We start from the raw sequence: 72089 nt of genomic DNA, 5'->3' as shown, positions 1-72089 counted from the left end.
ATGTTATATTGATCGCTGCAACCTGAATTTTTAGTTGGTTGAAATAATGGTTCAATAACAGCCTCTCTGTGTTTCTGTGGCGCAATCGGTTCGCGAGTTCGGCTGTTAACTGTAAGGTTGGTGATTCGAGCCCCCCCAGGGACTTACGGGCAACTTTTACCTCAAGGTTCACTGTCTTGCTTTTTCTGGTTTCGAATGTGTGTTTTGGCTGCTTTGAAAGTGCATGGTTTATATGGCCAGCTGAGCACGGCCGATATTCCACCATTTAACCTGAGATTGGCTTCACGGAAATCAGAATTCTTCTTGACAGACAAGGTCCGAAGGTTGCAGGAGAGCCGCTTCACTCTGACATGGACATTTCTGCAGTGAGTGACACCAGACTGTTTCCACAATGAATGTCACTCCCTTTATTTTGGAAATATAACATTGTATTCACATTCCGAAGGGTTTCAGTTCATTTCCTTTCAAAACTGTGGCAGATGCAATTCAATGTGGGAAAGTGTGAGGTCAGCCACTTTGGGCCTAGAAAAGGTCGATCAGAGTTTTTTTTAATAAATGGTGAGAAGCTGGGAACTGTAAATGAGCAGAAATATTTGGGGGCCCAAATCACGAAAATCTAGTTCACGGGTACAAAAAACTTGAAAAGGCGAATGGAACACAAAGGGGTGAAAGTTATGTTGCAGCTGTACAGAGTTCTGAATAAAACCCATTTAGTGGACTCTTTTCCGCTCTGGGCACTGCACCTCACGGAGGATCGATTGGCCTTGAAATGGGTCCAACCCAGATTCATCATGAACAAACTGATAGTTGAGACATGTTGTCTTGGTCGCTGTAACCTAAATTTTTAGCTAGTTAAATCAGTTGTTCAATTATGTAGCTGCAGCACAATCGGTTAGTGCGTTCGGCTAGAAAACGGGAAAGTTGATGGTTTTGAGCCCACGCAGGGACGATCGGGGAAATCTTTTACTTTAAGATTCATGGTCTCGCGTGTCCTGGTTTCTCATGTGTGTTTTGGCTGCAAAAAAAAGTGCACGGTTGAGATGGCCAGCTGAGGACGGCCGATCTTCCACCATTTAATCTGTGATTGGATTCACGGAAATCAGAATTCTGCTTGACAGACAAGGTCTGAAGGTTGCAGGAGATCCGCTTCACTCTGACATGGATATTTCTGCAGTGACCGACACCAGACTGTTCCCACAATGAATGTCACTCCCTTTATTTTGGAAACGCTAATTGTATTCACATTCCGAAGGGTTTCAGTTATTTTTGTAAGAGATCATCAAAGGATCCTGCAGCACTGCCTCGGATAATAACAACAGTTCTAAGCCGCATTTCAGTCGGGGCAACAAATCATTCCATCCATTTATCTGCACACTTAAATCCAAGCATCTGCACCCTTATACCGGAGTATCTGCACCCTTATACCGGAGTATCTGCATCCTTATACCGGAGTATCTGCATCCTTATACCGGAGTATCTGCATCCTTATACCGGAGTATCTGCACCCTTATACCGGAGCATCTGCATCCTTATACCGGAGTATCTGCATCCTTATACCGGAGTATCTGCATCCTTATACCGGAGTATCTGCACCCTTATACCGGAGTTTCTGCACCTTTACACAGGAGCATCTGCACCTTTATACCGGAGTACCTGCACACTTACAGCGGAGTATCTGCACCCTTATACCGGAGTATCTGCATCCTTATACCGGAGTTTCTGCACCCTTATACCGGAGCATCTGCACCTTTACACAGGAGCATCTGCACCTTTATACCGGAGTACTTGCACACTTACAGCGGAGTACCTGCACCTTTACATCGGAGTATCTGCACCTTTATACCGGAGTATCTGCATCCTTATACCGGAGTATCTGCACCCTTACACAGGAGCATCTGCACCCTTACACCGGAGGATCTGCACCCTTATACCGGTTAATTCAGTAACCGTCCCCAATCACCTTTAACAGCATCTGGAACCCTAAACAAAACCCAACACAGAAGAAATGACCTTTAGAACTTTTCACTCATGTTCGGACACATTTTTATTTACTGTACTTTAAGGGAGATTTGGGGAAAGTGGGCGCTGATGCTCAGAAACTCTCCCTCGCGTGTCGCTACTTGGTGCTATTTTTTCAGCGGGCTCGTTGGTCTACGGGGACTGATTCTCGCTTCGGGTTTGCTGATTGAAATATGCGAGAGATCCCGGACGAGCCCTCATTTTCCCCACGCTTTTTGATGTTGACCTGCTGTTAAAACTAGCGATTTCGGTGCTCGAAAGTAAAATTTTGTAGCAAAACCGCAACAAGATCAATAATGTTCGTCAAGGAAGGGAAATAATCCCCCACACTTCATCTTCTACACGTGGCTCCACTCCCCCCGAATTTATAATGCTTAATCCACTCTGAGCTGGATTGGTGAAACACTCTCAAGAAGGAGGCTCATCATCTGCTCAACACAAAAGTCAATCTCCTGGACTTCTAGCTCTGTCAGACTGCATGTTCCCTCAGACAGGTTTCCAACTGGACACAAGCATCCGGCTGCCGTGTGAGCATTGGTGCTTGAGGGTAGAATTCTTGCTTGCAGTAATTCTATTGCTGTAATAGTAGCTCCAGAAGATCGCAAGATGGAAAGTATCGTGGCTGAGCGTTCTAACGCGCTGGTTTAAAGCTCAAGCTAAATCCCATAATTTGCAGATGGATCAAAATCATAGTTTGTGGCTCCAATTCCGCAGTCTACCTCCTGTAAAATAATAACACAAAACATCTCATCTGCTATTGCAAAAGCGGAGTCCGGAGGAACCACATGGCAATACAAATAAGTAGATGCATTTTGGAACAAACCAATTGTACCTTCAACTGCGGTCAAAATGTTCACAAGGCAAAAGATTGGTTGATCAAAGTGAGACTCGACTAACAACCTCGGTATTTCCCGACCCTGTCCTGTCATATAAGGACCGCGCACTGACCGATTGCGCCGCTGGAGCCCGGTCACTCTGATCACCTGTCCCACTCTGCTGGAAAGAATCTTAAGGTGAGAGGCCCGAACCTGTGGAAACGTGTCCAGTCACTGTGATGAAAATAATATTTGCACTTTCACTTTCATCTTCTTTCACATCCTCTGCTCCATCGCACGACAATCGGGTTTTCTGTGAACAGGTCAAAATAAACATTGCCAGAAATTCTAACAGCAGTGGGATTCAAACCCACGCCTCCATCGAAATTTGATGGAACACCTGAGACCGCGAGGCCGCGCTATCATAATGTCAGAGTAACGTTCAAAGAGCTGTTCAATGCTCAAATAAATGAACTGAAGCTAATTGACCGCATTTACCCCGTGCTGGGTTTGTTCTCCTCAGAGCAGAGAACGTGAAGAGGTGATTTGATAGAAGCGTTCAAAGTCATGAAGGGTTGAGATAAAGTTAATAAAGAGAAGCTGTTCCCATTGGCGGAAGGGTCGAGAACCAGAGGACACAGATTTAAGGTGATCGGTAAAAGAACCAAAGGCGACGTGAGGAAATGCTTTTTTTTACGCGGCGAGTATTTATAACCCGCAATGCGCTGCCTGAAAGGGTGGTGGAAGCAGATTCAATCGTGGCTTTCAAAAAGGAATTTGATAAATAGTTGAAGGGAAAAATTGCAGGGCTACGGAGAAGGAGCGGGAGAATGGGACTAATTGGATTGCTCTTACAATGAACCGGCACGGGCAGGATGGGCCGAATAGCCTCCTTCTGTGCTGTTGTCATTATATGATTTATATTCTATAAATTCTTTGCATGCATTTCTCTATCTCTCCCTGTCTCGGTCTCTTGTGTTGTCCCCTGATGGACTTCTCAGGTTTCCTTGAACGGCAATGCCTGATCGAACCTGCAACACCAGCAGAGAAGGTTAAAGAAAGATTGAGACGGTAGGAAAAGTAAAGGGGCAACCGAGCTGCTGCAGCCAATGTCTCCACATTAATGTCTCTTCGCTCACTCAGTGAAACAAAGCACCAATTTGATTAAAGTATGCTTATGGTAGAGTGTATATTAACACCATGCCGAGACAGACGGCAATCAAATCATAGAATCATACAATCATTGAAATTTACGCCACAGAAGGAGGCCGTTCTGCCCATCATGTCTGTGCCGTCCGAAAAAAACAGGCATCTCGCCTCATCCCATATTCCAGCGTTTCCTCCGTCGTCTTTTCGGTTCTGGCTCTTCAAATGCATATTCAAGTTCTTTTTAAATGCGTTGAGGGTTTCTGCCTCTACCACCCTCTCAGGCAGTGAAATTCCAGACCCCGACCTCCCTCTGGGTGAAACAAATTCTCCTGCGCTCCCCTCCAATCCTTCTACCAATTAAATTAAACCTATGCCCCCTGATTATTGAGCTCTCTGCTAAGGGAAGTAGGTCCGTCCTATCCAATCTATCTAGGCCGGTCATTATTTTATATGCCTCAATTAAATCTCTCCTCAGCCTGCTCGGTTCCAAAGAAAACAACCCCAGCCTATCCAATCTATCCTCATAACTAAAATTCTCCAGTCCTGGAAACATCGTCGTGAATCTCCTCTGTACCTTCTCCAGTGCAATCACATTTTTCCTGTAGTTTGGTGACCAGAAGTGTACTCAGTACTCTAGCTGTGACCTAACTAGTGTTTTATACAGGTCTAGCATAACCTCCCTGCTCTCATATTCTATGCCTCGCCTAATTAAGGAATGTATCTTGTGTGCCTTCTCAACCACCTTACCTACTTGTCCTCTTACCTTCAGGGATCTGTGGACATGCACTCCAAGGTCCCTCTGTTCATCCACATCTCTCACTATCCTCCCAAGCAATGTAGTTTCAGAGCAACTAATTCTGAAACGTCTTACTTGATAATTCAAGTCGTACACTCGAAACAAATTTGGTAAAAGAAGACTAATATTGGTGATTGGAAATAGTTAGTGTACAACATGAAATTGCTGTACACCGGAATAGAAAAAGAGATTGGCTGGACAGAAGAGGACTGAAAGGATGGCCGATCGGCTCTGGGAAGTAGCGAACCATTACACTGGCTGCACGATTCGATCAACAGCGGCTTGTTGGTCTCGGGGTCTGACTCTTGCTTAGTTGATAGCATTGATTAATAGTCAAAAGGTCTTGGGCTCCAATCGCGGACGAGCCCTGCTGTCTCCCCATATTTAGTGAAAAGTCATCAATTGGTTTATGACAGCTTTTCCATGTCGCTGTTGGTAGAATTGAATTATATCGAGAGGATGTTTGAGCTCCAGAGGACAGAGTGCGGAAGTTTCCAAGGTGCAACACACGTGAAGTAAATAAAATGTCTCAAGATGATGAGGAGATTGATGCTGAATGTGAATTTCCCCACGTTCAGGCGGTCTCATTGATATTAAATGACGGGATAGAGAGCGATTTATCGAAGTTTGGGGATGACACCAAGATGGGCAGCATTGTAAGCAGTGCAGATGGAAGCATAAAATTACAGAGAGACATTAATATAATAAATGAATGGGCAAAACTGTGGTAATTGGATTTCAATTTAGGCAAGTGTGAGGTCATCCACTTTGGACCTAAAAAGGAGAGATCCGAATACGATCTAAATGATGAAAAGTTCAAAACCCCTGTGGAGCTCCAAATGGACTTAGGGATCCATGTATATAGATCATTAAAATGTCATGGACAGGCACAGAAAATAATCAAAGAGGCTAATGGAACGCTGGTCTTTATATCTAGAGGACTAGAATACAAGTGGATAGACATTATGCTATCACTACACAAGGCTCTGATTAGACCAGCGCTGGAGTACTGTGTTCAGTTCTGGGCACCGCACCTTAGAAAGAATATATTGGCCGTGGAAGGAGTGCACTGTAGATTTACTGGAATGATACCTTGACGCTAACCGCTAAATTACGAGGAGAGATTACACAAATTAGGGTTGTATTCCCTGGAATGTAGTGGATTAAGAGCTGATTTGATCGAAATGTTCAAGATATTAATGGGAACTGATAGGGTAGATAGAGAGAAACTATTTCCGTTCGTTGGGGTGTCTCGGACTCCGGGAAATAGACTGAACATTAGATTCAGGACTTTCAGGAGCAAAGTTAGGAAACACTTCTACAAGCAAAGGATTGTTGAAGTTTGGAACTCTCTTCCACAAACGACAGTTGTTGCGAGCTCAGTTGTTAATTTCAAACCCGTGATTTATAGATTTTTATTAACCAAAGTTATTAAGGGAGATGGGGCTAAGGCGGGTAAATGGAGTTAGGTCACAGATCAGCCGTGATCTCATTGAATTGCGGAACAGGCTCGAAGGGCTAAATGGCCGACTCCTGTTCCTAAGTTTCTCATTGGTGCAGAATGCAAAATGACCATGTATTGGCCGGGAATTCAACCCGGGTCTCCTGCGTGGCAGGTGAGAACTCCACCCCTGAACAACCAATGCTCGGATGGGGAGTAGCAGCATGTGTCCATTTGGAATCCAGTCTGAACGAACATGCCGTTTACAGCTGGGATGGCTGAGTGGTTAAACCGTTGGTCTCAAAATTCCAATCGGTTTTCAACGTCGGTTTGAAGTCTGCTCGCAGAGCTACTGTTTAAAGATCTCTTCAATGATCAAATCGATTAACTGGAGTTAATTGACAGCATTTCCCTCTCTCCCAGAATGAGAGATATTTCACCGTGGCAGCTGCTTTTAATTGGGAGTCCAATCTTCCCATGCTGGATTTGAAGACCCGAGAAGGAATCTCTCCCAATCCGTAACTTAATTTCTGCTCTTTTGCAAAACCTGACATTTATAATCTTTATTTTCTTTGCATTCATCTCTCTATCTCTCCCTGTCTCTGTCTCTTGCCTCTCCGTGTTTTCCCTCATGGACGTTTCAGGCTTCCTTGAACAGCGAAGCCTGATCGAACCTGCAACATACATCTCGCCTCTTCCCACTTTCTCGCTTTTGGGCCGGGCTCTTGGAGGTTACGGCTCTTCAATTGCATATTCAAGTGCTTTTTAAATGCGATGAGGGTTTCTGCCTCTCCCACCCTTTCAGGCAGAGAGTTCCAGACCCCCAACACCCTCTGAGTGAAAAAAAATTCTCCTCCGCTCCCCTCTAATCCTTCTACCAATTGCCTTAAATCTGTGCCCCCTGATTATTGATCTATCTGCTAAGCGAAATTGGTCCTTCCGATCCACTCTATCTGGGCCCGTCATAATTTTATACACCTCAATTAAATCTCCCCTCAGCCTCCTCGGTTCCAAAGAAAACAACTCCAGCCTATCCAATCTATTCTCATAATTAAAATTCCCCAGTACTGGCAACATCGTCGTAAATTTCCTCTGTACTCTCTCCAGTGCTATCACATCATTCCTGTAATGCGGTGACCAGAACTGTACGCCTAACTAGAGTTTTATACAGTTCTAGCATACCCTCCCTGCTTTCACATTCAATGCCGCGGCTAACAAAGTACAGGTTCCTGTATGACTTCTTAACCACCTTATCTACCTGTCCTGCTATTTTCAGGGATCTGTGGACATGAAATCCAAAGGTCCCTCTGTTGATCAACTCCTCCCAGTATCCTCCCAAGCAATGTAGTTTCAGAGCCACTAATTCTGAAACGTCTTACTTGATAATTCAAGTCGTAGAGTCGAAACCAATTTGGTAAAGGGAGATTAATATTGCTGATTGGAAATAGTCAGTGTACAATTTGATATTGCTGTTCACCGGAATAGAAAACGAGATTGAATGGACAGAAGAGGTCTGAAAGGATGGCCGATCGGCAGTGGGAGGTAGCGAACTTTCACACTGGCTGCCGAAGTTCAATCGCAGCGGCTCGTTGGTCTAGGGGTATGATTCTCGCTTAGGGGATTTCATTGAATAATATGCGAGAGGTCCCGGGTTCAACTCCCGGACGAGCCCTGGGGGGCGTAGCTTTGCTTTTATTGGCTTCGACGTATTTTTGGTGTTGGTGTTGGTCGAAATGAATTATATCCAGAGCACGTTTCAGCTCCAAAGGACTGAGTGCTGAATCTTCCAAAGCGCAACACACGGGAAGTAAATAAAATGTCTCAAGATGACGTGGAGATTGAAGCTGAATGTGAATTTACCCCAGTTCAGACGGTCTCATTGATATCAGATGACGGGATAGAGAGCCACATATCCAAGTTTGCTGATGGCACCATGATGGGCAGCATTGTGAGCAGTGCCGATGGAAGCATAACATTACAGATAGATATTAATATAATAAATGAATGGGAAAAACTGGCAAATGGATTTCAATTTAAGCAAGTGTGAGGTCATCCACTTTGGACCTAAAAAGTGTAGATCAGAATACTTTCTAAATGGTGAAAAGCTCGAAACTGTGGAGTTCCAAAGGGACTTCGGGATCCATGTACATAGATCATTATAATGACATGGAGTGGTTAAGCCTCAGCTGGAGTATATTGTACAGTTCTGGGCACCACACGTTAGGAAGGATGAAAAGTCATTGAAGAGGATTCAGAGCAGGTTGACCTGGATGATTCCATGGATGAGGGAATTCAGTTATGTCGAAAGATTGGTGAAGCTGGGATTATTCTCTTTACAGCAGAGAAGGTTAAGGGGAGACCTAATAGAGGTATTCAAAATAATGAGGGGTTTGAAAGTACAAATAGGGAGAAAATGTTTCCTCTGGCAAGTGGGTCGGTAACCAGAGGTCATAGATTTAAAATATTTGCAAAAGTACTCGAGGGGAATTGAGGAGAATTTATTTCACACAGAGGGTTTGTTAAGATCTGGAACGCACTTCCTGAAAGGTGGTTGGATGCAGATTCCATTGGATCATTCAAAAGGCAATTGAACATGTACTTGAAGAGGACTAATTTGCAGGGGAAAATAAGGGTGTGGGTCTAATTGGACAGGTCTTTGAAAGAGCCGGCACAGGTACCACGGCCGAATGGCCTCCTTCTGTGCTGTTAGATTCTCTGATTCTATGATTACCTTCTGAATCATTGCAATTGATGCTATTCAGTGATGAGGAACCAAGAAAATTATAACCGTGATATTCGGCTTCTCCATTCCCTTCTGAATATCGCAGATTATAATGTCCAGGCGGGGGTGGGACTGAATGGGGGATAGAGTGCGGGGATTGGAATGGAAGACCAGCAGAATGAACTTGGTCTCATCAGTTTTTGTTATTTTTCCGACCATGCCCGAAGAAGGCGGTGAACCTTCTTCTCGAGAGAGGATCGTCATTTCAGTTCAGAAGGAAAAGATATCGAGAAAATCGGGTGACACAGGCACGGAATGATCCGGGACTTACATCACATCCCTTTTAAACCGACACAGACACGGAATGATCCGGGACTGACAGCACATCCCTGTTAAACCGACACAGACACGGAATGATCCGGGACTTACAGCACATCCCTGTTAAACCGACACAGACACGGAATGATCCGGGACTGACAGCACATCCCTGTTAAACAGACGCAGGCACGGAATGATCCGGGACTGACAGCACATCCCTGTTAAACAGACACAGGCACGGAATGATCCGGGACTGACAGCACATCCCTTTTAAACAGACGCAGGCACGGAATGACCCGGGACATCAATCATAATTATGGTACACAAGTTCCTCTTACGTTGACTATAAGATTTTCTGTTTTTCCCAGGACACCACTGCAGACTTTGATACTTCGCGGCCTCACAATCCCAACACCTCGTGGAAGGAACTGTTGCTGATTTCAACAAACAATGCAAAAACCTCCCTCTGCCGCAACGAGAAGGATGGGACTTCAAAGCAGAACTTCTGGAAAAACTAAGCGAAAGAAACCAGATTTCAAAGCAGTAACAACAAGCATGGGTTTCGAACCCAAGCTTGCAAAGCACAATGGATTAGTAATCCATCGCCTTTACCTCTCGGCCACCTCGTCACATCTCCAAAATGCCGAATGTCCTTTAATTCAAATTGAAAATACTGCCGATTTTGGAAATCGGAAAAAAAAACAGAAAATGCTGGAAATCCTCAGAAGATCAGGCAAAATACGTGGTAAGAGAAACAGAGTTAACGTTTCAGGTCGATGACCTTTGGTCAGAGCTGGGTCAGAGCTTTTATTTTCTTCTTTCTCAATGTAAAGCCCTGGACTCTGAGGAGAAGGAAGTCTGACCGGACAATATGACCTTCCCATGTACCCAAATCGAGAATGTTGAAAATGTCCAGTCAGCTGCTGTAACTCAACTTCGGTGGAAGAACAGCTTTTGCCATTGGATGCAGCGATGTTCGAAGAACCAAAGTCTGCAATGGCGAGTGCGGGGAATTGCCAGGATAGGAAGCAGAACGATTCACTCGATATTTTGGCGGAGAGTTCGTTGATGAATTTCAGGTGGAACAGCAACATGTTGAAATCCAGTCGGTGTGTGAAAGAAAGCGAGTGTTGATGGAAGGGGCTGGGAGTTCAGCAGTGTGGGACCGTGTGCCGAACCACAGCAGTTAAATCCGATTCCCAATTAGTGAACCGATCCAAAAGGTGCAGGAGGAGATGTAGATAACCGGAGCGTGACGTTAATCGGCCTGCTGATGTACATTCCCTGATAATAAATCCTAGTGTGATGCAAGGAAGAAATTCATAATTATGGTACATATCTTTTATCTTCTGCTGGCCATAAGAGATATTCGGTTTACCAGGGCGCCATTGTGCACTTTGGTTGAAACTTCACCGAGATCACACCTTACACTCCCAACACCTCCGTGCAAGAAACAGTTTGGGTGGCAATCAAGACTTTGTTGATTTGATCAAATAGGTGTAAGTCAGCAATGCGAAAAAGTACTTATTAGGAAAGAAGGATTTTTGGTGAAGAGGCCAAAATGAACAACGCTACAAATTCTGGCGACGTTGGGATTCGAACCAACATACCTGTAAAACACATAGCATAAAACCAGCCCTTTCGGCGTCTCAGCTCCCATTCGGCAACTTATTCAATTATGATGAAAACGGTCAGAGAGCTGAAACATTCCCTCTGGTTCTTTCTCCACAGGAGCTGCCTGACCTGCTGAGTGTTTTCAGCATTTTCTGTTTTTATTTTTGTGATTTCACAATGGCTGTTTTCCTGAAAACTCCCAATTTGACCCAAAGACAAAGCTCACACTTCACTTTCCCCACGCGCTTTAAAGTTTGCCGTTTACAAACAAAATCCCCTCCGCGCCGGGCTTTCAAAGGGCCTTTCGCTCACGGCCAACCTCCTGTAATCGACAGCTTTTCACCACTGCCGCTCTTTTCATTTCTCCTCATTCCTTTTCAATCGGACATTTCCACAGACCTATTAAGATCAAGCGGAATATTTCCGACCTGACTGCACTGCCCAGATTGCTAAAAGTGCACCTTTCAGCCGTCATTCGCAGCGATGTCGCGCCGCCCGTCTCTCCCGCACATCAACTACTCGGGGAAAAGCGCCAACGACCATGGAAACAAAACCCAGTTCTTCAGTTAACATCCCCCGTGTCACAAGATACCCCATAGAAATTTCACGGTAAAGTCTACCGCTGTCCTTCCGAATGCCAGTCCTGCTTTCTCAGTGCTTGTTTCTGGAACAGTCTCGCAGATTGAAATGTATCGATTGGTTTTAAGGCACAAATGAACATTGGTGCGAACGGGACATGTGCCCCCGAGGAACAGCGGTCGATGTACAGCAAACTTAAAGGCGTAAGAATGTGAAAGTGAATGTTAGAGTAGGTAAGGCCGCAGTAAAGTCTCAGTGAAATGGATCATGATTGTGGAAGGAAGAAAAAGCGGGAAGAAGCGGTCGGTCTGAATTTTGGATCATCCAGAGACACATGAGAGTGCTCGGATGTGAAAGAGTAAGCGGGCTTTCACCATCCACAAAACATCTTTCTTTCATGTGGTAAATATTGATTTCTTGCAGCGTTCTATTAGCCTGTGTCGCGGAGAGTGAACCAAGCGGTACCGTGACCCGGATTTGCACCGTGGTTGTGGCGCCAATAATGCAGATAACTGACCTCATATAACCTGCCCCGTCCTCATCAATACCGCGAACGGCACTGATTGAGATTCACGGGGAGTGATCTTGTCGATTATTTTTTGTTGGCCCCCAATTACTAACAGCTCTCACACTGTAATAGGATGAATTTTAAAGATGCGAGTTTCTGCGCCCTTCCAAACCTCCACTCTCATTCAGTCTGTGCTTCCTTTCACTGCTCTCCTCCCGTTTACATTGCTGTATTTTGAACTGTATCTCCCGTCCAGCAGCCTATCTGCCCGTTCCGTTTCATCTCACCATTTCAACACCTAACACAAAAAGGTTAAAGTGCACATGGGTGCGTCATTCGAATATGAGGATTGAGATCACATGCGCAACGACTGTGTCTATTACTGATCTTTATTGATTATCTCTGGATCGGTCCCTACAAAGAAATGGCACAGGCTCGATGGGCCAAATGGCCTCCTTCTGTGCTAAAACGATTCTATGATTTTATCTCTCCCAAGCTCCATCATAAATTCTGCTCACTTGATATTTAGGTTATTTTTTCTATACTTTTATCTCTATGTCTCTGTCTCTCTCTGTGTTTTCCCCTGATGGACTCCTCCGGCTTCCTTGAACGGCTCAGGCTGATCGAACCAGCGACAGCAGCAGAGAAGGGTAAAGATAGAAAGACTGAGACGGTAGGAAAAGTAAAGGACCAATCCAGAAGATGAATTCGTAACTAATGTCTACACATTCATGACTCTTCGTCCTCACAGTGAAAACATCAGTAATTTTATCCCAGTATAAGAAAGCCTTGAATTTATAAAGCGCTTTTCACGACCACAAGACGTCTGAAGTGTAGTCACTGTGATACTTGTGGGAGAGTGGATAATCTGCGGATGACGAGACAGACAACAATGTAGCTTTAGAGCAATTAATTCTGCAAAGTCTCACTTGATAATACAAGTCGCACGTAAATAAACGAATGTGGTAAAGAGAGGCTAATATTGTTGATATGAAATATTTAGAATAGAACTGGACATTCCTCTACATCGGAATAGAAAACGTGATTGGATGAACAGAATGATGGCCGATCGGCTGTGGGTGGCACCCCTTTATTATTAGTGGCTTGTTGATCTTGGGGTATGATTCTCGACTTGGGTATTTGCTGATTGACATGTGAGAGAACGCGAACGAGCCCTGCGGTGTTACCATTTTTAGTGTAAAATCACTAATTGGCTTCTCACGTCTTGTCAGCGGTGTAGTCGGCAGGATTGACTTAATCTCAGTGCATGGAGGACAGAATGCAGAGGTTCTGACCACAACACACATGGAGAAAGGAAAATGTCTCACGATGGTGTTCAGATTGAAGCTGAATGTAAATGTATCCCAATTCACGTGACCTCATGAATGGAGAATGAAAATGCTGCTCCATTGGGCGGTAAAGGAACGCGAACATCCCGCTTGGCCGGCGAGAATTTTACCCCAGAAACAGCAATGCCCGCACAGGTGTTGGCTGCATGAGTCCAGCTGGAAACCCGTCTGCAAGAACATACAGTCTCATAGATCTCCTGTGATAACCTTCCGCATTCTGATTTATCGTTTGCAGCTGCGATGACCCAATGATTGAGGCGTTGGACTCGCAAAGTGATTTCCCACCCAGCCTCGACGCAACACATGTGGAGAAAGGAAAATATTTCAGAACGGTGAGCAGATTGAAGCTGAGTGCAAATAGATCCCAATTCACACGATCTTATGAATGGAGAATGATAATAATCCTGAATTGAGCGGGAATCGAAGCCCGACCTCACTACGTTGCAGACGAGGATTCACTCACTGAAACAGCAATGCCCGCACGTTATCAAGCTCCAAGTGTCGAGTTGGAAACCTGTCGGAGAGAACATTGTATCACAGATCGCTTGTGATAAACCTACGCATTGTGATTTACAGCCGTGCAGCATAAATAACTGTGGCTGCGATGGCCGAGTGGTTAAGGCGTTGGACTTAAAATTCGAATGGGATTTTCCTGCATAGGTTCGAATCCTGCTGACAGCACTATTGCTAAAAGTTATGTTCACTGCTCAAATAAATGTGAACTGGAGTTGACGAACCGCATTCCCTCTCTCAGAGAGACTCTCCAGCGCGGCTCATGCTTTTAATTCGGAGCCCAATGGTCTCTTGCAAAATTGCGAGACACGTGAAGGAATCTCTCCCAAGCTCCATCTTAAATTCTGCCCGTTCGCAGAACTTGACATTGATCCTATTTCTTCCTATACTTTGATCCCACCTTGTCTCTGTCTCTGACTCTCTGTGTTTTTCCCTCATGGACTTCTCAGGCTTCGTTGAACGGCCACGGATGATCGAACCTGGAACACCGGCAGTGAAGGGTAAAGATGGAAAGACTGAGACGGGGGGAGAAGCAAAGGTGCAACCCAGCTGATGAATTCGTAACTAATGTCCACACATTTATGTCTCTTCACCCTCACAGTGAAACATCAGCAATTTGAGTCCAGTCCACTTATGGTAGAGTGGATAATATGCGGATGTTGAGACAGACACCAATCGAACCGTTGCCGTGGTGATGAAAGCTCCAAATCCTAAACACTGAACCACAAGGTAACGCTGAAAATTCTTTGCTGTGAACAAGCAGACCAACGCGGCCTTTCCCACTTGCCCCTTTGTAATTCAGGTCATTTTTGTGTCAGACAAGCTGCTCGCACAAAATGGCATTTTCTGTTCGAACGACTATCGGGACAGAAGGTGATGTTCAGGCAATGACAGCACCAAGTGCAAGCAGGCATGGACATGGAATGGAAAGTGAGGGAAAATACTCCCACAAGCTGCTGATGGACATGTTTCCATTTCCAAAATTCACACACCGAATCAATGCAGCTCCTGGGAAAACTCCAAGGCAACACAGGTCTATCGGGCATCGTTTGATGCAACTGGCAGTTTAAAGTGTCATCTCCTGCTGCTCCTGTGGGGAGTGAGGGAGCGACACTGTCGGTATCTGCCTACAGTTTGATTTTGTACAGAACTGTACAGAGAAGGAGCAAATATAGCGGGGCTGTGAGATATTCTATATTATTCATATTTGACCAGAGGAATATCCGCAGTCAGAAGCTGAAAAGAAGGGAGAGATAAGAGGCCTGAGAATAAACACAGAGCTGAATGAATCACGGAAGAGTGAAAGAAAAATAAATGTCATCAGTTCCATAGTGTCTGGTGCTCAATCCTGGGAGCTCCCCGATGGACTGGTGGTTAAAATTCAGTGCTCCCATCACCGCGTGGTTCCATTCCCAGTCAGAGAATTAAATTTAACAAGAGTTATGAACTTAATAAATAATTACATGAAGCTAATTAAACCCTGTTCGTAGTTGAATGACTGTTTTGATCACCATTAATCAACCAATAACGTTCTGTTTCAGACTGAAGGAGATGCCGACATGGTTACCGAGAGACAGACAGACAAAACTTTAATAAGATTTTTGTGCTTTGCATGTGATGAAATTTCATCATTTTACAGACTGGATCTTAAGAGTGCGATTAAAAGCTCAGTGCAGCCGTTGTTAAATTTAACATTAACAGGCAATTGTCGCCGTTTATCACAGGAACGCCCGAACCGGTTCTCCGATGAAGATGAAAGTAACGCAACGAGGAACATCTGATACGACACGAAAGGCATCGGGCTATGACAAAAATCCCCACCGTTTTGCTTTTCCAAAATAAAGGGTGTGACATTTATTCTCTGAAAATAGAAACAGTCTGGTCTCACTCACTACAGTAATCTCTCTGTCACAGTGAACCAGCTCTCCTACTGCGAGTGTGACCTCCCTTCGGGCCTTTCGGGGGCTTGTCTCAAGATGAATTGTGATTTCCGTGAAGCCAATGTTCCATTCCTTTATATGATTCATGTGCCTGATTTCCGACTGGAGGGTAAATGGTGGAATATCAGCCCTGCTCAGCCGGCAATGATCACGGTACATTTTCTTGCAGACAAAACACACATTGAAACCCTGGAATTTTGATACGATGAATCCTGAGGAAAAATAAAATAAGGACTCGAATCATCAAACTTTTGCGCCAACCGATTGCGCCACCGAGTCAGGTGGAAAAATCATCCGCTAAATCAGTAATTCACTGAGCTAAACCTTGAGGCTGCAGTGACCAATATAACAGCTGTCTACTGTCAGTTTACTTTTACAAAATCAAGAGTTGGAGCTTGCAGGAGTGAAAATCCAAAAGCCGGTCTTCACTCTTAAAGCAGCAACTGTGAAGTTAAGAGAAACGTGCCGGAGAAATACTCGATTTCAGCGTGGTGACACTGGGCCAGAGTAAAGCTCAGTTAATATGATCGCCGAGTGGCCAGAGGGTGGATTTGGAATTCCTGAGCGACCGCACTGTGAATTTTCCAGATCTGCTTGGAGCACCAATCCCTTCAATTCATCACTTACAGGGAAAATTCGATTCTCGGTTTCTTTTCCCTGAGCTTGGCGAGATCTTAAAAATTGAAAGCGACCAATATCAGAGCGAACCTCGTCACCGACATGCTCACAGATACAGAGCCGCCACACTCTGCTTCAGTGAGATGAAAGCCCAGAGCGGTTTCAAGGTCGAATGCAATGAAAGTGCAGGTCATTGAGGTGCCTTTAAATTCCTGATTCTTTGAACTGAACTTCTTCCGAAAGTGCTTGAGATTCAGGGAGTGATTTGGGGATTTATTTTTCTCTTTGCAAAGTTTGAACCGCAGCTCAAGATCAAAAGTCTAGGGTTAAATTAGGGATTCTCCAGGGTATGAACCTCGAATTGAGAATTATACCCCGAACTCAACGAGCCCAGAAACAAGAACGTGTTACGGACACATTCTATGAGAGGGCTGTCTGTATAATGAAAAGGCATTTTTGAAGAGACTTCCTGATCAGTTCCGTGTTGGCTCCTGCACAAAACACAAACACCACACTGTGCGTTTTTCCTTCCAAAATTCACTGAACACCATGAATTGAACAAAGGCACCGCTGGGAGTTGAACCCAGGATCTCTTGTTTACTGGACAAGTGCTTTAACCAACTGAGCCACAGAGCCAAGTCATGGGATCATTTCCCACCTCCTCTCATTAATATCTATCAGCTACACGTCACATTCTGTTGGGGGCTCAGACTGTTTGATCTTTGTCTATTTCACTTGCCCGTTTCCCTGTGAATCCCGATACTGACTGCGTTTCAAGCTGTGTTTATCTTTCTGTGTCCATCAGTGCTTTGATACACGAATGAATATTTGTGCTTGTGTTTGTTACTTTAAATAAATTAGGGATGGACAATTCTCGCTCTGACACTGAAGAACTAATTGAGCAAATTTCACAGTGAAGAGTTGTTTATTGTGGTGCTGAAACGAAAAAAAAATCGTAAAAGGTGCAAAGAGGGAAAACGAGAAAAACTTGTGAGTGAAATTAAGGACAACTTTCAAGGTTTTTACACGTATATTAAGAGAAAGAAGGGTGACGAAGAGTAATGTGGGCCCTTAAAGATGGATAGGGGTGATATTGTAATTGAAATTCAGGAAATGGCAGACTTGCTAAATACTCACAGAAAATCATGAGGATAATGTACCAGAGGCACGAGGAAAACTGAAAATAAATCAAGGGGATTCGGTGTAAGTAAAATAATGGTATTGGAGAAAATAATTAGATTAAGATAGACAAATCTCCAGGGCCTGATGTTTACCATCCCAGGGGACTAAGGGGAATAGGTGAGGAAATTGTACATGCTTTAGTCATGATCGTTCAAAACTCTCTTGATTCAGGAATTGTTCCATGGATTGAAAAAATTGCCAATGTCATTCCGTTTTATACGAAGGGTAGGAGAGATAAAGCAGGAAATTATAGACCTATTAGTCTGACGTCTGTTGTGGGGAAGTTACCAGTATCTGTTATTAGGGAAAGAATGACTGAGCACTTGGATAAACATGAATTGATCAGAGAGAGCCAGCATGGATTTGTAAAGTGTAAGTCAAGTCTAACAAAACGAGTTGACCTTTTTGAAGATGTAACTAATGTGGTAAATAATGGAGTGTCTATGGGTGTTATGTGTATATTGACTTCCAGAGGGATTCGATAAGGTTTAACATCAGAGACTGTTAACAGAAATGAGAACATGTGGAATTCAAAGCAACCGATTGACATGGGGAGGGAGTTGGTTTGGAGTTGGGGACAGAGAGTAGGGTTAATGGGTATGTACTCAAATTGACAGGATTTGATTAGTGGTGTCCCCCAGGGATCTGCATAAATGAGGCAGATAAAGGAATAGAGAGCGGTATATCCAGGTTTGTCGACGACACCAAGTTTGGCGCAGTGAGTAGTGTAGATGGGAGCATAAAGTTATAAAAGGAAATTGATAGATTCAGTGAGTTGGTAAAACTGTGTCAGATGGAGCTTACATAGAATTACATCGAATGTACATCACAGAAACAGGCAATTCGACCCAACGAGACTATACCGGTGTTTATGCTGCAGACGAGCCTCCTCCAATCCCTCTTCATCTAACCCGATGAGCAAACCTGAATATTCCTTTCTCCTCCATGTGTTTATCTCGCTTCACCGTAAATGCATCCATGCGATTCGCCTTAACTACTCCTTGTGGGAGCGAGCTGCACATTCTAACGCCTCTCTGGATAAATATGTTTCTCTTGAATGCCAGATTGGATTTATTGATGACTTTTATATTCATGGCCCTAAGTTCTCACATCCCCACTCCCAAAAGTACAAACACCTTATCTACATCTGACCGATCAAACCCTTGCATAATCTTAAAGTCCTGTATCAGGTCACCCTCAGCCTTCTCTTTTCGATACAAAAGAGCCCCAGACTGTTCAAAGTTTCAATCTGGGGAAATGTGAGGCCATCCACTTTGGCCCGAAGCAAGATAAATCAGAGTATTTTCAAAATGGTGAGAAGCCAGGAACTGGGGGTGAGCAGAGATACTTCGGGAAATCAGGAAGAGTTGGCAGACAGGTGCAAAAAATAATTAAAATGGCTAATGGAATGTCGGCCTTTATCTCAAGGGAACTGGAAATCAAAAGGGTGGAATTTATGTGACAATTCTATAAACTCAGCTAAGGCCACATTTAGAGTACGGCATTCAGTCCTGGGCACCAGACCTCAGGAAGGATATATTGGCCTTGCAGGAGGTGCAGCGCAGAAAGACCAGAATGATACCGGGGCTAAAATGGTTACATTACGAGGGCAAGTTGCGTGGACAAGGTTTGTATTTCCTCGTGTTTCGAGGATTAAGTGGTGATGTAATTCAGGTGTTGAAGGTGATTCAATGATCCAATGGTGGGTGTGTGAGTTGGTGCTGAATCGGTCCCCTTCAGTGAAGAGAGGGTCAGCGGGCGCCTGACAGACACGGCTCGGAACGGGACTCGCTTCTCTCCGGCGGCAGCGGCTGGTTTAGAGAGATCTCTCTGTCTGCTGCTGTTACTCCGCCTCCCGCACTCTGGGAGAACCGCGGAGGTCGGTCCTCATTTTTCTCTTATGGATCCGGCTCCATCCGTTTACTGTTGACGGGAGTGCGTCTGATACCAAGTCAGTCAGAAGCGGGTGCAAATCACAACATAGGCACAGGCCCAAGGACTGGGGACTGGTTTGATATTGGGTCCTTTTTAAGGGATAGGCTGTAGAATGTTTGTATAATAATAATGATCAGAATTAACTTTGATACAATGAAGTTTTTCTCAGTTATTTCTCATTTCCACCCTCACCAGTTTTATACAGTAACAGGTAACAATGTTTGAGGGATGTGATGTCCAGTGTTGGTGGAATCAGTGTAATTTAACTTGATACATTGAAGAATCTCTTGTCCATCCCAGGCTCTTACCTTAGGTTTAGACCCTCACCTAGTTTAAAATCGGTCACTCACTGATATAAATAAACCAGTAACAATCCCGAAACCTCAGCGGGGATATTTGTTCCGATACTTAGTGACGGTCCCAATTTCCACTGAAATTCTCAATCAGCAAATCCCAGAGGCTGTTTCGGGTTTGACAAACTGTGAAACAGATTGTTTTAAAAGCCGGAAAGAGGGAAAAACTGGTGGTTGATATGAAGTGTTATACATTATCTCTTTCTGTTTCAGATTTACAATTTCTCTTTGTGTGTTACTGACAGGAGAGGCTATAACGGAGCCCAGTGACTGGGTAACGAGCTGCACTGAGTCATTGGCCTGTGTTACAGACCGGCTCGTTGGACCTGCTCATTTCGTGAACTCGCTGGTGTCTCAGCACGTGTGATGACTGAGTGAATCCCTTCCCACACACGGAGCAGGTGAACAGTCTCTCAACCAATGGGCATGCGTTGATGTGTCAGCAGTTCATTTCTGCTTTTAAGCTCTTCTCACAGTCACTGCATGAAAAGGTCACTCAATAGTGTGAACAAGTTAATGTTTCAGAAGGTGGGATGATCGAGTGAATCTCTTCCCACACACGGAGCAGGTGAAAAGTCTCTCCCCAGTGTGAGTGCGTCGATGTCTCAGCAGTTCGTTTCTGATTTTAAATCTCTTCCCACAGTCAGAACATTTGAAGGTCTCTCAGTGTGAACTCGCTGGTGTTTCAGCAGGGTGGATGACCAAGTGAATCCCTTCCCACACACTGAGCAGGTGAAAGGCCCCTCCCCAGTGTGGGTGCGTTGGTGTGTCAGCAGATTAAATTTGCTTTTATACCTCTTCTCACAGTCAGAACATTTAAAAGGTCTCTCATCAGTGTGAAGTCGCTGGTGTGTCAGCAGGGCCGATGAATGAGCGAATCCTTTCCCACACACGGAGCAGGTGAACGGCCTCTCCCCAGTGTGAACTCGCTGGTGTTTCAGCAGGTTCGATGAATGAGCGAATCCCTTCCCACACACGGAGCAGGTGAACGGCCTCTCCCCAGTGTGAACTCGCTGGTGTGACCGAAAGTGTGATGACTGAGTGAATCCCTTCCCACACACGGAGCAGGTGAACGGCCTCTCCCCAGTGTGAGTGCGTTGGTGTTTCAGCAGTTCAATTTTGCTTTTAAAGCTCTTCTCACAGTCAGAACATTTAAAAGGTCTCTCATCAGTGTGAACTCGCTGGTGTGTCAGCAGGTTGGATGACTGAGTGAATCCCTTCCCACACATGGAGCAGGAGAACGGCCTCTCCCCATTGTGAACTCGCTGGTGTGTCAGCAAGGTGGATGAATGACCGAATCCCTTCCCACACACTGAGCAAGTGAACGGCCTCTTCCCAGTGTGAACTCGCTGGTGTGACAGAAAGTGTGATGACCGAGTGAATCCCTTCCCACACACGGAGCAGGTGAACGGCCTCTCCCCAGTGTGAGTGCGTTGGTGTTTCAGCAGTTCAATTTTGCTTTTAAAGCTCTTCTCACAGTCAGAACATTTAAAAGGTCTCTCATCAGTGTGAACTCGCTGGTGTGTCAGCAGGTTGGATGACTGAGTGAATCCCTTCCCACACACGGAGCAGGTGAACGGCCTCTCCCCAGTGTGAGTGCGTTGGTGTTCCAGCAGATTCCTTTTGCATTTAAACCTCTTCTCACAGTCAGAACATTTAAAAGGTCTCTCATCAGTGTGAACTCGCTGGTGTGTCAGGAGGCCGGATGACTGAGTGAATCCCTTCCCACACATGGAGCAGGTGAACGGCCTCTCCCCAGTGTGACGGCGTCGATGAGTATCCAGCTCTGAAGGGTAATTGAATCCCTTCCCACAGTCCCCACATTTCCACTGTTTCTCCATGGTCTGGGTGTCCTTGTGTCTCTCCAGGTTGGACGATCAGTTGAAGCCTCGTCCACACACAGAACACGTGTACGGTTTCTCCCCGCTGTGAATGGTGTGATGTTTTTTCAGGCTGTGTAACTGGTTAAAGCTCTTTCCACAGTCAGTGCACTGGAACACTCTCACTCGGGTGTGTGTGTCTCGGTGCTTTTCCACTCACACTGATGTTTGAAATCTTCTCCCACGGATAGAACAGACAAACATTTCTCCTTCCACATTCAAAGGCCGATGATATTCAGGTCCTGATGAATCGAGTGACTCTGTCAGATCTTGACGTGATCTTTGGTTTGAGTTTCCCTCTGTAAATCCTCCCCTGTAAAAGGAGTTGAAAAAAGTTATCACTGTAAGTACAGGATAGAAATTCAGATCAGATAACTCTACTTTCTATGGAACATTATTTCCTCTCTCATTACTCAAAGCTGAAAATCCCCTGTCCCACACACTCTCCCTCCTCCCTGTGCTGAAATCCAAACCCATCGCATCATCTTTCAGTGGCCCTAAACCGTGATTGAAAGGGTGAGAGAGTGAGTGTGAGAGAGTGAGTGTGAGAGAGAGAGTGTGAGAGAGAGAGAGTGTGAGAGAGAGAGTGTGAGAGAGAGAGAGTGTGAGAGAGAGAGAGTGTGAGAGAGAGAGAGTGTGAGAGAGAGAGAGTGTGAGAGAGAGACAGTGTGAGAGAGAGACAGTGAGAGAGACAGTGTGAGAGAGTGAATGTGAGTACAGCAGTGGGCTCGGTGTGGAGAATGAAGTGGGGCAGGTGGAGCATGTTTCATTGGGGCAGCAGTGATCATAATCTCATTCGGTTCAGAACAGTTATGGAAAAGGACAGGGGACAGTCAAATGTGAAAATTCTGAACTGGATGAGGGCGAATTTCATGAGTTAAAAAGGGATCTTCTCCGTGTGGATTGGAATCAAAAATTGGCAGGCAGAACAGTAATTGAACAATGGGAGGCCTTCAAGGAGGAGTTGGTTTGGGTACAGAGTAGACAGATTCCCACGAGGAGGAAAGGAACAGCATCCAAAGCTCGAGCTCCCTGGATGACTGAAGACACAGAGATCACCATTTCTCCTTCATTTACAGACGCTCCCTGACCGAACAACATTTCTAATTCATTTACAGACGCTCCCTGACCGATCACCATTTCTCCTTCATTGACAGACACTCCCTGACCGATCACCATTTTCCTTCATTTACAGACGCTCCCTGACCGATCTACATTTCTCCTTCATTTACAGACGCTCCCTGACCGATCTACATTTCTCCTTCATTTACAGACGCTCCCTGACCGATCACCATTTTCCTTCATTTACAGACGCTCCCTGATTCGATGAGTCACGAGGTTTGACGCTGACACTGCGCATGCTCGGAGGCCGCGGGCCGTGTGTTGAGTTTCGGGTCTGATCTAAACCGGAGCCCCCGGAGTGTAGAGAGAGAGAGGAGAATGTTCACTGTTTGATATTCGGGCCCGGGGCCGCACTCGGGGTTTGTGAAGCCCCCGCCCCCTCCCCCGGGGTTTATTAACCCGCTCCCCCCGCCCATCTCTCACCTGTTGCCGACACGATCTCGGCCTCACTCACCACCGGCCGCGCATGCTCAGCTCACACTGCCCGGGTGATTGACGGGAGCTCCGGACCAATAGGAAGAGCGGAGAGGGGCTGGAGGACCGAGAGGGCGGTTGGTCCTCCAACCAATCGGAGTGGGTGAGGGGCGGGACTTGCGGCACCGAGTGGGCGGGGCTGAGCCCGGATCTCCCTCATTGGCTGAAACTCTGCATCAATTTTAAACCTGATTGATGTCAAACTCGAGGGAAAAAACTGGACTTTAATAAAGGACAAAGAGGAGGGAATATTGGAGGGAATAACACAGTGTAGGGATAAAATGGATTAATTCAGGACAGACAGCAGGGAATATTGGAGGGAATAACACAGTGTAGGGATAAAATGGATTAATTCAGGACAGACAGCAGGGAATATTGGAGGAAATAACACAGTGTAGGGATAAAATGGATTAATTCAGGACAGACAGCAGGGATTATTGGAGGGAATAACACAGTGTAGGGATAAAATGGATTAATTCAGGACAGACAGCAGGGAATATTGGAGGGAATAACACGGTGTGGTGATAAAATGGATTAATTCAGGACAGACAGCAGGGATTATTGGAGGGAATAACACAGTGTCGGGATAAAATGGATTAATTCAGGACAGACAGCAGGGATTGTTGGAGGAAATAACACAGTGTAGGGATAAAATGGATTAATTCAGGACAGACAGCAGGGATTGTTGGAGGAAATAACACAGTGTAGGGATAAAATGGATTAATTCAGGACAGACAGCAGGGAATATTGGAGGAAATAACACAGTGTAGGGATAAAATGGATTAATTCAGGACAGACAGCAGGGATTGTTGGAGGAAATAACACAGTGTAGGGATAAAATGGATTAATTCAGGACAGACAGCAGGGAATATTGGAGGGAATAACACAGTGTAGGGATAAAATGGATTAATTCAGGACAGACAGCAGGGATTATTGGAGGAAATAACACAGTGTAGGGATAAAATGGATTAATTCAGGACAGACAGCAGCGATTGTTGGAGGAAATAACACAGTGTAGGGATAAAATGGATTAATTCAGGACAGACAGCAGGGATTGTTGGAGGAAATAACACAGTGTAGGGATAAAATGGATTAATTCAGGACAGACAGCAGGGATTGCTGGAGGAAATAACACAGTGTAGGGATAAAATGGATTAATTCAGGACAGACAGCAGGGAATATTGGAGGAAATAACACAGTGTAGGGATAAAATGGATTAATTCAGGACAGACAGCAGGGATTGTTGGAGGAAATAACACAGTGTAGGGATAAAATGGATTAATTCAGGACAGACAGCAGGGAATATTGGAGGGAATAACACAGTGTAGGGATAAAATGGATTAATTCAGGACAGACAGCAGGGAATATTGGAGGGAATAACACAGTGGAGGGATAAAATGGATTAATTCAGGACAGACAGCAGGGAATATTGGAGGGAATAACACAGTGTAGGGATAAAATGGATTAATTCAGGACAGACAGCAGGGATTATTGGAGGGAATAACACAGTGTAGGGATAAAATGGATTAATTCAGGACAGACAGCAGGGATTATTGGAGGAAATAACACAGTGTAGGGATAAAATGGATTAATTCAGGACAGACAGCAGGGATTATTGGAGGAAATAACACAGTGTAGGGATAAAATGGATTAATTCAGGACAGACAGCAGGGAATATTGGAGGAAATAACACAGTGTAGGGATAAAATGGATTAATTCAGGAAAGACAGCAGGGATTATTGGAGGAAATAACACAGTGTAGGGATAAAATGGATTAATTCAGGACAGACAGCAGGGAATATTGGAGGAAATAACACAGTGTAGGGATAAAATGGATTAATTCAGGACAGACAGCAGGGATTATTGGAGGAAATAACACAGTGTAGGGATAAAATGGATTAATTCAGGACAGACAGCAGGGATTATTGGAGGAAATAACACAGTGTAGGGATAAAATGGATTAATTCAGGACAGACAGCAGGGAATATTGGAGGGAATAACACAGTGTGGTGATAAAATGGATTAATTCAGGACAGACAGCAGGGATTATTGGAGGAAATAACACAGTGTAGGGATAAAATGGATTAATTCAGGACAGACAGCAGGGATTATTGGAGGAAATAACACAGTGTAGGGATAAAATGGATTAATTCAGGACAGACAGCAGGGATTGTTGGAGGAAATAACACAGTGTAGGGATAAAATGGATTAATTCAGGACAGACAGCAGGGATTGTTGGAGGAAATAACACAGTGTAGGGATAAAATGGATTAATTCAGGACAGACAGCAGGGAATATTGGAGGAAATAACACAGTGTAGGGATAAAATGGATTAATTCAGGACAGACAGCAGGGATTGTTGGAGGAAATAACACAGTGTAGGGATAAAATGGATTAATTCAGGACAGACAGCAGGGAATATTGGAGGGAATAACACAGTGTAGGGATAAAATGGATTAATTCAGGACAGACAGCAGGGATTATTGGAGGAAATAACACAGTGTCGGGATAAAATGGATTAATTCAGGACAGACAGCAGGGATTGTTGGAGGAAATAACACAGTGTAGGGATAAAATGGATTAATTCAGGACAGACAGCAGGAATTGTTGGAGGAAATAACACAGTGTAGGGATAAAATGGATTAATTCAGGACAGACAGCAGGGATTGTTGGAGGAAATAACACAGTGTAGGGATAAAATGGATTAATTCAGGACAGACAGCAGGGAATATTGGAGGAAATAACACAGTGTAGGGATAAAATGGATTAATTCAGGACAGACAGCAGGGAATATTGGAGGGAATAACACAGTGGAGGGATAAAATGGATTAATTCAGGACAGACAGCAGGGAATATTGGAGGGAATAACACAGTGTAGGGATCAAATGGATTAATTCAGGACAGACAGCAGGGATTATTGGAGGGAATAACACAGTGTAGGGATAAAATGGATTAATTCAGGACAGACAGCAGGGATTATTGGAGGAAATAACACAGTGTAGGGATAAAATGGATTAATTCAGGACAGACAGCAGGGATTATTGGAGGGAATAACACAGTGTAGGGATAAAATGGATTAATTCAGGACAGACAGCAGGGATTATTGGAGGAAATAACACAGTGTAGGGATAAAATGGATTAATTCAGGACAGACAGCAGGGAATATTGGAGGAAATAACACAGTGTAGGGATAAAATGGATTAATTCAGGACAGACAGCAGGGAATATTGGAGGAAATAACACAGTGTCGGGATAAAATGGATTAATTCAGGACAGACAGCAGGGAATATTGGAGGAAATAACACAGTGTAGGGATAAAATGGATTAATTCAGGACAGACAGCAGGGAATATTGGAGTAAATAACACAGTGTAGGGATAAAATGGATTAATTCAGGAAAGACAGCAGGGATTATTGGAGGAAATAACACAGTGTAGGGATAAAATGGATTAATTCAGGACAGACAGCAGGGAATATTGGAGGAAATAACACAGTGTCGGGATAAAATGGATTAATTCAGGACAGACAGCAGGGAATATTGGAGGAAATAACACAGTGTAGGGATAAAATGGATTAATTCAGGACAGACAGCAGGGAATATTGGAGTAAATAACACAGTGTAGGGATAAAATGGATTAATTCAGGACAGACAGCAGGGAATATTGGAGGAAATAACAGAGTGTAGGGATAAAACGGATTAATTCAGGACAGACAGCAGGGAATATTGGAGGAAATAACACAGTGTAGGGATAAAATGGATTAATTCAGGACAGACAGCAGGGATTATTGGAGGAAATAACACAGTGTAGGGATAAAATGGATTAATTCAGGACAGACAGCAGGGATTATTGGAGGAAATAACACAGTGTAGGGATAAAATGGATTAATTCAGGACAGACAGCAGGGATTATTGGAGGAAATAACACAGTGTAGGGATCAAATGGATTAATTCAGGACAGACAGCAGGGAATATTGGAGGAAATAACACAGTGTAGGGATAAAATGGATTAATTCAGGACAGACAGCAGGGATTATTGGAGGAAATAAAACAGTGTAGGGATAAAATGGATCAATTCAGGACAGACAGCAGGGAATATTGGAGGAAATAACACAGTGTAGGGATAAAATGGATTAATTCAGGACAGACAGTGGGGAATATTGGAGGAAATAACACAGTGTAGGGATAAAATGGATTAATTCAGGACAGACAGCAGGGATTATTGGAGGAAATAACACAGTGTAGGGATAAAATGGATTAATTCAGGACAGACAGCAGGGAATATTGGAGGAAATAACATAGTGTAAGGATAAAATGGATTAATTCAGGACAGACAGCAGGGATTATTGGAGGAAATAACACAGTGTAGGGATAAAATGGATTAATTCAGGACAGACAGCAGGGAATATTGGAGGAAATAACACAGTATGTGATAAAATGGATTAATTCAGGACAGACAGCAGGGATTATTGGAGGAAATAACACAGTGTAGGGATAAAATGGATTAATTCAGGACAGACAGCAGGGAATATTGGAGGAAATAACACAGTGTAGGGATAAAATGTATTAATTCAGGACAGACAGCAGGGAATATTGGAGGAAATAACACAGTGTAGGGATAAAATGGATTAATTCAGGACAGACAGCAGGGATTATTGGAGGAAATAACACAGTGTAGGGATAAAATGGATTAATTCAGGACAGACAGCAGGGAATATTGGAGGAAATAACACAGTGCAGGGATAAAATGGATTAATTCAGGACAGACAGCAGGGAATATTGGAGGAAATAACACAGTGTAGGGATAAAATGGATTAATTCAGGACAGACAGCAGGGATTATTGGAGGAAATAACACAGTGTAGGGATAAAATGGATTAATTCAGGACAGACAGCAGGGAATATTGGAGGAAATAACACAGTGTAGGGATAAAATGGATTAATTCAGGACAGACAGCAGGGAATATTGGAGGAAATAACACAGTGTAGGGATAAAATGGATTAATTCAGGACAGACAGCAGGGATTATTGGAGGGAATAACACAGTGTAGGGATAAAATGGATTAATTCAGGACAGACAGCAGGGAATATTGGAGGAAATAACACAGTGTAGGGATAAAATGGATTAATTCAGGACAGACAGCAGGGATTATTGGAGGAAATAACACAGTGTAGGGATAAAATGGATTAATTCAGGTCAGACAGCAGGGATTATTGGAGGAAATAACACAGTGTAGGGATAAAATGGATTAATTCAGGACAGACAGCAGGGAATATTGGAGGAAATAACACAGTGTAGGGATAAAATGGATTAATTCAGGACAGACAGCAGGGATTATTGGAGGAAATAACACAGTGTAGGGATATAATGGATTAATTCAGGACAGACAGCAGGGATTATTGGAGGAAATAACACGGTGTGGGGATAAAATGGATTAATTCAGGACAGACAGCAGGGATTATTGGAGGAAATAACACAGTGTAGGGATAAAATGGATTAATTCAGGACAGACAGCAGGGATTATTGGAGGAAATAACACAGTGTGGGGATAAAATGGATTAATTCAGGACAGACAGCAGGGATTATTGGAGGAAATAACACAGTGTAGGGATAAAATGGATTAATTCAGGACAGACAGCAGGGATTATTGGAGGGAATAACACAGTGTAGGGATAAAATGGATTAATTCAGGACAGACAGCAGGGATTATTGGAGGAAATAACACAGTGTAGGGATAAAATGGATTAATTCAGGACAGACAGCAGGGATTATTGGAGGGAATAACACAGTGTAGGGATAAAATGGATTAATTCAGGACAGACAGCAGGGATTATTGGAAGAAATAACACAGTGTACGGATAAAATGGATTAATTCAGGACAGACAGCAGGGATTATTGGAGGAAATAACACAGTGTAGGGATAAAATGGATTAATTCAGGACAGACAGCAGGGAATATTGTAGGAAATAACACAGTGTAGGGATAAAATGGATTAATTCAGGACAGACAGCAGGGATTATTGGAGGAAATAACACAGTGTAGGGATAAAATGGATTAATTCAGGACAGACAGCAGGGAATATTGGAGGAAATAACACAGTGTAGGGATAAAATGGATTAATTCAGGACATACAGCAGGGAATATTGGAGGAAATAACACAGTGTAGGGATAAAATGGATTAATTCAGGACAGACAGCAGGGATTATTGGAGGAAATAACACAGTGTAGGGATAAAATGGATTAATTCAGGACAGACAGCAGGGATTATTGGAGGAAATAACACGGTGTGGGGATAAAATGGATTAATTCAGGACAGACAGCAGGGATTATTGGAGGAAATAACACAGTGTGGGGATAAAATGGATTAATTTAGGACAGACAGCAGGGATTATTGGAGGAAATAACACAGTGTAGGGATAAAATGGATTAATTCAGGACAGACAGCAGGGATTATTGGAGGGAATAACACAGTGTAGGGATAAAATGGATTAATTCAGGACAGACAGCAGGGATTATTGGAGGAAATAACACAGTGTAGGGATAAAATGGATTAATTCAGGACAGACAGCAGGGATTATTGGAGGAAATAACACAGTGTAGGGATAAAATGGATTAATTCAGGACAGACAGCAGGGATTATTGGAGGGAATAACACAGTGTAGGGATAAAATGGATTAATTCAGGACAGACAGCAGGGATTATTGGAGGAAATAACACAGTGTACGGATAAAATGGATTAATTCAGGACAGACAGCAGGGATTATTGGAGGAAATAACACAGTGTAGGGATAAAATGGATTAATTCAGGACAGACAGCAGGGATTATTGGAGGAAATAACACAGTGTAGGGATAAAATGGATCAATTCAGGACAGACAGCAGGGATTATTGGAGGAAATAACACAGTGTAGGGATAAAATGGATCAATTCAGGACAGACAGCAGGGAATATTGGAGGAAATAACACAGTGTAGGGATAAAATGGATTAATTCAGGACAGACAGCAGGGAATATTGGAGGAAATAACACAGTGTAGGGATAAAATGGATTAATTCAGGACAGACAGCAGGGATTATTGGAGGAAATAACACAGTGTAGGGATAAAATGGATTAATTCAGGACAGACAGCAGGGAATATTGGAGGAAATAACACAGTGTAGGGATAAAATGGATTAATTCAGGACAGACAGCAGGGAATTTTGGAGGAAATAACACAGTGTAGGGATAAAATGGATTAATTCAGGACAGACAGCAGTGATTATTGGAGGAAATAACACAGTGTAGGGATAAAATGGATTAATTCAGGACAGACAGCAGGGATTATCGGAGGAAATAACACAGTGTAGGGATAAAATGGATTAATTCAGGACAGACAGCAGGGAATATTGGAGGAAATAACACAGTGTAGGGATAAAATGGATTAATTCAGGACAGACAGCAGGGAATATTGGAGGGAATAACACAGTGTAGGGATAAAATGGATTAATTCAGGACAGACAGCAGGGAATATTGGAGGAAATAACACAGTGTAGGGATAAAATGGATTAATTCAGGACAGACAGCAGGGATTATTGGAGGAAATAACACAGTGTAGGGATAAAATGGATTAATTCAGGACAGACAGCAGGGAATATTGGAGGAAATAACACAGTGTAGGGATAAAATGGATTAATTCAGGACAGACAGCAGGGAATATTGGAGGAAATAACAGAGTGTCGGGATAAAATGGATTAATTCAGGACAGACAGCAGGGATTATTGGAGGAAATAACACAGTGTAGGGATAAAATGGATTAATTCAGGACAGACAGCAGGGAATATTGGAGGAAATAACACAGTGTAGGGATAAAATGGATTAATTCAGGACAGACAGCAGGGATTATTGGAGGAAATAACACAGTGTAGGGATAAAATGGATTAATTCAGGACAGACAGCAGGGATTATTGGAGGAAATAACACAGTGCAGGGATAAAATGGATTAATTCAGGACAGACAGCAGGGAATATTGGAGGAAATAACACAGTGTAGGGATAAAATGGATTAATTCAGGACAGACAGCAGGGAATATTGGAGGAAATAACACAGTGTAGGGATAAAATGGATTAATTCAGGACAGACAGCAGGGAATATTGTAGGAAATAACACAGTGTAGGGATAAAATGGATTAATTCAGGACAGACAGCAGGGATTATTGGAGGAAATAACACAGTGTAGGGATAAAATGGATCAATTCAGGACAGACAGCAGGGAATATTGGAGGAAATAACACAGTGTAGGGATAAAATGGATTAAATCAGGACAGACAGCAGGGAATATTGGAGGAAATAACACAGTGTAGGGATAAAATGGATTAAATCAGGACAGACAGCAGGGAATATTGGAGGAAATAACACAGTGTAGGGATAAAATGGATTAATTCAGGACAGACAGCAGGGATTATTGGAGGAAATAACACAGTGTAGGGATAAAATGGATTAAATCAGGACAGACAGCAGGGAATATTGGAGGAAATAACACAGTGTAGGGATAAAATTGATTAATTCAGGACAGACAGCAGGGAATATTGGAGGAAATAACACAGTGTAGGGATAAAATGGATTAATTCAGGACAGACAGCAGGGATTATTGGAGGAAATAACACAGTGTAGGGATAAAATGGATTAATTCAGGACAGACAGCAGGGATTATTGGAGGAAATAACACAGTGTAGGGATAAAATGTATTAATTCAGGACAGACAGCAGGGAATATTGGAGGAAATAACACAGTGTAGGGATAAAATGGATTAATTCAGGACAGACAGCAGGGATTATTGGAGGAAATAACACAGTGTAGGGATAAAATGGATTAATTCAGGACAGACAGCAGGGATTATTGGAGGAAATAACACAGTGTCGGGATAAAATGGATTAATTCAGGACAGACAGCAGGGATTATTGGAGGAAATAACACAGTGTAGGGATAAAATGGATTAATTCAGGACAGACAGCAGGGAATATTGGAGGAAATAACACAGTGTAGGGATAAAATGGATTAATTCAGGACAGACAGCAGGGATTATTGGAGGAAATAACACAGTGTAGGGATAAAATGGATTGATTCAGGACAGACAGCAGGGAATATTGGAGGAAATAACACAGTGTAGGGATAAAATGGATTAATTCAGGACAGACAGCAGGGATTATTGGAGGAAATAACACAGTGTAGGGATAAAATGGATTAATTCAGGACAGACAGCAGGGATTATTGGAGGAAATAACACAGTGTAGGGATAAAATGTATTAATTCAGGACAGACAGCAGGGAATATTGGAGGAAATAACACAGTGTAGGGATAAAATGGATTAATTCAGGACAGACAGCAGGGATTATTGGAGGAAATAACAGTGTAGGGATAAAATGGATTAATTCAGGACAGACAGCAGGGAATATTGGAGGAAATAACACAGTGTAGGGATAAAATGGATTAATTCAGGATAGACAGCAGGGAATATTGGAGGAAATAACACAGTGTAGGGATAAAATGGATTAATTCAGGACAGACAGCAGGGATTATTGGAGGAAATAACACAGTGTAGGGATAAAATGGATTAATTCAGGACAGACAGCAGGGAATATTGGAGGAAATAACACAGTGTAGGGATAAAATGGATTAATTCAGGACAGACAGCAGGGAATATTGGAGGAAATAACACAGTGTAGGGATAAAATGGATTAATTCAGGACAGACAGCAGGGATTATTGGAGGAAATAACACAGTGTAGGGATAAAATGGATTAATTCAGGACAGACAGCAGGGATTATTGGAGGAAATAACACAGTGTAGGGATAAAATGGATTAATTCAGGACAGACAGCAGGGAATATTGGAGGAAATAACACAGTGTAGGGATGAAATGGATTAATTCAGGACAGACAGCAGGGACTATTGGAGGAAATAACACAGTGTAGGGATGAAATGGATTAATTCAGGACAGACAGCAGGGAATATTGGAGGAAATAACACAGTGTAGGGATAAAATGGATAATTCAGGACAGACAGCAGGGAATATTGGAGGAAATAACACAGTGTAGGGATAAAATGGATTAATTCAGGACAGACAGCAGGGATTATTGGAGGGAATAACACAGTGTAGGGATAAAATGGATTAATTCAGGAAAGACAGCAGGGATTATTGGAGGAAATAACACAGTGTATGGATAAAATGGATTAATTCAGGACAGACAGCAGGGATTATTGGAGGGAATAACACAGTGTGGTGATAAAATGCAATGGATGTTGTGAAGATGGATTGTTAAAAAGTGTTTGATAAGATGCCGGGCAGGAGGCTTGTTGATCAGATTAAAGCTCACAGTATTACAGGGAGTGGGTCAGTGTGGATGGGAAGTTTGATAATGGGCAGAGTCGTGGTTCATGGATGTTTTTCAGACTGTGGGGATGTGAACAGTGGTGTCCCCCAGGGGCAGTGTTGGGACCATTGCTCTTCTCAATACAGAGCAATGACCTGGGATTGGGTACAAGGGCATAAAATCAACATTTCCTGACAACACCAAGATAGGGAGCATTAAGAACAGTGAAGAGGAATGTTAGCAACTTCCGTGTGACATCGCAACATTAGGAACAGGAGTAGGCCATTCAGCCCCTCGATCCTGTTCCACCATTCAGTGCGATTGGTGTCAGTGAGAATGGGGTTGGTTTATATCAGGCAGAATGAGATTGGTATCAGTGACGGTGGGATTGTTTTTTATCAGACAGGAGGAAATTGATGTCAGTGACTGTGGGGTTGGTTTTTTCAGACAGGAGGAGATTGGTGTCAGTGACTGGTGTTTTTTTTATCAAAGTGGAGGAGATTGGTGTCAGTGACTGGGTTCAGGAATTGGAAATAGTCATTTAGCCCCACAATCCTGCTCCACCATTCAATTAGATCAGGACTAATCTGTACCACAACTCCATTTACTCGCCTTTGCTCCATATCATATTCAGCTGCTTCATCAATGACCTTCCCTCCATCATAAGGTCAGAAATGGGGATGTTCGCTGATGATTGTTCAGTGTTCAGTTCCATTCGCAACCCCTCAGATAATGATGCAGTCCGTGCCCGCATGCAGCAAGACCTGGACAACATCCAGCCTTGGACTGATAAGTGGCAAGTAACATTCGGGCCAGACAAGTGCCGGGCAATGACCATCTCCAACAAGAGAGAGTCTAACCACCTCCCCTTGACATTCAAAGGCATTACCATCGCCAAATCCCCCACCATCAACATCCTGGTGGTCCTCATTGACCAGAAACTGAACTGGACCAGCCATATAAATACTGTGGCTTCAATCGCAGGTCAGAGGCTGGGTATTCTGCGGCAAGTAACTCACCTCCTGACTCCCCAAAGCCTTTCAACATCAACAAGGCACAAGTCAGGAGTGTGATGGAATACTCTCCACTTGCCTGGATGAGTGCAGCTCCTACAACACTCAAGAAGCTCGACACCATCCAGGACAAAGCAGCCCGTTTGATTGGCACCCCATCCACCACCCTAAACATTCACTCCCTTCACCACCGGTGCACAGTGGCTGCAGTGTGTACTATCCACAGGATGCACTACAGCAACTCGCCAAGATTTCTTCGACACATATCCCAAACTCGTGATCTCTACCATCTAGAAGATCAAGATCAGCAGGCATATGGGAACAACACCACCTCTCCAATTCACACACCATCCCGACTTGGAAATATATCGCCGTTCCTTCATCGTCGCTGGGTCAAAATCCTGGAACTCCCTTCCTAACAGCACTGTGGGAGAACCTTCACCACACGGACTGCACCAGTTTAAGAAGGCGGCTCACCGCCAGCTTCTCGAGGGCAATTAGGGATGGGCAATAAATGCTGGCCTCGCCAGCGACGCCCACATCCCATGAACGAATTTTTTAAAAATCCCTTGCAACGCTCACACAACAAAAACCTTTCAATCTCAATGATGAAAATTTCAGTCGAGCCCCAGCATCCACAGCCTTCCAGGGAAGTGAGTTTGTAATCTCCACAACACTTTGTGTCAAAAATTGCTACCTTATTTTGCGCATAAATGACCCAGCTCTAATTTTAATGTTATCAAGAAGGTGGCAGATGGAGTATAATGTGGGGAAATGTGAAATTATTCACTTTGGTAGGAAGAATAGAAAAGCAGAATATTATTTAAAAGATGAGAGATTAAGAATTATTGGTGTTCAGAGGGATTTGGATGTCCTTGTACACGGATCACATAAAGTTAACATGCAGATCCAGCAAGCAATTAGGAAAGCAAATAGTACGTTGGCCTTTATTGCAAGGGGTTTGGAGAATAAGAGTAAGGAAGTCTTGCTGCAATTATATCGGGCTTTGGTGAGGCCACACCTGGAGGATTATGTACAGTTTTGGTCTCCTTACCTGAGGAAGGATATACTTGATTAGAGGGGGTGCAATGAAGGTTCACTAGATTGATTCCTGGGATGAGAGGTTTGTTGCATGTGGAGAGATTGGGCCGAATGGCCCTATATTGTCTGAAGTTTACAAGAATGAGAGGTGATCTCATTGAAACGTCAAAAATTCTTCGAGGGCTTGATAGGGTAGAGGCTGTTTCCCCTTGCTGGAGAGTCGAGAACCAGGGGGCATAGTCTCAGGATAAGAGTTCGGCCATTTAGGACTGAAATTAGGAAATATTTCTTCACTCAGAGGGTTGTCAATCTTTGGAATTCTCTACCCCAGAGGGCTGTGGATGCTCAGTCATTGAGTATATTCAAGAATGAGATCGAGAGATTTTTGGACACCAAGTGAATCAAGGAATCGGGCAGGAAAGTGGAGTTAAGGTAGAAGATCAGCCATGTTCTTACTGAATGGCAGAGCAGGCTCGAGGGGCCGTATGGCCCACTCCTGCTCCTATTTCTTATGCCCTCTTGTTCTGGATTCCCCTCCAGAAGAAATCATTTCTCTGAATCTACCTTATTGAATCCCTTTATTATTTTAAACACCTCGATGAGGTCACATCTCAATGTTCTAAACTCATGGGAATAAAAACCAAGTTTATGCCACCCGTCCTCATAATTTAACCCTTTTAACCCCGGCATCATTCTGGTGAATCTGCACTGTACCTTTTCTAAGGCCGATTTATCTCTCCCTCGGTTCGGTGCCCAGTTCTCCAGGTGGGGTCTGACCAAGGTTCATTACAACTGAAGCATCACTTCTGTATTCCAACCCCACTCAAGATAAAGGTCAACATTCAATTAGACTTGTTGATTATTGTCAAGATTTGTGAGGAATTTGCAAAGGATTCGAGGGGATCTTAGAGTTGGGATTTTTCTTTATTCTGTCCACTCAAGGAGTTTGATAACAGACTTACTCCTTTGAATTTAGTGCTGGATTATTGGGCCGTGATGTGTTTACTTGTTTGCATTTTGTTAAATACATTTGCTGAGTGTATTTAAATTGAAGACGAGATTCCCAGGCCTGATGCTCTATTCACACATCGAAGGTGAGAGAGATGCTGTGGGACACACGATAAGTCCAGTAGCTGAAAGTGATTCACAGACTGGGTTTTGTGTTTAGTGATCCCGGGTACATTACTGATACCTTCCCTGGATCCCAAGGCTGGGAGAGGCACTCGGGAAGGACCGGGGAGCTGGGACTTGGCCATGAGAGTAATTGAAGGTATGAGAACTGAAATAATCTCCAGTGAGAAAGGAGAAAAGGCAAAATAATCGGTAATGAGGACATCAATTAGTCTCTTATCTTGAATTCATCAAGTAATTGACCCATTCTGTTTGAAACAAAGTTGATTTATTTGACATCGATCCAGAATATTGAATTTCAGCCCAGTTATAGCGGTTATTAACATCAGCAGAAACAAATCCCAACTTCCAGAATGATGTTCTGCTGCTGAAACCCTCATCCGTGCCTTTGTTTACCTCCAGACCTGACTATTCCAATGCTCTCCAGGCCCGGCCTCCCACTTTACACCCTCCGTAAACTTGAACCCACAATCTCCAGATCAATAATCAGTCCCATTATTCATTGTGTCACTGGCCCGGGCTGTGGAGAACACGGAGCAGCTCCCACTCCCACAGCACTGCGGTATGAGCAGGTACCGAGTCAGCCTCAGTCATGAGCACTGGAATCCACGAGTCCGGGTGTGTCAAAGGTGCACGGTGAACAATCACCAAAGTGAAACATTTTTGCCGCTTCCCTTCGATACCTCAGCTGGTCGAGCGACAAGACTGTCGTGGAAAATAAGACAAAGTCATCCTTCCGTCATTTGTTCAATTCCTGCTCGAAGGAGAACGTGTGATTTTGCAATAAGCAGCAATTAGTTCAAGGTCGCTCTCTTAACTTTACAGGCACCTCACAGATTAACATGTTGCCATGAAGGCACAGGACGCCTCTTTTCCTTTCTCAAACCTGAAAACTTTCTGTGTCTGCCCAAACAAGGCTGCTCTGCCTCTGCTCACCAGCAGGGAGCGCTTTTGAGCAGCAACACTTCAAAACACTCAGCTCTCGCTTTCAGGCAAAAGAAGTCTTCGATCAGCACCGGACTCCACGAGTCTGAACGTGTCAACAGGCGCACGGTGAACAATCACCAAAGACAGCACTGTTTATCACTTCCCTTCGATAGCTCAGCTGGTAGAGCGGAGGACTGTAGTGAATAAAACAAAATAAAGTCATCCTTAGGTCGCTGGTTCAATTCCGGCTCGAAGGAGTGAGTGTGATTTTGGAATAAGCAGCAATCACCTCAAGGTCACTCTCTGAACTTCACAGGCAGCTCACAGATTAACATGTTGCCACTCAGGCACAGGACACCTCTTCTCCTTTTCAAAACCAAAAGGCTTTCTGTGTCTGCCCGAGCACGGCTGTTTCACTCGAGCATTTCCCTCTGCTCACCAGCAGGGAGTGCCTTTGAGCAGCAACACTTGAAATCGCCCTCAATTTCAGCCAAAATGGTCTTCGATCAGTCAGTCAGTCAGGGCTCTCGCTGCTCCTCGAGCTCGGGCGGCTGTTGCTTTCCGGTGACCTCGTCTTCCTTCCGAAGGCTCGGGCTCTTCTCAGCATCATTCATGATTACTGTGGCTTCCCGTTCTGCTGTTCCTCACTTGCTGATGCTCGATACTGCCGATTGGAGCAAAGTATTTAATATATTCAGGGAGCGGCAACCCAAGGCAAGATTTCTCTGCTGGTCATGGAGCAGCTTGAAGGCGAGTGTGAGGCAGGAACTGTGAGGGGCGATTTACAAACAGCAAACGAGGAATTAGCTCAACTGGTGGAGCGCTCACTTGGCCTGTGAGAAGTAGCGGGATCGTTGATTATATTCTCCACTCACCGTTTGTCTTGGTGCAATTATACAGAAACAAGAGTGTTGTCAGTGAGTCCATCGCCCATGGACTTCCTAAACTTCACTGTGTGTTTGGGTACAGAGAGATCAAGGGGCAGCAAATCTTTTGATGTGCTGCAGTAAGCAAAAGTTCTTGATTTTGCAATGCAGCAAAGATGGAAAGATGAGGTGAGAGATGGAAAAAAAGCTTCGTAATCCTTGATGCTTCTCTGAAGATTGAATTCAGGACCTTCAGATTATGACACTGATGCACTGCTTGCTGCACTGAGAAGGCACTTACCAGGTATGGAGCCAGGCAGCACCACCAAGGAGGAAAGCTTGCAAGGTATTGAAGGCCATAAAATTTTGCATTAAAAAATCCAAGCCAGGTAGGAATCGAACCTAATGCGTTATCCATTGCACCACTGGCCCAGATTATCACGAATTAGTAGCAGTGGGAGGCAGTGGGCATGGCGGAGGTACTAAATAAATACATTGCATCTGTCTTTCCCAAGGAAGAAGACGCTGCCAGAGTGTCAGTGAAGGAAGATGTTGTAGAGATACTGGATTGGCTAAAAATTTATAAAGAGGAGGTACTGGAAAGGCTGGCTGTACTTAAAGTAGATACGTCATCTGGTCTGGATGGGATGCATCCTCGGTTGCTGAGGGAAGTAACGGTGGAAATTGCAGAGGTACTGGCAAAAAACCTCCAACCATCCTTAGATATGGGGGTGATGCCAGAGGACTGGAGAATTGCAAATGTCACCCCCCTGTTCAAGAAAGGGTGAAAGAAAAAATCCAGCAACTACTGACCAGTCAGTTTAACCTCGGTAGTGGAGAAAGTTCTCGCAACGATAATCCGGGACAGAATTAGCAGTCAATTGGACAAGGATTAGGGAAAGCCAGCACGGATTTGTTAAAGGCAAATCGTGTTTAATTAAATTGATACAGTTTTTTGATGAGGTAACAGAGAGTAGATGAGGGCAATGCAGTTAATGTGGTGTGTATGGACTTCGAAAAGGCGTCAGATAATGTGCCGCATAATGGGCTTGCCATCAAGATTGAAGCCCATGGAATAAAAGGGGCAGGAGCAGCATGGATACAGAATTGGCTAAATAACAGGAAACAGAGTGTAGTGGTGAACGGTTGTTTTTCGGAATGGAGGGAGGTGTACAGTGGTGTTCCCCAGGGGTCGGTGCTGGGACCACTGCTTTCCTTGATATACATTAATGACTTGGACTTGGGGATACAGGGCACAATTTCCAAATTCTTGCTACCAAAATGCTCCACTTCACTGTCATCTGCATTACAATTCATTGGCCATTTTGCAAGTTTATTAATGTATTTTGTATTTGGTCGCAATCTTCATCAATATTATCCAAACTCCACCCCACCCCGCCAATCTGGTGTCATCTGTAAATTTTGAAATTGTACTTCCGATTCCCGAGTCCAATTCGTTGATGTGAATTGTGAACAGTGGTCCCAGAACCAATCCTTGTGGAGCCCACTTTCCACCTTATACAGTGTGAGTCGCTACAATTAACCCCACTCTCTGTTTTAGAGCAGTCGTCAAGAGAAACTTCTTTACATAGGGAGTAGGCAGTCTGTGGAATTCACTTCCACGGTTAGTGTTTGGGGCACACAGTTCTGTAATGACAAGTGGTCCTCATGTTTTTATCCAAGACAGGCCTCAGCCCAGTCATTTACTCTCAATGTTCGTGCAATAGTTCAAGCTCAGAGGTGCCAGGTATCGGGAGCAGCAGAAGCTGTAAATAAAATCTAAATGTAAGTAAATACCAATACAGTTCATCTTCATCTATTTCTAGTTTAATAACTTTTGCTGAATGTGGCCCAGGCCAAGTGCCAGGATATCGGGTCAGGTTCACCATAGGAAATAAGTTTGACATCCCTGAGATAGACAATGTGAACCGGATTACCCTCATCCACTAACCCAGCAACTTCTTCAAAAAACTCAAGCAAGTTTGTAAGACACCATTTTCTTTCCCAGAAGCCGTGTTGAGTATCTCTAATGGCTCCTTCTCTTTCCCCGTGATCATAAACAGCATCTCTTAGGATCCCTTCAAGCATCTTCCCTCTGATCGAGGTCACACTGATGGGCCTGTCATTCCCCGGCTCTGATTTGTCCCTTTAATGAAAATGGGAACTACATGAGCTACCTGCCAATCTCAGGGGACAATCCCTGACTCTATTGAGCTGTTGAAGATACAGGCAAGGGGCTCACAGAGCACCCGTCCCATCTCTTTAAACACCCGGGGGTGGATATCATCTGGACCTGGAGCACAATGCATCTTGAGAGTTCATATTTTATCCAAAGTGACATCCCATTCTATTTTAATATTTATGATGTTATTGTTGACAGCACATCCCACAGCTGGAATCTGAGCCTCATCCACAGGAGTGTAGACTGATGAGAAATAGTCATTCAACAGCTCTGCCATAGCCCGGGAATCTGTCCTGAACTGTCTTTCAGTGGCCCAAAAGCATCTTTAATGGTCTTCTGACTCCTGACGTAGCTGGAAAGACATTTGCTATTATTCTCAGAATTGGGCACCATCTTCTTTTCCAAAGATCTCTGAGCTTCTCTAACGGCTGCTTTTGTCTCCCTCGATTGTGGGTGATATTTGACCCAATTCTCCTGTAAACTCAATTCATCCTGATCCGATCTGGGTTAAATGTAAGACAGTTCGGGGAGTCAGGAATCATTCACCGCGAGACCCACACTGAGAGGTAAAACCCCAGACGGTTCCTTAGTAAGGATTCCTCTGGTACCTCAGCTTATCTTTGTCAGCTATCTTACAGTCCACTCCTGGAGGCCCCACTCCCTGAGCCTGCAACCTTCAGCAGGGTCAGTGGTGGAGTTCCGCAGTGGGAGTGATCCCAGAGTAACTGTCGGGATCGCCCCCACCCTGTGGATGGTCCGGATCGTGTATTTTTAGTGATCCTGGTGTCTAACACGCACACATCAATAAAACCGGGAATTCTGGAAACACACTGCAGGTCCTTCTTTATCTGGAGATCGAATGACTGTTGTATAATTGTACCAGCAGTTAACAGGCTCCTGTGAACTCCTCCCTCTGCTATTTTGATGCAGACTTTAACCCATTTATTTTAAGTGGGTTTATTTTAAATGAGTCAACGCCTGCCTTAAATGGTAGACTCAGGACTGTCACACAAACAGGTTAAATCTACATAGAATAATTACCACAGTCATTTTTAGACTGGATGCCACACGGTGACTTTGCTGTCAGTGAAGAGAGACGAGAAAGACCAAAGTGCCGTTTGCCCCTCTCAGTGTGGCCCTGAAGGACTGTGTCCAGGCTGAAGTTCTGTTCCCACCGGACGATCCTCCCCCCCAGATTGTCCTTTCTGAGCTCCAGTCAGGTGATGCTAAACACTCAGGTGGGAAAGACCAAAATCTACAACAAGGTGTTTGAGCAAAGCTGATTTATTTAACAGATATCCAGAATATTAAACTCCAGCCCAGTTATCGGGGTTATTAACATCAGAAGAAACAAACCCCAACTGTCAGAATGAACATGGTTCAGTCCTGGATGGGATTAACAGCAGAATCCAACCCCTGCAGTCAGATGTGAACTCGCTGGTGTCTCAGCACGTGTGATGACTGAGTGAATCCCTTCCCACACACGGAGCAGGTGAACAGTCTCTCCACAATGGGCGTGAGTTGATGTGTCAGCAGTTCATTTCTGCTTCTAAAGCTCTTCTCACAGTCACTGAGTTAAAAGGTCACTCAATAGTGTGAACAAGTTAATGTTTCAGAAGGTGGGATGAATTAGTGAATCCCTTCCCACACACGGAGCAGGTGAACAGTCTCTCCCCAGTGTGAGTGCGTCCATGTCTCAGCAGTTCGTTTCTGACTTTAAATCTCTTCCCACAGTCAGAACATTTCAAGGTCTCTTTTTGCACACGGAACAGGAGAACTCACTGGTGTGTCAGCAGGGTGGATGACCGAGTGAATCCCTTCCCACACACAGAGCACATGAACGGCCTCTCCCCAGTGTGAGTGCGTTGGTGTCTCAGCAGATTACTTTTGCTTTTAAACCTCTTCTCACAGTCAGAACATTTAAAACGTCTCTCATCAGTGTGAACTCGCTGTTGTGTCAGCAGGTGGGATGACTGAGTGAATCCCTTCCCACACACAGAGCAGATGAATGGCCTCTCCCCAGTGTGAATCCATTGGTGTGACAGCAGTTCATTTGTGCTTTTAAAGCTCTTCCCACATTTCGAGCATTTAAAAGGTCTCTCCCCAGTGTGAACTTGCTGGTGTGTCAGCAGGTTGGATGACTGAGTGAATCCCTTCCCACACACGGAGCAGGTGAACGGCCTCTCCCCAGTGTGAATGCGTCGATGAGTTTCCAGCTCTGAAGGGTAATTGAATCCCTTCCCACAGTCCCCACATTTCCACGGTTTCTCCGTGGTCTGGGTGTCCTTGTGTCTCTCCAGGTTGGACGATCAGTTGAAACCTCGTCCACACACAGAACACGTGTACGGTTTCTCCCCGCTGTGAATGGTGTGATGTTTTTTCAGGCTGTGTAACTGCTTAAAGCTCTTTCCACAGTCAGTACACTGGAACACTCTCACTCGGGTGTGTGCGTCTCCGTGATTTTCCACTCACACTGATGTTTGAAATCTTCTCCCACAGATAGAACAGACAAACATTTCTCCTTCCACATTCAAAGGCCGATGATATTCAGGTCCTGATGAATCGAGTGACTCTGTCAGATCTTGACGTGATCTTTGGTTTGAGTTTCCCTCTGCAAATCCTCCCCTGTAAAAGAAGTTTATAAAAGTTATCACTGTAAGTACAGGATAGAAATTCAGATCAGATAACTCTACTTTCTATGGAACATTATTTCCTCTCTCATTACTCAAAGCTGAAAATCCCATTCCCACACACTCTCCCTCCTCCCTGTGCTGAAATTCAAACCCATCGCATCATCTTTCAGTGGCCCGAAACCATGAGTGAAAGGGTGAGAGAGCGAGTGTGAGAGAGCGAGTGTGAGAGAGCGAGTGTGAGAGCGCGAGTGTGAGAAAGTGTGATTACAGCAGTGGGCTCGGTGTGGAGAATGAAGTGGGGCAGGTGGAGCATGTTTCAGTGGGGCAGCAGTGATCATAATCTCATTAGGTTTAGAAGAGTTATGGAAAAGGACTGGGGAAAGTCAAATATGAAAATTCTTAACTGGAGGAGGGCTCATTCCAGTGAGTGAAAAAGGGATCTTGTCCAGGTGGATTGGAATCAAAAATTGGCAGGCAGAACAGTAATTGAACAATGGGAGGCCTTCAAGGAGGAGTTGGTTTGGGTACAGAGTAGACAGATTCCCACGAGGAGGAAAGGAATGGCATCCAAAGCTGGAGCTCCCTGGATGACTGAAGATATGGAGATCACCATTTCTCCTTCATTTACAGACGCTCCCCGACCGATCACCATTTCTCCTTCATTGACAGACGCTCCCAACCAATCACCATTTCCGCTTCATTTACAGACGCTCCCTGACCGATCACCATTTCTCCTCCATTAACAGACGCTCCCTGACAGATCACCATTTCCTCTTCATTTACAGACGCTCCCTGGCCGTTCACCATTTCTGCTCCATTTACAGACGCTCCCTGACCGATCACCATTTCTCCTTCATTTGCAGATGCTCCCTGTGTACAGTTCTGGTCACCCTATTATAGAAAGGATATTATTAAACTAGAAAGAGTGCAGAAAAGATTTACTGGGATGCTACCGGGACTTGATGGTTTGACTTATAGGGAGAGGTTGGACAGACTGGAACTTTTTTCCCTGGAGATTAGGAGGTTAAGGGGTGATCTTGTAGAAGTCTATAAAATAATGAGGGGCATCGATAAGGTAGATAGTCAAAATCTTTTCCCAAAGGTCGGGGAGTCTATAACGAGGGGGCATAGATTTCAGGTGAGAGGGGAGAGATCCAAAAGGGTCCAGAGGGGCAATTTTTTCACTCAAAGGGTGGTGAGTGTCTGGAACGAGCTGCCAGAGGCAGCAGGAGAGGCGGGTACAATTTTGTCTTTTAAAAAGCATTTGGACAGTTACATGGGTAAGATGGGTATAGAGGGATATGGGCCAAGTGCAGGAAATTGGGACTAGCTTAGTGGTATAAACTGGGCGACATGGACACGTTGGGCCGAAGGGCCTGTTTCCATGTTGTGACTTCTATGATTCTATGACACATCACCATTTCCTCTTCATTTACAGACGCTCCCTGACCGATCACCATTTCCTCTTCATTTACAGACGCTTCCTGACCGATCACCATTTCTCCTTCATTTACAGACGCTCCCTGACCGATCATCATTTCTCCTTCATTTACAGACGCTCCCTGACCGATCACCATTTCTCCTTCATTTACAGACGCTCTCTGAACGAACACTATTTTTCCTTCATTTACAGACGCTCCCTGACCGATCCCCATTTCTCCTTCATTTACAGACGCTTCCTGACCGATCACCATTTCATCTTCATTTACAGACGCTCCCTGACCGATCACCATTTCTCCTTCATTCACAGACGCTCTCTGAACGATCACTAATTTTCCTTCATTTACAGACGCTCCCTGACCGATCCCCATTTCTCCTTCATTTACAGACGCTCCCTGACCGATCACCATTTCTCCTTCATTTACAGACGCTCCCTGACCGATCACCATTTCTCCCTCATTTACAGACGCTCCCTGACCGATCCCCATTCCTCCTTCATTTACAGACGCTCCCTGACCGATCACCATTTCTCCTTCATTTACAGACGCTCCCTGACCGATCCCCATTTCTCCTTCATTTACAGACGCTCCCTGACCGATCCCCATTTCTCCTTCATTTACAGACGCTCCCTGACCGATCCCCATTTCCCCTTCATTTCCCGGCGGGGAGTGAGGGGGGGATAATGTTCACTGTTTTATATTCGGGTCTGGGGCCGCACTCGGGGTTTGTAAAGCCTGAGCCTGGGCCTGAGCCCGGACCCGGGCCCCGGGGTTTATTGAGCCTCTTGCTCCGATCCTCTGACCTGCACCGAACGCGCTCCTCCCGCAGCCTCGACTAGCCGCGCATGCTCAGGACACACTGACCGCTAATGAGTCACCACTGCGCCTGCGTGCTGGGCTCCACTAATTCAGATAGGGCACAATCTGTACCGCGCAGCATGCTGGGTGCTGCGACCGCCATTGATGATCTTAATATCTGGACGAAAAGCAAAGACATTGGAAACAGGGAGAGTGAGTTTCAACCAAGGAAAATGAAATAAACTGAAACCCCAGCTCTTTGTGCCATTTCAACCGGCACAAACACACTGCGTAGATGCTCCCCCACTTTGGTGAACTCCAGAAAATATTTTTAATGGTAACCTTTATTAATTTCGTTTTGTTAAATGTTGCAACTGACGGGTTCAATTAATGTCAGGAATCTTTCAACACCAGGTTATAGTCCAACAATTTTATTTTAAAATCACAAGCTTTCGGAGATTATCTCCTTCGCCAGGTGAGTGAGTGAAAGGTTCTCAAATCGCATATCTTGTATTAGGCTGGGATACCATCACACCAATCAAAGGTGTCGTTGGTGTTCAGACAGGTTCGCCACGGAAAACAGTAGGTCCCATTATGCTGAATACACATTGTGTCAAATTACACAGACAGAGAGAAAGAGACCCGAAAGGCAGAGAGAGAGAGAGAGAATATTAAAAACAGATAACTTTTTCTCCCCCCTTGCTGGTGGGGTTACGTGTAGCGTGACATGAACCCAAGATCCGGGTTGAGGCCGTCCTCATGGGTGCGGAACTTGGCTATCAATTTCTGCTCGACGATTTTGCGTCGTCGTGTGTCTCGAAGGCCGCCTTGGAGAACGCTTACCCGAAGATCGGTGGCTGAATGTCCTTGACTGCTAAAGTGTTCCCCGACTGGGAGGGAACCCTCCTGTCTGGCGATTGTTGCGCGGTGTCCGTTCTGGGATCACTGGGACATTCTGGGGACACTGGGGGATCATTGGGACATTTTACAGGAGCTGACACTGAGACACACACTGACCGTCTGACAGTGCAGCGCTCCCTCAGTACCGACCGTCCGACAGAATATCACCATCTGTTCGAGCCCAAATTCCTCCCTTCATTCATTGCAAGTGCAACTTTTCAGAAATAACACAAAGTGGATCAAACTATTATTCAGAGGCTGACAATGTGGCATATCTGGGGTCTTAATTGAAATTAAAAGCTCTTTCAGGGAGCGTCCTGCAGCACGCAGAGGGCCCAAATGTGAAAACAGCCTCCAAATGTTTTCTTAGTTTGAAGTTTAATTTTTGAAAAGGTCACTGACAACTCAGAAAGAAATCGTGTTAATTCCGAAGCCATTTTGGGCCCCCATGTGAAATTGTATTGTAATGGAACCACACAGACACATGGGGAAGCTCGGGAGCAAACTGATTGGAATTTGAGATTTTAATCCCATATTCATTTGTGGCACAGCTCAGCTCAATTCAAACCCAATGTCTGGACAAGGGACACGTGTCTCCTGACTGTGCAGTCTGTGTGTGTGTGTGTCTCAGTCTCACTGGTCCCATAACATAACTTTAAAGCAGTAAAATTAACCAGAACCTGCTCCAAAGACAAAACAGATCCAGATCTTGAAGGTGTGATGATTTCCTCCTTCTCTCTGCTCTGTTGGTGGGAGGCTCATTTCCAGTCCCAGGTATTTGTCTATTCCCCATGTCTGATGGGTTGGTTCCTGTGAACAGTTTGTCAGAGAGTGTTTCACTGCCTCAGGGTGTTTACAGAGAGAGAGAAGCAGCTCCCATTCTGGTCTGAAAGACCCAGTCAATGAGAGATTGATAAAACAATCCAGCCCAGTGGAGTTAAACCTCGTCCCCCATTAATCCCAACACACCATATTGTGAGCAAAATTCAACATTTCACAGGGCCAGTGAGTCCCAGACACGGATTGTACCCACCTCCCTAAACTAAACTCAACTCCTTACTGCAAAAAGTGTCTGTCAAAACACAGCCCGTTTAGGGACTGAACCCCTCAAATAACCGTTACACTCAACATTGCAATCTCTCAGTGAATCGTTCCCTTTTACCCACTGTGTGCTGTACATGAACAGGAGCTCACACTGAGACACACACGGGCCGTACAGTACCAGACAGGAGTGAATCGTTCCCTTTTACCCTCTCTGTGCTGTACATGAACAGGAGCTCACACTGAGACACACACGGGCCGTACAGTACCAGACAGGAGTGAATCGTTTCCTTTTACCCACCGTGTGCTGTACATGTACAGGAGCTGACACTGAGACACACACGGGCCGTACAGTACCAGACAGGAGTGAATCGTTCCCTTTTACCCACTCTGTGCTGTACATGAACAGGAGCCGACACTGAGACACACACGGGCCGTACAGTACCAGACAGGAGTGAATCGTTTCCTTTTACCCACCGTGTGCTGTACATGTACAGGAGCTGACACTGAGACACACACGGGCCGTACAGTACCAGACAGGAGTGAATCATTCCCTTTTACCCACTGTGTGCTGTACATGAACAGGAGCTGACACTGAGACACACACGGGCCGTACAGTACCAGACAGGAGTGAATCGTTCCCTTTTACCCACTGTGTGCTGTACATGAACAGGAGCTGACACTGAGACACACACGGGCCGTACAGTACCAGACAGGAGTGAATCGTTCCCTTTTACCCACTCTGTGCTGTACATGTACAGGAGCTGACACTGAGACACACACGGGCCGTACAGTACCAGACAGGAGTGAATCGTTCCCTTTTACCCACTCTGTGCTGTACACGTACAGTACAGTTGTGGTGGTGGTTGTTGTGGTGGCCCAAACGCAAAGGCCGCCGCTCTGGCATCGCTCTGGGATCCCCGGCTGCACCCTGGCCTCACTCTGGGCTGACTGGGTGCACTCTGGGACCCCGGCATCACTCTGGGGTCACTGGGACATTCTGGCGGCGGCTGCCATTTTTTCCAAGATGGCGGCCGCGCCTGCCGCCATGTTTTCCCAGATGGCGGCCGTGCTTGCTGCCATTTTTTCCAAGATGGTGGCCATGCCGGCCGCCATTTTGTCCAAGACGGACTCCGAGCTTGCCTCCATTTTGTCCAAGCTGGCTTCATTTATTATATAAATAATTGAAAAGTTTAAAATGTAATATAAATAACTCAATAGTTTCATTCATTAAATAAATAATGAATTGCTTATTTTATTATATCAATAATTAAATTGTTTTCAAGTGTTTAATTTATTATATGAATACTTCAAATGTTTCATTTATTATAAAGAGAATTCAATAGTTTAAATTATTCGATTGATTAATTTATTATATAAATAACCAAGAGTTTAATTTATTGTATAAAAAATTCAATAGCTAAATTTATTATATAAATCATTCAATTGTTTAATATATTATAAATAATTCAAGTGTTTAATTTTTTATGTAAATTATTGAATTGTTTAATTTATTATATGAATAATTAAATTGATTAATATATTTGATAAATAATTCAGTAGTTTAATTATATAATAATTCAAGTGTATAATTTAATATATAAATAGCTCCGTTGTTTAATTTATTGTATAAATAATTCAATTTGTGAATTTATTATACAAATAAACAAGTGTTTAATTTATTAATGAAGCATTCAAGTGTATAATTTATTACATAAATAGTTCATTTGTTTAATTTATTATTTAAATAATTCAACTGTTTCATTTATTATCTAAATAATTCAATAGTTCAATTTATTATATAAATAATTAAAAGGTTTTATTTATTAAATAAATAATTCAATAGTTTAATTCATTATATAAATAATCAATTGTTTAATTTCTTACATAACGACTTCAGTTGTTAAAATAAACTATTGAATTATTTTCATAAGAAATTAAGCATCTAAATAATTCAATTGATGAAATTATTATACAAATAAACAAGTGTTTAATTTATTATATAATAATGCATGTCTAATTTATTATATAAATGATTGAACTGATTATTTGATTCTCTAAATAATTCAATTGTTTAATTTATTATATAAATAATTCATGTTTCATTCATTATATAAATAATTCAAGTGTTTCATTTATTATATAAAAAAATCAATTGTTTAATTTATTATATAAATAACCAATTGTTTAGTTTATTATATAAATAATCCAAGTGTTAAAATTATTATATGAAGAGGTCAAGTGTTTAAATTATATAATTAATTCAAAGGTTTAACTTATCATCGAAAGATTCAAGTGTTTATTTAATCATATTAATAATCCATTATTTAATTTATTGCATGAAGAATTTCAAAATGTTATTTATTATATAAATAATCAATTGTTTAATTCATTATATTCATAATGAATTGTTTAATTGATTATATAAATAATTCAAAGGTTCAATTCATTACACATAATAAATTGTTTACTTTATTATATAATGAAGTCTCGTGTTTAATTTATTAGACAAATCATTCAAGTGTTTAATTTATGATATAAATAATTCAACTAAATATTGAATTCTTTATATAATAAATTAAACGAAGGAAAATTTATATAATGAATTAAACTATTGAATTATTTCTACGATAAATTAAACACTTGAATCCTTTATATAATAAATAAACACTAATTGTTTATGCAATAAATTAAACAATTGATTATTTAATTAATTGAACTATTCAATCATTTATGAAATGAATTGAACGATTGAATTATTTATATTATAAATTAAACACTTGAATTATATGCTTCCAATGTCTTTGTTTTTCGGCCTGGTATTAAGATCATCAATGGCGGCTGCATCACCCAGCATGCAGCGCGGTGCAGATTGTGCCCTATCTGAATCAGGAGAGCCAAGTGCGCAGGCGCATTAGTGACTCATTACCGGTCAGTGTGTCCTGAGCATGCGCGGCCAGTCGAGGCTGCGGGAGGAGCGCGTTCGGTGCAGGTCAGAGGATCGGAGCAAGAGGCTCAATAAACCCCGGGGCCCGGGTCCGGGCTCAGGCCCAGGCTCAGGCTTTACAAACCCCGAGTGCGGCCCCAGACCCGAATATAAAACAGTGAACATTATCCCCCCCTCACTACCCGCCGGGAAATGAAGGGGAAATGGGGATCGGTCAGGGAGCGTCTGTAAATGAAGGAGAAATGGGGATCGGTCAGGGAGCGTCTGTAAATGAAGGAGAAATGGGGATCGGTCAGGGAGCGTCTGTAAATGAAGGGGAAATGGTGATCGGTCAGGGAGCGTCTGTAAATGAAGGGGAAATGGTGATCGGCCAGGGAGCGTCTGTAAATGAAGGGGAAATGGTGATCGGTCAGGGAGCGTCTGTAAATGAAGGGGAAATGGTGATCGGTCAGGGAGCGTCTGTAAATGAAGGAGAAATGGTGTTCGGTCAGGGAGTGTCTGTAAATGAAGGAGGAATGGTGATCGGTCAGGGAGCGTCTGTAAATGAAGGAGAAATGGTGATCGGTCAGGGAGCGTCTGTAAATGAAGGAGAAATGGTGATCGGTCAGGGAGCGTCTGCAAATGAAGGAGAAATGGTGATCGGTCAGGGAGCGTCTGAAAATGAAGGAGAAATGGTGATCGGTCAGGGAGCGTCTATAAATGAAGGAGAAATGGTGATCTCTATACCTTTAGTCATCCAGGGAGCTCTCGCTTTGGATGCTGTTCCTTTCCTCATCGTGGGAATCTGTCTACTCTGCACCCAAACCAACTCCTCCTTGAAGGCCTCCCACTGTTCAATTACTGTTCTGCCTGCAAATTTTTGATACCAATCCACCTGGACAAGATCCCTTTTTAACTCACTGGAATTAGCCCTCCTCCAGTTAAGAATTTTCACATTTGACTGTCCCCTGTCCTTTTCCATAACTGTTCTAAACCAAATGAGATTATGATCACTGCTGCCCCACTGAAACATGCTCCACCTGTCGCACTTCATTCTCCACACCCAGCCCACTACTGTACTCACACTCTCTCACACCCTCTCACACTCTTTCACACACTCACACTCTCTCTCACACTCACTCTCTCTCTCACACCCTTTCACTTATGGTTTAGGGCCACTGAAAGATGATGCGATGGGTTTGGATTTCAGCACAGGGAGGAGGGAGAGTGTGTGGGACGGGGATTTACAGCTTTGAGGAATGAGAGAGGAAATAATGTTCCATAGAAAGTAAAGTTATCTGATCTGAATTTCCATCCTGCAGTTACAGTGATAACTTTTATAAACTACTTTTACAGGGGAGGATTTGCAGAGGGAAACTCAAACCAAAGATCACGTCAAGATCTGACAGAGTCACTCGATTCATCAGGACCTGAATATCATCGACCTTTGAATGTGGAAGGAGAAATGTTTGTCTGTTCTGTCTGTGGGAGATGATTTTAGACATCAGTGTGAGTGGAAAAGCACCGAGACACACACACCCGAGTGAGAGTGTTCCAGTGCACTGACTGTGGAAAGAGCTTTAACCAGTTACACAGCCAGAAAAAACACCGCACCATTCACAGCGGGGAGAAACCGTACACGTGTTCTGTGTGTGGACGAGGTTTCAACTGATCGTCCAACCTGGAGAGACACAAGGACACCCGGACCACGGAGAAACCGTGGAAATGTGGGGACTGTGGGAAGGGATTCAATTACCCGTCCAGGCTGGAAATTCATCAACACAGTCACACTGGAGAGAGGCCGTTCACCTGCTTCGTGTGTGGGAAGGGATTCACTCAGTCATCCGGCCTCCTGACACACCAGCGAGTTCACTCTGATGAGAGACCTTTTAAATGTTCTGACTGTGAGATGAGGTTTAAAAGCAAAATTAATCTGCTGATACACCAACGTACCCATACTGGGGAGAGGCCGTTCACCTGCTCCGTGTGTGGGAAGGGATTCACTATTTCATCCAGCCTCCAGACACACCAGCGAGTTCAGACTGGGGAGAGACCTTTTAAATGTTCTTACTGTGAGAAAAGGTTTCAATGCAAAAGGAACCTGCTGACACACCAATGTACCCACACTGGGGTGAGGCCATTCACCTGCTCCGTGTGTGGGAAGGGATTCACTCAGTCATCCCTCCTCCTGAAACACCAGCGAGTTCACACTGGCGAGAGGCCGTTCACCTGCTCCGTGTGTGGGAAGGGATTCACTCAGTCATCCCTCCTCCTGACACACCAGCGACTTCACTCTGATGAGAGACCTTTTAAATGTTCTGACTGTGAGAAGAGGTTTCAAAGCAAAAGTAATCTGCTGAAACACCAACGCACTCACACTGGGGAGAGACCGTTCATCTGCTCTGTGTGTGGGAAGGGATTCACTTGGTCATCTGAGCTTCTGACACACCAGCGAGTGCACACTGGGGAGAGGCCTTTTAAATGTTCTGAATGTGAGAAGAGGTTTAAAAGCAAAATTGAACTGCTGAGACACCAACGCACTCACACTGGGGAGAGACCGTTCATCTGCACCGTGTGTGGGAAGAGATTCACTCAGTCGTCCATCCTGCTGACACACCAGCGAGTTCACACTGGGGAGAGGCCGTTCACCTGCTCCTTGTGTGGGAAGCGATTCACTCGGTCATCCATCCTGCTGAGACACCAGCGGGTTCACTCTGATGAGAGACCTTTTAAATGTTCTGACTGTGAGAAGAGGTTTGAAAGCAAAATTGAACTGCTGAGACACCAACGCACCCACACTGGGGAGAGGCCGTTCATCTGCACCGTGTGTGGGAAGAGATTCACTCAGTCATCCAACCTGCTGAAACACCAGCGAGTTCACACTGGGGAGAGGCCGTTCACCTGCACCTTGTGTGGGATGAGATTCACTCGGTCATTCACTCCGATGAGAGACCTGTTAAATGTTCTGTCTGTGAGAAGAGGTTTAAAAGCAAATTTAATCTGCTGACACACCAACGCACTCACACTGGGGAGAGGCCGTTCTCCTGCTCTGTGTATGGGAAGGGATTCGCTGGGTCATCCACCCTGCTGAAACACCAGCGAGTTCACACTGGAGAGGGGGCGTTCACCTGCTCCGTGTGTGGGAAGAGATTCACTCGGCCATCCAACCTGCAGAGACACCAGCGAGTTCACTCCGATGAGAGACCTTTTAAATGTTCTGACTGTGAGAAGAGGTATAAAAGCAAATTTAATCTGCTGACACACCAACGCACCCACACTGGGGAGAGGCCGTTCACCTGCTCAGTGTGTGGGAAGGGATTCACTTGGGCATCCAACCTGCTGCAACACCAGCGAGTTCACACTGAGAGACCTTTAAATGTTCTGACTGTGGGAAGAGATTTAAAATCAGAAACGAACTGCTGAGACATCAACGCACTCACACTGGGGAGAGACTGTTCACCTGCTCCGTGTGTGGGAAGAGATTCACTCGATCATCCCACCTTCTGAAACATTAATTTGTTGACACTATTGAGTGACCTTTTAATGCAGTGACTGTGAGAAGAGCTTTAAAAGCAGAAATGAACTGCTGACACATCAACGCATGCCCATTGGTTGAGAGACTGTTCACCTGCTCCGTGTGTGGGAAGGGATTCACTCAGTCATCACACGTGCTGAGACACCAGCGAGTTCACGAAATGAGCAGGTCCAACGAGCCGGTCTGTAACACAGGCCAATGACTCAGTGCAGCTCGTTACCCAGTCACTGGGCTCCGTTATAGCCTCTCCTGTCAGTAACACACAAAGAGAAATTGTAAATCTGAAACAGAAAGAGATAATGTATAACACTTCATATCAACCACCAGTTTTTCCCTCTTTCCGGCTTTTAAAACAATCTGTTTCACAGTTTGTCAAACCCGAAACAGCCTCTGGGATTTGCTGATTGAGAATTTCAGTGGAAATTGGGACCGTCATTAAGTATCGGAACAAATATCCCCGCTGAGGTTTCGGGATTGTTACTGGTTTATTTATATCAGTGAGTGGCCAATTTTAAACTCGGTGAGGGTCTAAACCTAAGGTAAGAGCCTGGGATAGACAAGAGATTCTTCAATGTATCAAGTTAAATTACACTGATTCCACCAACACTGGACATCACATCCCTCAAACATTGTTACCTGTTACTGTATAAAACTGGTGAGGGTGGAAATGGGAAATAACTGAAGAAAACTTCATTGTATCAAAGTTAATTCTGATCTTTATTATTATACAAACATTCTACAGCCTATCCCTTAAAAAGGACCCAATATCAAACCAGTCCTTGGGCCTGTGCCTATGTTGTGATTTGCACCCGCTTCTGACTGATTTGGTATCAGACGCACTCCCGTCAACAGTAAACGGATGGAGCCGGATCCACAAGAGAAAAATGAGGACCGACCTCCGCGGTTCTCCCAGAGTGCGGGAGGCGGAGTAACAGCAGCAGACAGAGAGATCTCTCTAAACCAGCCGCTGCCGCCGGAGAGAAGCGAGTCCCGTTCCGAGCCGTGTCTGTCAGGCGCCCGCTGACCCTCTCTTCACTGAAGGGGACCGATTCAGCACCAACTCACACACCCACCATTGGATCATTGAATCACCTTCAACACCTGAATTACATCACCACTTAATCCTCTATACACGAGGAAATACAAACCTTGTCCACGCAACTTGCCCTCATAATGTTACCATTTTAGCCCCGGTATCATTCTGGTCTTTCTGCGCTGCACCTCCTGCATGGCCAATATATCCTTCCTGAGGTCTGGTGCCCAGGACTGAATGCCGTGCTCTCAATGTGGCCTTAGCAGAGTTTATAGAATTCTAACATAACTTCCACCCTTTTGAATTCCAGTTCCCTTGAGATAAAGGCCGACATTCCATTAGCCATTTTAATTATTTTTTGCACCTGTCTGCCAACTCTTCGTGATTTCCCGAAGTATCTCTGCTCACCCACAGTTCCTGGCTTCTCACCATTTCGAAAATACTCTGATTTATCTTGCTTAGGGCCAAAGTGGATGGCCTCACATTTCCCCAGATTGAAACTTTGAACAGTCTGGGGCTCTTTTGTCGAGAAAAGAGAAGGCTGAGGGTGACCTGATACAGGACTTTAAGATTATGCAAGGGTTTGATCGGTCAGATGTAGATAAGGTGTTTGTACTGTTGGGAGTGGGGATGTGAGAACTTAGGGCCATGAATATAATAGTCATCAATAAATCCAATCTGGCATTCAAGAGAAGCATATTTATCCAGAGAGTCGTTAGAATGTGCAGCTCACTCCCACAAGGAGTAGTTAATGCGAATCGCATGGATGCATTTACGGTGAAGCTGGATAAACACATGGAGGAGAAAGGAATATTCGGGTTTGCTCATCGGGTTAGATGAAGAGGGGTTGGAGGAGGCTCGTCTGCAGCATAAACACCGGTATAGTCGAGTTGGGCCGAATTGCCTGTTTCTGTGATGTACATTCGATGTAATTCTATGTAAGCTCCATCTGACACAGTTCTACCAACTCACTGAATCTATCAATTTCCCTTTGTAACTTTATGCTCCCATCTACACTACTCACTGTGCACCCAAACTTGGTGTCGTCAACAAACCTGGATATACCGCTCTCTATTCCTTTATCTGCCTCATTTTACAGATCCCTGGGGGACACCACTAATCAAATCCTGTCAATTTGAGTACATACCCATTAACCCTACTCTCTGTCTCCTACCTCCAAACCAACTCCCTCCCCATGTCAATGGGTTGCTTTGAATTCCACATGTTCTCATTTCTGTTAACAGTCTCTGATGTTAAACCTTAACAAATGCCTCTGGAAGTCAATATACACATAACCCCCATAGACACTCCATTATTTACCACGTTAGTTACATCTTCAAAATGTTTCGTTGGACTTGACTTACACTTTACAAATCCATGCTGACTCTCTCTGATCAATTCATGTTTATCCAAGTGCTCAGTCATTCTTTCCCTAATAACAGATTCTGGTAACTTCCCCACAACAGACGTCAGACGAATCGGTCTATAATTTCCTGTTTTATCTCTCCTACGCTTCCTATATAATGGAATGATATTTGAAATTTTTCAATCCATGGAACAATTCCTGAATCAAGAGAGTTTTGAACGATCATGACGAAAGCATGTACAATTTCCTCACCTATTCCCCTGGGATGATCACCATCAGGTCCTTGTGATTGGTCTATCTTTAGTCTAATTGTTTTCTCCAATACCATTATTTTACTTACACTGAATCCCCTTGATTTATTTTCAGTTTTCCTCGTGTCTCTGGTACATTATCCTCATGCTTTTCTGTGAGTGTCAAAAAAGGCTGCTATTTCCTGATTTTTCAATTACAATATCACCTCCATTTGTCTTTAAGGGGCCCACATTACTCTTAGTCACCCTTCTTTCTCTTAATGTACGTGTAAAAACCTTGAAAGTTGTCCTTAATTTCACTCACGAGTTTTTCTCGTTTTCCCTCTTTGCACCTTTTACGTTTTTTTCGTTTCAGCACCACAATAAACAACTCTTCACTGTGAAATTTGCTAAATTAGTTCTTCAGTGTCAGAGCGAGAATTGTCCATCCCCAATTTATTTAAAGTAACAAACACAAGCACAAATATTCATCCGTGCATCAAAGCACTGATGGACACAGAAAGATAAACACAGCTTGAAACGCAGTCAGTATCGGGATTCACAGGGAAACGGGCAAGCGAAATAGACAAAGATCAAACAGTCTGAACCCCCAACAGAATGTGACGTGTAGCTGATAGATATTAATGAGAGGAGGTGGGAAACAGGACCATGACTTGGCTCTGTGGCTTAGTTGGTTAAAGCGCTTGTTCAGGAAACAAGCGATCCTGGGTTCAACTCCCAGCGGTGCCTTTGTTTAATTCGTGGTGTTTAGTGAATTTTAGACGGAAAAACGCACAGTGCGGTGTTTGTGTTTTGTTCAGGAGCCAACACAGAACTGATCAGGAAGTCTCTTCAAAAATGCCTTTTCATGAAACAGTCAGCCCTCTCATAGAATGTGTCAGTGACACGTTCTTGTTTCTGGGCTCGTTGAGGTCGGGGGATAATTCTCGATTCGAGGGTCATACCCTGGAGAAGCCCTAATTTAACCCTAGACTTTTGATCTTGACGTGCGGTTCAAACTTTGCAAAGAGGAAAAATAAATCCACAAATCACTCCACCTGAATCTCAAGCGCTTTCGGAAGAAGTTCAGTTCAAACAATCAGGACTTTAAAGGCACCTCAATGACCTGCACTTTCATTGAACGAGCTTTGCTTCCAATTGCATTCAACCTTGAAACCGCTCTGGGTTTTCATCTCACTGAAGCAGAGTGTGGCCGCTCTGTATCTGTGATCATGTCGGTGACGAGGTTAGCTCTGATATTGGTCGCTTTCAATTTTTAAGATCTCGTCAAGTTCAGGGAAAAGAAACCGAGAATCGAATTGTCCCTCCAAGTGATGAATTGAAGGGATTGGTGCTCCAAGCAGATCTGGAAAATGCGCAGTGCGGTCGCTCAGGAATTCCAAATCCACCCTCTCGCCACTCGGCGATCATATTAACTGAGCTTTACTCTGGCCCAGTGACACCGCGCTGAAATCGAGTATTTCTCCGGCACGTTTCTCTTAACTTCACAGTTGCTGGTTTAAGAGTGAAGACCGGCTCGTTGGATTTTCACTCCTGCAAGTTTCAACCATTCATTTTGGAAAAGTAAACTGACAGTAGACAGCTGTTATATTGGTCACTGCAGCCTCAAGGTTTAGCTCAGTGAATTACTGGTTTCGCAGGTGACCTCTTCACTTGTCTCGATGGTGCTATTGGTTAGATTGATTCGAGCCCTTATTTTATTTTTCCTCAGGATTCATTGCCTCAAAGTTCCAGGGTTTCAATGTGTGTTTTGTCTGCAAGAAAATGTACCGTGATCATAGCCGGCTGAGCAGGGCTGATATTCCACCATTTACCCTGTGGACTAAAAAAAACCTTGTGATCGGAGAGCAGGCACATGAAACTTATAAAGGAATGGAACATTGGCTTCACGGAAATCACAATTCATCTTGACAGACAAGGTCCCGAAAGGCGAATTCGCTGAGACATGGAGATTCCTGTAGTGAGCGAGACCAGACTGTTTCTATGTTCAGAGAATAAATGGCGCACGCTTTATGTTGGAAAAGCAAAACGGTGGGGATTTTTGTCATAGCCCGATGCCTTTCGTGTTGTATCAATTGTCCCTCGTTGCGTTACTTTCATCTTGATCGCATAACCAGTTCGGGCGTTCTTGTGATAAATGGCGACAATTGCCTGCTTTGATAAATTTAACAACGGCTGCACCAGATTCCTGGCGTCAAAAACACTGAACTTTTAACCCCACTCTTAAGATACAGTCTGTAAAATAATGAAATTTCATCACTTGAAATGCACAAAAATCAAAGATTCCAACCACTCGCTGTGTAAAGAAATTTTTACTCATGTCACCTTTGCTTCTTTTGCCAATCACCTTAAATCTATGCCCTTTGGTTCATGTCCCTTCCGCCAATGGGAACAGTTTCACTCTATCTACTCTGTCAAGGCCCTTCATGATTTTGAATATGTCTGTCAAATCTCCTCTCAGCCTTCTCAGTTCCAAGGAGAACAATCCCAGCTTCTTCAGTCTATCCACGTAATTTAAGTCCCTCATCCCTGGAATCATTCCAGTAAATCTCCTCTGCACCCTCTCAAGGCCTTCACATCCTTCCAAAAGTGCACTGCCCAGAACGGGACACAATACTTCATTTGTGGCCGAAATAGTGTTTTATGAAGGTTCATCATGACTTCCTTGTTTTCTAATGTATGCCCTCTTCATAAAGCCCAGGACCCCGTCTGCTTTTTAAACCGCTTTCTCAACCTGCCCTGCTACTTTCAAGGATTTCTGCACATATATCCCAAGATCCCTCTGTTCCTCTGACCCTTTCAGAATTGTGCCCTCTAGTTTATATTGCCTCTCCTCGTTTTTCCTCCCGAAATGCATCACCTCGCATTTTTCCGTGTTAAACTTCATCTGCCACGTGTCTGTCCATGCCACCGGCGTGTCCATATCCTCTTCAAGTCTATCATATAGAACCATAGAATCATAGAAGTTACAACATGGAAACAGGCCCTTTGGCCCAACATGTCCATGTCGCCCAGTTTATACCACCAAGCTAGTCCCAATTTCCTGCACTTGGCCCATATCCCTCTATACCCATCTTACCCATGTAACTGTCCAAATGCTTTTTAAAAGACAAAATTGTACCCGCCTCGACTACTGCCTCTGGCAGCTCGTTCCAGACACTCACCACCCTTTGAGTGAAAAAATTGCCCCTCTGGACCCTTTTGTATCTCTCCCCTCTCACCTTAAATCTATGCCCCCTCGTTATAGACTCCCCTACCTTTGGGAAAAGATTTTGACTATCTACCTTATCTATGCCCCTCATTATTTTATAGACTTCTATAAGATCACCCCTTAACCTCCTACTCTCCAGGGAAAAAAGTCCCAGTCTGTCTAACCTCTCCCTGTAAGTCAAACCATCAAGTCCCGGTAGCATCCGAGTAAATATTTCCTGCACTCTTTCTAGTTTAATAATATCCTTTCTATAATAGGGTGACCAGAACTGTACACAGTACTCCAAGTGTGGCCTCACCAATGCCCTGTACAACTTCAACAAGACATCCCAACTCCTGCATTCAATGTTCTGACCAATGAAACCAAGCATGCCGAATGCCTTCTTCACCACCCTATCCACCTGTGACTCCACTTTCAAGGAGCTATGAACCTGTACTCCTAGATCTCTTTGTTCTATAACTTTCCCCAACGCCCTACCATTAACGGAGTAGGTCCTGGCCCGATTCAATCTACCAAAATGCATCACCTCACATTTATCTAAATTAAACTCCATCTGCCATTCATCGGCCCACTGACCCAATTTATCAAGATCCTGTTGCAATCCTAGATAACCTTCTTCACTGTCCACAATGCCACCAATCTTGGTGTCATCTGCAAACTTACTAACCATGCCTCCTAAATTCTCATCCAAATCATTAATATAAATAACAAATAACAGCGGACCCAGCACCGATCCCTGAGGCACACCGCTGGACACAGGCATCCAGTTTGAAAAACAACCCTCTACAACCACCCTCTGTCTTCTGTCGTCAAGCCAATTTTGTATCCAATTCGCTACCTCACCTTGGATGCCATGAGATTTAACCTTATGTCACAACCTACCATGCGGTACCTTGTCAAAGGCTTTGCTGAAGTCTATGTAGACCACGTCCACTGCACAGCCCTTATCTATCTTCTTGGTTACCCCTTCAAAAAACTCAATCAAATTCGTGAGACATGATTTTCCTCTCACAAAACCATGCTGACTGTTCCTGATTAGTCCCTGCCTCTCCAAATGCCTGTAGATCCTGTCCCTCAGAATACCCTCTAACAACTTACCCACTACAGATGTCAGGCTCACCGGTCTGTCGTTCCCAGGCTTTTCCCTGCCGCCCTTCTTAAACAAAGGCACAACATTTGCTACCCTCCAATCTTCAGGCACCTCACCTGTAGTGGTGGATGATTCAAATATCTCTGCTAGGGGACCCGCAATTTCCTCCCTAACCTCCCATAACGTCCTGGGATACATTTCATCAGGTCCCGGAGATTTATCTACCTTGATGCGCGTTAAGACTTCCAGCACCTCCCTCTCTGTAATATGTACACTCCTCAAGACATCACTATTTATTTCAACAAGTTCCCTAACATCCATGCCTTTCTCAACCGTAAATACCGATGTGAAATATTCATTCAGGATCTCACCCATCTCTTGTGGTTCCGCACATAGATGACCTTGTTGATCCTTAAGAGGCCCTACTCTCTCCCTAGTTACTCTTTTGCCCTTTATGTATTTGTAGAAGCTCTTTGGATTCTCCTTTGCCTTATCTGCCAAAGCAATCTCATGTCCCCTTTTTGCCCTCCTGATTTCTCTCTTAACTCTGCTCCGGCAATCTCTATACTCTTCAAGGGATCCACTTGATCCCAGCTGCCTATGCATGCAATATGCCTCCTTCTTCTTTTTGACAAGGGCCTCAATCTCCCGAGTCATCCAAGGTTCCCTACTTCTACCAGCCTTGCCCTTCACTTTATAAGGAATGTGCTTACCCTGAACCCTGGTTAACACACTTTTGAAAGCCTCCCACTTACCAGACGTCCCTTTGCCTGCCAACAGACTCTCCCAATCAACTTCTGAAGGTTCCAGTCTAATACCATCAAAATTGGCCTTTCCCCAATTTAGAATTTTAACTTTTGGGCCAGACCTATCCTTCTCCATAGCTATCTTAAAACTAATGGAATTATGATCACTGGTCCCAAAGTGATCCCTCACTAACACTTCTGTCACCTGCCCTTCCTTATTTCCCAAGAGGAGGTCAAGTTTTGCCCCCTCTCTAGTCGGGCCATCCACATACTGAATGAGAAATTCCTCCTGAATACACTCAACAAATTTCTCTCCATCCAAGCCCCTAATGCTATGGCTGTCCCAGTCAATGTTGGGAAAGTTAAAGTCCCCTACTATTACCACCCTATTTTTCTTGCAGCTGTCTGTAATCTCCTTACATATTTGCTCCTCAATTTCCCGTTGACTATTTGGGGGTCTGTAGTACAATCCTATCAAAGCGATCTCTCCCTTCTTATTTTTCAGTTCTACCCATATAGACTCAGTGGGCGAACCCTCGGATATATCCCCTCTCACGACTGCCGTGATGTTCTCCCTAATCAAGAACGCAACTCCCCCTCCTCTCTTACCTCCTGCTCTATCTTTCCTATAGCATCTGTACCCTGGAACATTGAGCTGCCAGTCCTGCCCCACCTCACTGTTCTCTACCCTTCCAAGTTTTGTGTCATCTGCAAATTTTGATATTGTACCCTTTACTCCCAAGTCCAAGTCATTAATATATATCAAGAAAAGTAGTGGTCCCAGCACCGACCCCTATGGAACACCATTGCCCACCTCCCTCCAGTCCGAAAAACAACCATTCACCACAACTCTCTGTCTCCTGTCATTTAGCCAGTGCTGCATCCATATTGCTATTGCACCCTTTATTCCATGGGCTGCAATCTTGATAGCAAGCCTACCACGTGGCACTTTATCAAACGCTTTTTGAAAGTCCATGTACACCACGTCAACTGCATTGACCTCATCTACCCTCTCTGTTACCTCATCAAACTACTCTATCAAGTTGGTTAAACACGATTTGCCTTTAACAAATCCGTGCTGGAATTCCCTGAGCAATCCACACTCGTCCAAGTGACTGTTAATTCTGTCCCGGATTATCATTTCCAAAACTTTCCCCATCACCGAGGTTAAACTGACTGGCCTATAGTTGCTGGGTTTATCTTTACACCCTTTTTTTGAACAAGGTTGTAACATTTGCGATTCTCCAGTCTTCCGGCACCATCCCCATATCGAAGGATGTCTGGAAGATTATGGCCAGTACCTGTGCAATCTCCCCCTTTACTTCCCTCAGCATCCTCGGGTGCATCCCATCTGGATCAGGTGACTTATCTATTTTAAGTACAGCAAGCCTTTCTAGTACCTCTTCTTTCTCATTTTTTAGCCCATCCAGTATCTTAACTATATCTTCCTTTATCAAGAATCTGGCAGCATCTTCTTCCTTGGTAAAGAACAATGCGAAGTACTCATTTAGTACCTCAGGCCATGCCCACTGCCTCCATGAGTAGATCTCCTTTATGGTCCCGAATCGTCCCCGCCCCTCCTCTTACTACCCGTTTACTGTTAACATGTCTGTAGAAGACTTTTTGATTCCCTTTTATGTTTTCCGCGATTCTTATACTCTCTCTTTGCCCCTCTTATTTCCTTTTTCACTTCCCCTCTGAACTTTCTATAGTCTCTCTGGTTGGCACTTGTGTTATCAACCTGACACCTGTCATAGGCCACTTTTCCCCGCTTCATCTTACTCTCTATCTCTCTTATTATCCAGGGAGCTCTGGCTTTAGTTGCCCTACCTTTCTACCTCGTTGGAATGTACCTTCTCTGTACCCAAATCATCTTTTTAAAAGCCGCCCACTGCTCAATTATAATTTTGCCTGACAATCTTTAATTCCAATTTATCGGGGCCAGATCTGTTCTCATCCCACTGAAATTGACCCTCCTCCAATTGAGTACTTTTACTTTAGAGTGGACAGTGTCCATTTCCATAGCTATTCCATTCCTTATGATACTGATCGCTGCTCCCTAAATGCTCCCCCACTGACACTTGCTCCACTTGGCCCGCCTCATTCCCTTGCACCAAGTCCAGCAATGCCTCCTTCCTCAGTGGGCCAGAAACGTACTGGTCGAGAAAGTTATCCTGAACACATTTCAAAAATTCCTCACCTTCTTTGTGCCTTATATTATTGTTATCCCAGTCTATATTAGGATAGTTGAAATTCCCGGTTATTACTATTTTATGGCTTTTGCACCTCTCTGTAATTTCCCTGCAAATTTGCTCCTCTATATCCGTCCCACTGGCTGTTGGCCCATAGAATACACCAAGTAGTGTAATCGCATCTCTATTGTTCCTTAACTCGAACTCAGTACCCAGGAGAAATTGCCTAGTTCCTGGGAACTTTGTATCAAGCAGAAGTTAGCAGCAAAAAGTGTTCGTGGTGGGACTGAGAAATGCTTTAACAGCCGGCACCCTGTGAAACAGAGCTCCAAGTATCGGTTTAAATAAAGTCCTGAACTGACAGAGCGGCGGGCAGATGAGGATTGAATTAAATCCCAATTCACTGAATCTAAACAAGGTTTAAATAAATGAACCTGTCAGGAGTGGGATTCCTGAGCTTGTGTGTGAGCTGAAACTGGATCGGTCCCGTTCTGTAAAGACTGAATGGCAGGCGGCTCCCAGACAGGGCTCAGGCCGGGACTGGCAGCTCTCCGCTGGGAACGGCTGGATTGGAGAGCGGGGCTCCTGCGGTGCTGCTGCTGCTTCCGCCTCTTCGAGTCCCTGTGGCGGTCGGTACCGATCTCCCTCCTATGGATCCGGCTCCAGCTGCTCACTATGGACCTCGTGGCGCAACGGTAGCGCGTCTGACTCCAGATCAGAAGGATGCGTGTTCGAATCACGTCGGGGTCATTGCATTTTCGCAACGTTTCAGTGTCACTCTGTTTTATCGCGGGGGAGTCTTTCAGGGATGGTCTGTTCACTGTGTGTAAAATAATATTGATCACAGAATGAACACACCACAGAAGGAGGCCATTCGACCCATCAATCCCTTACCTGCCTTTTGTAAGACCAATCCCATTGGTCCCATTCCCCGTCCCTTTCCCCGTGGCCCTGCATTTTCCCCTTCAAGTATTTATCAAATTCCTTTTTAAAAGCCACGATTGAATCTGCTTCCACCACCCTTTCAGGCAGCGCATTACAGATCATAACCATTCGCTGCGTAAAAAGATTTTCCTCATGTCGCCTTTGGTTCTTTTGCCAATCACCTCAAATCTGTGCCCTCTGGTTCTCGACACTTCCGCCAATGAGAACAGCTTCTCTTTATTAACTTTATCTGAACCCTTCATGACTTTGAACACTTCTATCAAATCTCCTCTGAACCTTCTCTGCTCTGAGGAGAACAACCCCAGCACGGCGTAAATGCGGTCAATTAGCTCCAATTTATTTATTTGGGCATTAAACAAAATGTGAAAGACTGGCGAGGCGTTGTGCGAACGGAGCTCACTGCTTTAAGACAATAAATCCAATCACTGCGTGGGCGCTGGGTTCAAATCTCACTACTGATAGAATTTCTGGCAATGTGCATTTTGACCTGTTCGCAGAAAACCCGATTGTCGTGCGATGGAGCAGAGGATGTGAAAGAAGCTGAAAGTGGAAGTGCAGATATTAGTTTCATCACAGTGACTGGACACGTTTCCACAGGTTCGGGCCTCTCACCTTAAGATTCTTTCCAGCAGAGTGGGACAGGTGATCAGAGTGACCGGGCTCCAGCGGCGCAATCGGTCAGTGCGCGGTCCTTATCTGACAGGACAGGGTCGGGAAATACCGAGGTTGTTAATTCGAGTCTCACCGAGATCAAACAATCCTTTTGCTTGTGAACATTTCGACCGGAGTTGAAGGTACAATTAGTTTGTTCCAAAATGCATCTACTTATTTGAATTGCCATGTGGTTCCTCCGGTCTGCGCTGTTGTAATAGCAGATGAGATGTTCAGTATTACTTGTTTACAGGAGGGAGGCTGTTGTTTTGGAGACACAAACTGTGATTTTGAACCATCCACAAATCGTGGGATTTAACTGGAGCTTTAAACCAGCGCCTTCGACCGCTCAGCCAGGATACTTTCCAACCTGCACTTCAGGAGCTAGTTTTACAGGAATAGAATTACTACAAGCAAGAATTCTACCCCTCCAGCACCAATGCTCACACGGCAGCAGGATGCATGTGTCCAGTGAGAAACCTGTCTGAAGGAACATTCAGTCTGACAGAGCCGGAAGTCCAGCAGATTGACTTTCGGTCTGAGCAGATGTTGAGTCTCCTCCTTGAGAGAGTTTGCGCGGTTTTGCTGCAAAATTTCACTTCCCAGCTCCTGATCCGTGAACTAAAATCCAACTCTGGTGGGACTCGAACCCACAACCTTTGAATGTCCCCTCCAATTATTAAGTAGAAGTCCAACACGCTGTCCATTGCGCCACAGAGTCAGTTATGCAACGTGAGGGAGAGCGGGGATCCTGTGCTGTGGTTGAGGCGGTCAGGCTGCTCCTCTTTCCGCCTTTCACATTCCGAGAGCCGCGGCGGCAGTCTGCACCGATCGCCCGCCAATGGATCCGGCTCCAGCCGCTTGTTGTGGGCCTGGTGCAAGAACAGTCGCGTCTGACTCCACATCAGAAGGCTGCGTGTTTTGAACCAGGTTGAAATCACAGCATTTTCACTGTGTCTCAGGGTCCTGCCGACTGATTTTAGATCGGGACAGTGTTTTAGCGATGGGATGTTCAGTGTTTGTGCAATGATACATTAATGAGCTTTTTGTTCTGTTACTTTGTATTTACACCCTCTCCAGTTTTATGTAGAAACAGTTAACAATGTTTAAGGGATGTGGTGTGCAGTGTTTGTGGAATCAGTGTAATTAAATTTGATACTTTCATCTGTTCCTTCTCCAACCCAGACTCTTATCATTAGATTTGTAGTTTCACCCTGTTTAAAATAGGTTACTCAGTGATAGAAATAAATCAGTAACAACCCCGAAACCTCAGCGGGTATATTTGTTCCAATACCTTGTGATGGTCTCGATTTCCATTTAAAATTTCAATCAGCAATTCCCAACGGGTGTTTTGGGTTTGACAAACTAATTTAAGTACTTGACTGGTTCCTGGAAATGATCCAGTGGGGATTTCCTCACCGGTACAGATATAGAAATAAATACATTCCATCATTTCACAAATGACAGTTGTGTAAATAAATATATCGCGATCTGTAAGATGGAAAAGCAGCTCTTCATGTTCATAAAAAAATTTCCACATTTTATTTTATTAATCCACTTACGTTTCAATGCAGAACATATATTCAGAGCATCCCTCTAAACTTAAAGAATGGTAAAACAATTGCAGATTTTACAAACACATAACACGCTATCGTATAAGTAAGATTAATCCCTACTTTGTGAAACTTGTATTCTAATTGTCTTTATGATGTTAAGAAAAATATTTCTAGATGTACATCCCCAACTTAACGGAGAAACTAAGATGTAAACCAAAAGGATTTTTCAAAAACTATTTGGGGCGATATTCTCAGTTCCCCTTCTCCTTTCTTTAATTGTTACCTTTTGCTAATTGTTCATCTTGATCCGTTTGCTTCATTTTTTTCTCAGGCATTGATGGTGAATTTTCTATCTGTTAACATTCTTAAATATTTGATTTGTTTGTTCCTTTCCTCTTGACTTGTGATTTGTTGACCTCCAGGTTAAAGTGTGAAACAGAAATGTGTTTATATTCAGGCGTGACTCTGAAGTGTGAGACCGAGAGGTGATGCCGGATGTGTGACCGAGAGAACAACTGCTGGAGGCGGAACTGTCCGTAACCTAACATACCCCCTGTGGCATTGCTCATGGTGGGTCGGATGACAATGTTTTATATTGACTGAACGGCTATGTATATAACACACAACGGATTTTACTGCTGCTTTAACTCCACAAAGTATAATCACCATAAATGACCAAAGTCTCAGATCAGTTAGAATTGAATTACTGTTGGTGAGGGGAGTTTGTACATTGGAAGGAGTTTATATATTTACAGCTCCAGGTAAACCTGCAAACCTCCCTCGCCTGTAGGTTACGTCACCATGATGTTTCGACCTTGCTTTGCGCTTCTGGTCTTCTGAAGTGTGATTGAACCTGACCAAAAGTTTCCTATAATTAGTGAGGAAGGAAGGTATCAGTGTAAATGGGAGATAGAAACGTGGATATTTCGCTGGGTACCATGGGAACCAGATACACTGCTCATTCCAGTTAATTGTCCAGCAGCAAACAGAAATCATTCTCTTCAACTGTACTCGCCCGAAGGAAAAGGAAACAAACAAAACTGCTCAGTTCTTTGTTTTAGCTTCTTCTGTTGGTTTACGTTCACTCACCGAGAAAGTGACAGAGAGACTGAGAGATTGGATTGGCTTTTTTCACTTTATAATCTATTATACTTTGTACTTATTGTTAGAGACGGTTCCATCCCAACAATCCTGTGCCTGACCTTCTCATTGATACTCAGATGTGTTCAAAATGAGTTTCAACCAATTTTACAAAAGCTGAACAGCGAAAACTGCTCTGAAACGAGCTTCGCTTCGCAACTTTTAATAGAGATTCGGTTGCTGGTTGTAAGTAAAGAAGTTTGTACAATCAGCCCTCTCGAGCAATATCCTCAAAAGGTGTTTCGGACACATTGTATGAGAGGTCCGCCTGTACAGTGCAGGAACATTTACATACTGCAGATCTGGAATCCTTTCCTTGTTGGCTCCGGAACTAATACAAATACCGCTCTGTGTTATTTTGTTGCTTAATTCACAAATTGGGTAAATATCACAGAGGAGGCTGAAGACAAAAAAGGCCCCGACCAAACGGGCACTTTGAGCAGCTCAGCCACGGAGCCAAATCAAACTGCAACTTCACCACCTCCTCTCACTGATACCTGTCAGATACCCGCCACTGTCTGGTGGAGTTTGAGGCCGTTTGGTACATTTCTATATCTCTTGTTTATTTCGCTGTGTTTACCGACACTGTCTGCATCTCTCGCTGTGTTTATCTCTCTGTGTCAATCTTTGGGTTGATTCTGAATGAAAAATGAAATCAAACAGATCAGTTGGGCCAGTGGCGCAATGGATAACGCGTCTGACTACGAATCAGAAGATTGTAGGTTCGACTCCTGCCTGGCTCGGATTTATGCAATTTTCCCTCTGACACTGGGGAACGAAGAATCAAATTTCATAATAAAATATTGTTTATGGTGAATCAGCGAAGAAAACATTCCATTTTCAATGATTTCCGTTCAGTTATGTATAGAATGAAACTGTGACCACAACGTGTTTCGAACACGCCGACTTTTAAGTTGATGTCCGGCTCGCTAACATTACAGCACGAGGTGTGGGCACCGCACTGATAACCTTCAGGTGTATCCGGGCCTTTCAGACACTTCGTGTGACACAAGAGCTTTCCAATCCCCGCCAGCTCCTGGACACCGAGACTTCCGTTCGAAGCAGCATTCACCGCCAGGACCGCTATTCCGCTCCCTTTGCCGGTCTGCATAAAATCCGATGCTAAAATTACAAAGTAGGACGGACAGTATCTGGAAAACAGTTCAACTTTCAGTGTTCAGACTTTGGTGAGAGCTGTGAACAGGACTTTGGGTAAATATAAATTGGGTGTGGATTCGGAGTGCGCTGTTCTGTTATAAACTGCGGGTGTGTATATATGAGTGTGATGTTTCTATATGAACTGTGGGAGCGTATATATGAGTGCGATGTTTATATATGAACTGTGGGTGTGTATATATGAGTGTAATGTTTATATATGAACTGTGGGTGTGTACATATGAGTGTGATGTTTATATATGAACTGTGGGGTGTATATATGAGTGTGATGTTTATACATGAACTGTGGGTGTGTATATTTGAGTGCGATGTTTATATATGAACTGTGGGTGTGTATATATGAGTGCGATGTTTTTTATGAACTGTGGGTGTGTATATATGAGTGTGATGTTTATACATGAACTGTGGGTGTGTATATTTGAGTGCGATGTTTATATATGAACTGTGGGTGTGTATATATGAGTGCGATGTTTATATATGAACTGTGGGTGTGTATATATGAGTGTAATGTTTATATATGAACTGTGGGTGTGTATATTTGAGTGCGATGTTTATATATGAACTGTGGGTGTGTGTATATGAGTGTGATGTTTATATATGAACTGTGGGTCTGTATATATGAGTTTTTTTTTTATTCGTTCACGGTATGTGGGCGTCGCTGGCAAGGCTGGCATTTATTGCCCATCCCTAATTGCCCTTGAGAAGGTGGTGGTGAGCCGCCTTCTTGAACCGCTGCAGTCCGTGTGGTGACGGTTCTCCCACAGTGCTGTTCGGAAGGGAGTTCCAGGATTTTGACCCAGCGACAATGAAGGAACGGCGATATATTTCCAAGTCGGGATGGTGTGTGACTTGGAGGGGAACGTGCAGGTGGTGTTGTTCCCATGCGCCTGCTGCCCTTGTCCTTCTAGGTGGTAGAGGTCGCGGGTTTGGGAGGTGCTGTCGAAGAAGCCTTGGCGAGTTGCTGCAGTGCATCCTGTGGATGGTGCACACTGCAGCCACAGTGCGCCGGTGGTGAAGGGAGTGAATGTTTAGGGTGGTGGATGGGGTGCCAATCAAGCGGGTTGCTTTATCTTGAATGGTGTCGAGCTTCTTGAGTGTTGTTGGAGCTGCACTCATCCAGGCAAGTGGAGAGTATTCCATCACACTCCTGACTTGTGCCTTGTAGATGGTGGAAAGGCTTTGGGGAGTCAGGAGGTGAGTCACTCGCCGCAGGATACCCAGCCTCTGACCTGCTCTCGTAGCCACAGTATTTATATGGCTGGTCCAGTTCAGTTTCTGGTCAATGGTGACCCCCAGGATGTTGATGGTGGGGGATTTGGCGATGGTAATGCCGTTGAATGTCAAGGGGAGGTGGTTAGACTCTCTCTTGTTGGAGATGGTCATTGCCTGGCACTTATCTGGCGCGAATGTTACTTGCCACTTATCAGCCCAAGCCTGGATGTTGTCCAGGTCTTGCTGCATGCAGGCTCGGACTGCTTCATTATCTGAGGGGTTGCGAATGGAACTGAACACTGTGCAGTCATCAGCGAACATCCCCATTTCTGACCTTATGATGGAGGGAAGGTCATTGATGAAGCAGCTGAAGATGGTTGGGCCTAGGACACTGCCCTGAGGAACTCCTGCAGCAATAAGAACATAAGAACATAAGAAATTGGAGCAGGAGTAGGCCAATCGGCCCCCCGAGCCTGCTCCGCCATTCAACAAGATCATGGCTGATCTGATCCCAACCACAAATCTAAAGAACACAAGAAGTCGGAGCAGGACCCGGCCACATAGCCCCTGGGCCCTCTCCGCCACCCACAGGGCATTGACCGATCCGAACTCAGCTTCATGTCCAATTTCCTGCCCGCTCCCCGTAACCCCTAATTCCCTTTACTTCTAGGAAACTGTCTATTTCTGTTTTAAATTTATCTAATGATGTAGCTTCCACAGCTTCCTGGGGCAGCAAATTCCACAGACCTACCACCCTCTGAGTGAAGAAGTTTCTCCTCATCTCAGTTTTGAAAGAGCAGCCCCTTATTCTAAGATTATGCCCCCTAGTTCTAGTTTCACCCATCTTTGGGAACATCCTTACTGCATCCACCCGATCAAGACCCTTCACAATCTTGTATGTTTCAATAAGATCGCCTCTCATTCTTCTGAACTCCAATGAGTAGAGTCCCAATCTACTCAACCTCTCCTCATATGTCCGCCCCCTCATCCCCGGGATTAACCGAGTGAACCTTCTTTGTACTGCCTCGAGAGCCAGTATGTCTTTTCTTAAGTATGGAGACCAAAACTGTATGCAGTATTCCAGGTGCGGTCTCACCAATACCTTATATAACTGCAGCAATACCTCCTTGTTTTTATATTATATCCCCCTAGCAATAAAAGCCAACATTCCGTTGGCTTTCTTGATCACCTGCTGCACCTGCATACCAACTTTTTGATTTTCTTGCACTAGGACCCCCAGATCCCTTTGTACTGCAGTACTTTCCAGTCTCTCGCCATTAAGAAAATAACTTGCTCTCTGATTTTTCCTGCCAAAGTGCATAACCTCACATTTTCCAATATTATATTGCATCTGCCAAATCTCCGCCCACTCACCCAGCCTGTCTATATCCCCTTGCAGGTTTTTTATGTCCTCCTCAC

At 44.2% G+C, this 72089-nt stretch overlaps 1 long non-coding RNA gene and 8 other non-coding genes across 9 annotated transcripts; 7 read left to right on the top strand and 2 right to left on the bottom strand.

The window, feature by feature from the left end:
* The first annotated feature begins 7803 nt into the window (after positions 1-7803).
* trnap-agg (transfer RNA proline (anticodon AGG)) lies at positions 7804-7892 on the top strand. Its single transcript is given in 2 exon segments — positions 7804-7839; positions 7857-7892. It is a non-coding gene; the product is annotated as a tRNA-Pro (tRNA).
* Positions 7893-13908: 6016 nt separating this feature from the next.
* Positions 13909-13991, top strand: trnal-uaa (transfer RNA leucine (anticodon UAA)). Its single transcript has one exon. It is a non-coding gene; the product is annotated as a tRNA-Leu (tRNA).
* Positions 13992-16943: 2952 nt separating this feature from the next.
* Positions 16944-17017, bottom strand: trnat-agu (transfer RNA threonine (anticodon AGU)). The gene has a single exon. It is a non-coding gene; the product is annotated as a tRNA-Thr (tRNA).
* Positions 17018-37944: 20927 nt separating this feature from the next.
* Positions 37945-38038, top strand: trnay-gua (transfer RNA tyrosine (anticodon GUA)). The gene is made up of 2 exons: positions 37945-37981; positions 38003-38038. It is a non-coding gene; the product is annotated as a tRNA-Tyr (tRNA).
* Positions 38039-53546: 15508 nt separating this feature from the next.
* LOC137310892 (uncharacterized) lies at positions 53547-58780 on the top strand. Its single transcript, XR_010960213.1, has 2 exons — positions 53547-54640; positions 58463-58780. It is a non-coding gene; the product is annotated as an uncharacterized lncRNA (long non-coding RNA).
* trnap-agg (transfer RNA proline (anticodon AGG)) lies at positions 57407-57480 on the top strand. Its single transcript has one exon. It is a non-coding gene; the product is annotated as a tRNA-Pro (tRNA).
* Positions 58781-64668: 5888 nt separating the features above from the next.
* On the top strand, positions 64669-64740 carry trnaw-cca (transfer RNA tryptophan (anticodon CCA)). The gene has a single exon. It is a non-coding gene; the product is annotated as a tRNA-Trp (tRNA).
* A 1475-nt stretch (positions 64741-66215) lies between these two features.
* trnar-ucu (transfer RNA arginine (anticodon UCU)) lies at positions 66216-66307 on the bottom strand. The gene is given in 2 exon segments: positions 66216-66251; positions 66271-66307. It is a non-coding gene; the product is annotated as a tRNA-Arg (tRNA).
* Positions 66308-68952: 2645 nt separating this feature from the next.
* On the top strand, positions 68953-69025 carry trnar-acg (transfer RNA arginine (anticodon ACG)). Its single transcript has one exon. It is a non-coding gene; the product is annotated as a tRNA-Arg (tRNA).
* The last annotated feature ends 3064 nt before the right edge of the window (positions 69026-72089 follow it).

This window comes from Heptranchias perlo, unplaced genomic scaffold, assembly GCF_035084215.1.
Source record: "Heptranchias perlo isolate sHepPer1 unplaced genomic scaffold, sHepPer1.hap1 HAP1_SCAFFOLD_289, whole genome shotgun sequence".
Taxonomy (NCBI): Eukaryota; Metazoa; Chordata; class Chondrichthyes; order Hexanchiformes; family Hexanchidae; genus Heptranchias; species Heptranchias perlo.
The sequence above is the reverse complement of the archived record's forward strand: the minus strand, read 5'-3'. Positions and strand labels throughout refer to the sequence as shown.